Source organism: Coturnix japonica, chromosome 27 (assembly GCF_054131305.1).
Source record: "Coturnix japonica strain WE chromosome 27, WE-NBRP24, whole genome shotgun sequence".
In the NCBI taxonomy this organism is placed as follows: Eukaryota; Metazoa; Chordata; class Aves; order Galliformes; family Phasianidae; genus Coturnix; species Coturnix japonica.
In genome coordinates, this window is record NC_140689.1 from 5508462 (window position 1) to 5580550 (window position 72089).

The window sequence follows — 72089 nt, forward strand, 5'->3', positions numbered from 1 at the left end:
CAGTGAGTTCAGAGGTCACAGTGGATTGACGGTGCCTGTCTCCATTCTGACAAAGGCTGTAGTTGCAGCTGACTTCCCGAGGCTGCCATACGTGGTGGTGACGCAGCCTTGGGCTTGTGCGTTTGCATGACTCCCACCTTTCCTTTCTGTGAATTGCAGGTCAGCTGGTGCTGGAAGCGGCCGGTATCTGAGTAGGAATGAAGGTGAGTGCAGGAGCAGCTGCTGAGGGGAGGAAGGAAGTCCATGCTAATGAGCTCTGAAACATCTGCGGGTCTGGTACCAGAATAGGCATCAGTGATGCAGGGGGCTCCCCAGCAGGAAGCTGGCTGATCCAAATGCTTGCTGAGAGTTTGGAAGCCCAAACCCTTATGGTCTCTGTAAGGGTGGCTAAGAAAAAGATGTTAACCAAGATGGTGGTAAATAGTCAAAGGTTATTAGCAAAGGGAAACTCACCAATATCGATACCTTGACCAGAAAGCTGAGGCAGTCTCAACTGGGGAGCAATCTCCAAGAGATGCTGCCTCAGTGGTGGTCAGCCTTTAAATGAGGTCTCAGAGGAGGTTGAGTCGAGGTCCACCCCTTCTGGGAGCACAGCTAGATTACTCTCACCTGTGCTCCCGCAGCTGACCCAACACTTGCCTCAGCTGATTAATCAGAGGTTCAAGCTGTGATTTCCCATACAGTCTCAAAGCTGAAGGCAGCATCTCCTTGATCTGATGGTGGTGTGCCTGAGTGAGGGAGTGATCCATGCTGGATGCAGAAGAGTCATCTTAATTTCTCTGCTATTTTACTTCAGATGACACCTATTGGGTGTTGGTTTCTTAAAATTTGGATCTAGGAGGTGGCCTCTCCCTTTGCTTCTGGTGAAAGCACAGAAGTGCAGCAGGAGTAGAAGACAAAGAGGTTTTCTTCGTGACAGGAACACCAGTTATTTGATTCAAATGTGTAACTGTGATGAAGATGGTGAAGAACAGATCCGCCTCAAAGACATGCTTGATCACATAAGGAATGAGCATGTGATCCAAGACAGCCAGCGTGGCTTTAGCAGGGGAAGGCCATGCCGAACCAGTCTGGTGGCCTTCTATGATGGAGTGATGGCATTTGTGGACAAAAGGAAGGTAACAGATGTCATTGACCTGGACTTGAGCAAGATCTTTGACATGGCCCTCCACCACATCCTTATCTCTAAACTGGAGGGATGTGGATTTGACAGGTGGACCACCTGGAGGATAAGGGATTGGTTGAAAGGCCACAGACAGAGGGTGGTGATTCATGGTTCGATGTCCAGGTGGAGGCCGATAACAAGTGGTGTCATCCAAGAATCTGTCTTGGGACCAGTGCTTTTTTACATGGTTATCAGTGACACCAATGATGCAATCGCGTGCACCCTCTGCTGTTTGCTGAGTGTTATGGCTGACGCAGTGGAAGGAAGGGATGCCATTCAGAGGGAGCTCAACCGAGAGGTTGGCCTAGGTGAATCTAATGAGGTTCAACACAGCAAAGTGCAAGGACACTTCAGCCGGACAGCCCGGCTGAAGTGCCTTTATACTAATGCACGGAGCCTGAGTAACAAGCAGGAGGAACTGGAAACTGTGATGCACTCTGAAAATTATGACATTGTTGCTATCACAGAAACATGGTGGGATGACTCCCACAATTGGGATACTACCATCGATGGCTATAGGCTCTTTAGGAGAGATAGGCGAGGTAGGAAGGTTGGGGGAGTCGCCCTTTATGTCAGAGATTGGATAAACTGTGAGGAGCTCCCCATGAGAAACAGTCAAGAACAGGTTGAGAGCCTGTGGGTTAGGATTAGAGATGGGACTAATAAAGGTCAGCTGGTATTAGGGGTATACTACAGGCCACCTGATCAAGGGGAGGCTGCTGATGAGGCTTTCTTGCTCCAGATGCGTGAGGCGTCTGGCTCACAGGCTCTTGTCCTGGTGGGGGACTTCAACCATCCTGACATCTGTTGGGAAAACCACACGGCGAGCTGCAAGAGCTCCAGAAGGCTCTTGGAATCCATTGATGATAGCTTTCTGGTTCAGGTATTGGACAGACCGACCAGAGGTCTAGCGTTGCTGGACCTGCTGCTCACCAACGCTGAGGAGATCATCAAAGGCGTCAAGGTTGGAGGATGCCTGGGCTCCAGCGATCATGCCCTGGTTGAGTTTGTGATCTCAAGCGATGTGGGCCTGGCAAAGAGCAGGACCAGGATGCTGAACTTTAGAAGAGCTGACTTCAAGCTTCTCAATGGAATGCTGGCCAAGATCCCCTGGCGTGCTGCCCTCAAAGATAAGGACGTTGAGGAGAGCTGGCTGCTCTTCAAGGATGCCCTCCTGGCAGCACAAGAGGTCTCCATTCCCCTGATTAAGAAAGTGGGCAGGAGAGGTAGAAAACCGGCATGGCTCAGCAAGGACCTGCTAAGAGAACTGAGGGTGAAGAAAGGGGTGTACAAGCTCTGGAAACAAGGCTGTGTCACCCGGGAAGAATACAGGGATGCCGTCCGAACTTGCAGATGTGGGATCAGGGAAGCCAAGGCGCAGGCAGAACTGAACTTGGCGAGGGACGTGAAAAACAATAAGAAAACCTTCTACAGGTACATTGGCCAGAAGAGACAGGCCAAAATGGGCGTACCTACTCTGGTAAATTTAAAAGGAGAAATGGCTTCAACAGATGAAGAGAAAGCTGAGGTGCTGAATGAGTTCTTCACCTCGGTCTTCACTGGTGGCCAGGATTCTAGTCTTTTTCACATCCCTAAGTCTTGCACCCCCATACCTCCATGTGGGGACCAAGGAGGTAAATCCCTCCCCACTGTAAGGGTAGAGCAAGTCCGAGAGTGCCTCCTTAGACTGAATGAGTATAAGTCTATGGGGCCAGATGGCGTGCATCCCAGGGTCCTGAAGGAGCTGGCTGAGGTGGTTGCTGAGCCGCTCTCCATCATATTTGAGAAGTCGTGGCTGTCAGGTGAGGTCCCGGATGATTGGAGGAAGGGTCACGTCACTCCCATTTACAAGAAGGGGAGCAGGGAGGACCCGGGTAACTACAGGCCGGTGAGTCTCACCTCTGTGCCTGGGAAGATTATGGAACAGATCCTCCTGGACAACATGCTTGATCACATAAAAAACGAGCATGTGATCCGAGACAGCCAGCATGGCTTCACCAGGGGAAGGTCATGCTTAACTAATCCTGTGGCCTTCTATGATGGAGTGACGGCGTTGGTGGATGAAGGGAAGGCGACCGATGTCATTTACCTGGACCTGAGCAAGGCCTTTGACATGGTCCCCCATCACATCCTCATCTCCAAATTGGAGGGAGGTGGATTTGATGGGTGGACAACTAGATGGATAAGCAATTGGTTGAAAGGCCGCAGACAGAGGGTGGTGGTCAATGGCTCTATGTCCAGGTGGAGGCCGGTAACGAGCGGCGTCCCTCAAGGGTCTGTCTTGGGACCGGTGCTCTTTAACATCTTTATTAATGACATCGATGAGGGAATGGAGTGCACCCTCAGCAAGTTTGCTGATGACACCAAGCTGAGTGGTGCAGTTGATACGGTGGAGGGAACGGATGCCATTCAGAGGGACCTTGACAGGCTGGAAAGCTGGGCTCGGGTGAACCTAATGAGGTTTGACACGGCAAAGTGCAAGATTTTGCACTTGGGCCGGAAGAACCCCAGGCACCTGTACAGGCTGGGAGGAGTGGTCCTTGAGAGCAGCTTGGCAGAAAAAGACCTAGGGGTCCTGATAGATGAGAAACTTAACATGAGCCAGCAGTGCACTCTGGCAGCCCGGAAAGCAAATGGGATCCCGGACTCCATCAGGAGAGGGGTGGTCAGCAGGGATAGGGAGGTGATCGTCCCTCTCTACTCTGCTCTTGTGAGGCCCCATCTGTTGTACTGTGTCCAGGTGTGGAGCCCTCAGTACAAGAAAGACATGGAGATTTTGGAAAGGGTCCAGAGGAGGGCCACGAAGATGATCAGGGGGCTGGAGCACCTCAACTATGAGGACAGGCTGAGGGAGTTGGGTTTGTTCAGCCTAGAGAAGAGAAGGTTGCGGGGTGACCTCATTGCAGCCTTTCAGTACCTAAAGGGAACTTACTCCCCGGAGGGGAGTAAACTCTTCGAAAGGGCTGATAATAGCAGGACACGGGGAAATGGTTTTAAGTTGAAAGAGGGAAGATTTAGGTTGGATGTTAGGGGAAAGTTCTTTACTAGAAGAGTGGTTAGGTCCTGGAACAGGCTGCCCAGTGAGGTTGTGGATGCCCCGTCCTTGGAGGTGTTCAAGGCCAGGTTGGACGGGGCCCTGGGCAACCTGATCTATGGGGTCTCTATGGGGATCTATGGGGTCTCTATGGGGATCTATGGGGTCTCTATGGGGATCTATGGGGTCTCTATAGGGATCTATGGGGTCTCTATGGGGATCTGTGGGGTCTATGGGGATCTGTGGGGTCTCTATGGGGATCTATGTGGTCTATGGGGTCTCTATAGGGATCTATGGGGTCTCTATGGAGATCTATGGGGTCTTTGGGGTCTCTATGGGAATCTATGGGGTCTCTATGGAGATCTATGGGGTCTTTGGGGTCTCTATGGGGATCTATGGGGTCTATGGGGATCTATGGGGTCTCTATGGGGATCTATGGGGTGTCTATGGGGATCTATGGGGTCTATGGGGATCTATGGGGTGTCTATGGGGATCTATGGGGTGTCTATGGGGATCTATGAGGTCTCCTGGGCAACCTGATCTAGTAAATGTGTATGTTTGGTGGCCCTGCCAGGCAGGGGGTTGGAACTACATGATCCTTGAGGTCCCTTCCAACCCGGGTCATTCTGTGATTCTGTGATTCTGAACACCCACTGCTGTTACTGCTGCCACGGCTCAGCTCTACTTGTGACGTATTTATTGACCACTCAGAAGCTACGACAGCAAATCAGCAACAAGTACATTCGACTTTCCTGCCACAGGAACTGGTAAAAGGACTTCAAAAAGATGGAGAGCATTCGCTCACCGGGGTTGTACCTCTGCAGCACGCACTGAGGATGGCCAAGCTCAATAAAAGGACTCTGCATCTCATGTTTGTTTTGTTTTGTTTGTAATTGTTCATATATATATATTTATTTTAAGGTGCGTATTAAAAGTTTATATTCCGCAAACTACCTGGGTTTTTCCTTGCATCCTGTGACCACAGTGTCTGCTGATGGCACATCAGGCACTTCAAGCAGAAGTGCTTATTTCACAGTGGACTTTAGACATTTATCGTTCAACCTGGCAAGTGTGTAAAGTTGATCACGCTTCTGTCTCATTTCAGTCTCAATAGCTGAACGCTTAGCCGGACTTCAAATAAAAGCCTGTTAGAAGAGAGAGCAAACAAACTGATAATAATAGTGCTAGCAGATTCAATATACTAAATATATCTGGTGATAACTGGAAGAAGTATTTACTTTTAAATTATTTCTAATCCAAATTGCCTACGTCCCAAGCTGACCTCCCCGTCTGAATAATCCCATTATTTCAACATACCTCACATACTGGACGGTATCTTCCCTTGTTATGCAGAGTGCTGGGGTCAAGAAAGGAACCTCTGCTTAAAAATACAGCAGCAGGGAGCACGCAGCCCTTTCAACAGACAGGACCACTTTGAAGTTTAATACGGAAAATCTATTTGATATTTATTAAACTTAGTTTCTCCAGTTACAGTTTTGCATTGTACAAAGCATTTTAATGACACAGTAGTTAAAAAGATCTTTACAAATTGAAATGTGATACCCTTTTCTCCAAATATTTTAATTGCCATAAATTTGTTTAAAAATACACATTAAACGCATGTTTCAGACACTAAACTTTCTATAATCTCAATACCACAAAATACATAGAATATACTATACAGATGTGGAAAAAATCTAGTTAGTATATAATAATTTGCTCACCATTAACAGCTTTATTACGTGAAATGCACATACTGACTTAGAAATCCTAATTTGAGCCCCAAAGTACCCTTTGAAATTTCAAATGTATTGCAACAAATAAAATCACAGTTGGTGTGTTTCTTTAGGTTTTGGTTGAAGACGGACGCCTAAATATTCCCATAGAAACAAAACGTAACACATGGACTCGTCATGTACAAAGTGTGAAACAGAGACATCCCATTAGTTACTAGCAGTACCTTTCTGTATGATTCACAAGGGCTTCATTTATGAGAGACAGGTGAAAAGTTACCTTCCCTCACCCACAAACCCTCCCCCCAAAAAACCCTTCTTCATCAAATAATAATTTCAATTAAGATAAAGGATTTTTAATAAATATATAAGCACTTTATCCTCCATATACTAAATTTCTTAAAGCAATTTAAAAGGGGGACCAGATACAAATGTCAGGAACTGTGCTTGCAAAAGTCACGCCTGGTCCTTAGAGTTGAGTTTTCAGATGTGTAACATCAATGCAGCTGAAAAGAAGCGCTGCAGAAGTACTGTGCACCCAACAGCACCGATTCCCCGGGCTGCATATAAAAACCAAGTCGGGGAACACTGCATTCCAATTTGCCCATATCAGCTCCAATAGCAAACGCAGAGAGGTATGACAGGAGTAGGTACGTTTCCATTAAGTTTCCAGATGAAATTAAAACTTTTACATAAAGATGGCCTATATAAACCCTAACGCTGTAACACAGCGTTTCAAATTGTTCAGTATAGTGTATTCGATTGAAACTCAGCTGAGATCGGCAGAGAGCAAAGAACTAATGCTGTCGATAGCTGATCTAGCAACGACCAGAGCTCGTATTGAGAGAAAAATGTACTTATTACATCGCTAAGCCCTCCCTCCCTGCCTCCCCCCACCCCCAATACCGCTGCTTTCAAATGGCATCATGGCATCAGAAACCAATTCCTTGAAAAGTAATGGAGTTTGACATACATCACGATTCCCTGATTGATTGATTGCTTTTAGGTAACTTTCACACTGTGCAGATTTGCCTCCTGGAACAGCTCTGTATTTGTCTGAGTTGGCCACCAAAAGCTTTGGCTAGTCTTCACACTTCAAGATATCCAGCATTAACATACAGGTTTCCATAACACTGTTTCATTAGATGGAATAATTTAAACCCTGACCAAAATTTTTGTCAGAAATCTAGAAATTTGGAAGTTGCTTACTCCCCAATGGGTAATTCAAACTTGACTTGCTCAGGCCCTTAACATAAACGCTGCGGTGACAGTAAATATCTGTTAGGTAACTGAAATATTAAATACAGCAAAGGTAGTCTCTTTTTCCAATAGTTTCCCATTCTGGAAAACTACATCATTATCTGCCTACGGCTTTATTTTACTTGCCCCGGGCAAGCACATCATTCCCATAAAGTACTGACTCTGTATGTTGGGGCCATTCATAAATACATTTCAGGGCTTTTTTTTTTCTTCTTCTTTTCCTTTGTTATCACAGCAATCAAGCCTCAGCAATCTAAAGGAATATACATTGCACTCCTGTATAATATGCAAGATTTATCACCAGTAAGATGGTGACTCAGCACTCAATAAATAATATATCAATATAGTCAGTTGCACCATAATCTAAAAACAAGTACAACATATACTTTGGACAGACTGATTTCATATATATATACATATATATTAAAAGACACATACAATACAAATTGCATACTGCCATCAAAAGCCAAGAAGAGCCATTCACACGCTCTACTTTATGGCTAATAGTTTCAAATCAAAATAAAAGTATCGGGCTGTTTTACTCTGGTGTCCTGAAGATTTGTTTATAAGTATAAATGGTTGCACCTTACCATCTAGGAACCTGCAAGTTTCACAGCAAATCCAAATAATAGTGATATCTGAGCAAGCCTAGTCTGATTAAGCCATTTTTAAGATTCACCAACTGGGACCACGTTCGGTAAGGGAATTAAGATCTCAGTGTTGATATGTGCTTAAGATCCAATCATCTAGGGAATCATTGAGGAAGCTGGGAGTGAGGGATCCCCTCCTCAGCCACCAGCGCAGCCTGCCTTAGTGCTGACGCTGTCTGCATTTCCACTGCTGTTGTGTAGAGGTTAACAAAAGGACAGAGTTGGACTGTTAGTCTGCATCGTGGCACCGGGATGGAAGCATATTCAGTATTTGCATTTTTTTAATTGCTATGAAATCTGACAAAGTACACAACTTCTGTCTTAGAAACAATGGTAAAGCCCAAATCAGATATGCTTTTGGAAGCGTGAAATTTAAGTGTCTCTGATTGAAATAGCCACAGATGAGTAAGGCATTTTTCAAATAACAAGACCACTGTGTATCTCCCATACAGACAGAAAACCTGGGCAGCACTCCAGGGAATGTTTGCCTGTGACGGATTCTGTCAGCCATTTCAGGTCCACATTTTAACACAATGTAAGAAGTCTTTCAGTTACCCAAAGACCCATTGACCTGGGGACAAGCAAAACATTTTTGTAAGAGACAACTGCGTGTAACACCAAAAGGTATTTGTGGGACTCTAAGGAAATAAAAAGAGAAAATAAATTCCCAGAGATGAGACCATTCCTGCTTACAGTCATGGTCACGGTGCACAAAGGAGCAAGCTGGAAGCAGCCGCACCGGCCGGTGCAGCACTACACAAAAAAAAACAACTATGAATGCAACTCCTACAAAGGTATTTTTTATATAGCGTCAAAAGAGTGCTAGGCACTTTAGAGTATTAAAGGAAAAATTAGTTGACAGTGTCCTATTAACCAGGATGCAGAGTCTGAGGGTACAGAGTTTTGTCTCTAACAGCAAACACGAAAAGAATGCGATCTTGCACAGTGATTTAATAAAAAGGATGCTCCAACCAACAGACCTGATCAGTGATTCAGCTCTAACGGGAAAAGTCACAGGTCCGCTAACCAAAAACATGTTGGTTCGTATGTAGCAAAGCTCTTCTGGAAGTACAAAACACGCTGGAACACAAAGGAAGCTCTACGAATATGCAGCTACCTTTTAGTAGGTTACTCATTTCAAAACTTCTAAACTCTTAAAGCCCATAGGACATACTGCAGTACTAAGTAGCGTAGAATTCTATTCCTTCTTTCGAGGTTGCCATGATTTTGGCACTTAACCACGACGACACAAAACTTTAGTGCAATATTTTTTCCTGAACGTGCACGTTCATCTCTGGTACAGAACTAAGGGTTAAATGGGAGATAAAACAAAGCAGCATTCCACAATCGCACTCTAAAGTATTCAGAGCTTGACTCTTTAGAAGACCACTGCAATGAGAAGTCAGTTTGCATGACAGACACTGGTACTTTTGAAAAAGAAATGGAATTTTACCCAAGTACTGCAGAAGACCACTGCATACAGTACACCTGGTCCTGCTGTAAAACATCTTGTAAACAGTTCATAAAATCTTCATCTAAAAGTAAGGCATAAGGCACACCAGACATGTTAGGGGCACTAAGCAATACTGAAAGCAGTAGCATTTTAAACCTTTGACTCAGACAAGCACCTCATGTGGAAAGGTACTTTGGTTTTGAGAGCAGTCGACCGCAACTCCACAAACTGTTTCTGTTACACCAACTCGCTTCCCTCTCAAATGAATATTCTGCTCCATCAAATGCATCAAACACGAATGGGACCTTCATTAACATGGGGTAAATACAAGTTTTAAATCCATTCTGCATCAAAACGATTAGACAACTTCCCTGTAATAGCAGGTGTGCTCCCCCACCCCACAATGGCTGTTGCACTGTCATGCTGTAGTGTCCATTAACCACCAGACATTTTTTCAGGCAGAAAAAAAAATGGACCTCCGTCTCTACTTAAGATTCCTGATTTTCCAGTCAATGAGAAAGTTGCAAATGGCAGTTCTGGTAGGAATTTAACTACTGTTGGTTTTTTTTACCACAAAACTGCTGATTTTGCAAGTGTCAAAAAATGACAAACAAAATGTGTTTTAAATGAAGAGAGATTAAAAAAAAAGCACAAGATTGTCCATTTCAGAAACCTTTCCTATATGCCTTTCCTATCAGACCGAAGTTCATTCCTACACCATTACTCTGATATTACATTGAATGCAAATTGTTTCATGATTTGCTATAGTGTTAACCAATGGTTTGAAACTGCCTTGAAAGCAACCCAAGTCAGAACCAGCTAAATATTTTTCCATATAAATTTCTTTAAAATTCATTTAAATGAAGTATTTTAATACGTAGAAGAATATCTGGAATTTTTTCTATTTAGTACAAATTCTGCAATAATAAAACTCTAGCTGTCATTTATTAGTTGATCATAGGCATTAGGCATGAAAAGTATGGTGTTTCTACACGTTAGAACCTATCAATCCTAATTCCTTTTACAGGTTCTACCACCACAAGACATTACAGAGTAACAAAGCTCACAGAGTACTTAAATAAAGTGTCTATGTTTAATTTTTCCTAAGTACTTGGAAGGGTAAAATTTAGGGAAGAAACAGCTAAAAACTACCCAAAAACTGGGCTTTTCAAAATTAAAATTAAAAAAATTAAAATAAATAGGATTTAAACCGACTATTTACGTATTGTGATGGGAATTCCAATGACTGATCCATCCATGATAGAATAGCCAAGCTACACCTTTATATGTCGCAAATTTAAAAATATTTAAATAACTTAAAAAGGGAATACTGAAGGAGTTCATTAACAAGATCGTTTTGGGTTAAAACACAAAACACAAATCAAGATGGGAGACATGTGAAAGCATTCTTTGTTTTTAGTGTCAACTAAGCAATGTGTTATGGCAGTCTTCCTTATTGACATGACACAGTGTTGTGGAGATAAATCAGAGGCAGCGAGAAAAATGTGTTCAATTTTCCATTCCTTCAGTTCGAAGTATCACTTGGCATCCAGGCGCAACCAGTGTAGTCCCTGACGGGTGTAACGCACTAGGTCTGTCATGATGCTCGAGTTAAAAACCAGAGGGCCCATAGCTTTATCCAGTTCGGCAAAGAACTCTAAAACAACAGAAACACAAATTAGGCACAGTCGTTCTCATTGGCTGCCGTAAGTGAAATATTGCTCTCCCTAAAAGAACACCACCTCAGCACAAACATTGCAGATCAAGGCAAAAGAAATGAAAGACGGCTGAAGATGGCAGAAGAAAGAGAAAGAGATCCTTTCTAAGCCCATTTCTTTACTGTTTTGCAGAAGGTAAGCATAATTACACTGTGGCCTAACTGTTACAAAGCATTCTTGGCCTTCTCCCTCGAATGTGTATATTCACTCCAGGATTTCAGAAAAGGAAATGCACCAAGTTCTACTTCCTAAAGAGAAAAACTTGCAGGAAATGCAAGACTTATTTATTTATTTTAAGCATAGCTGGTAGGAAATGTTAGATCTCCAACACCACCTGACAACCAGGACAGCCAGCCCAGAGCATCGCTGTCACCAAAGGAATTACTTTCCATCTTTCTTTTACAAAGGACCCAATTATTTATCATTATGCACTGTTAACTCCAAAATTGAAAACCTGTTAGAATTTAACACAATGTATACATCTTAGGTTACAACTTGCCTTTGCCTACCCTTACCTTTCTGTTCTTTAGACAGCTGTTCAGCTTGGTCCCAAATTTCAGTGGCATAGAGGAAGTTGGATGTAACTTGGACATAGCTGGCTGCCATCTGATGGATCCTCTGGGGGATCGTCACCGAAGACCCACTCCCTGAAGGGTTGGCTGCCCCAGAGGAGTAATTTCCTGAATTCCCTGGAGACAGCTTTGGAGAGACTGGAGATGGCATACCAACAGGCTTGCTGCTTATCCAAAGGAAAACATTACATTGTAAAACACGCACACAGATATGTCAGGTGTGTCATGCAAATGTCTTCCTACAGCTCAGAACATGGGATGCTAAGGCACTTCTACTTCACACACTGAGAACTCAGGACTGGCCCTAAAACAAGTGAGCTTTTGAAAACCTCTCATGTTCCTCCAGCTCCTGTATTTTAGCCTCACAGCCAAATCAACATGCAGCATCTTTCAATCAAATCTGTTGTTTAAATAAATTGAACCTCACATAGTAATAATGAAAAAATTAAAGCAAGGCAATTATACTGCTGTTGTATTTTCAAATAACATGATGCATATCTGAAATGCCCTCCTAAAATTCTGGTTTTTGTTTTGTTTTGATAGAGTAATCTATTAAAAGTCTGTTGTCAGGTTTCAAGAACAGAAGTAAACTGCTGTACCATGGAAGAGCTTACTGTGAAAGCACTTGTAGCCATCTGGGCTACAAGTGCATCACTGCAGCACTAATAAAGCTATTGTTCTGAGAGCAAAAGCATTACATAAAACAACAAACCACTGAGACAAGTGACCTGTGTGTTAAGGACACACTGAGAAGTTTTTTGTTCATTCCTCCCAACAAGGAGTTGCCTGAGAATATCTCTGTACAGCACATTTCTCAACCTCTTATCAGAACACTTACCTGAGCAAAGGGATCAAAATCTAGACCTTAGAACAATTAGAAATTAGAACAAAAACAACAGAAGCTCAAGAAAGTAAAAGCTGCTCTTTGAGCACCTCAAACTCACAGTTTATGTGGAGAATGAGCTATAAACATAGAAATACAGGTAAACTTTCACTACCTACCTTCCCATACCAGGTGACGGTGCTTGAGAATTATTATAGGAATTCTGTTGGGAAAAAGTAAACGTATGTTTATACCTCAGCTAATTATATTTTATCTGGTTGTTTAATTGCTCATTTCTGAACATGAGTTCTCATGGCTTTTCTTTTAAGCATATAATAATATCAAAATATCCTAAATAATATCAAAGTACTTTCAAAATTGGGAAAAGCATCCATTTCACTGATGACTAAGACACAAATAAGCAAAGTTTTAACTTTGTTATATCAACAACAAAATTAAAATTCTCTTTGAAGCCAACTAAATTTACTAAAAGCTGCACCAAAATATTAATAGGAAGCTATCATTAGGACCAATGGGTTGATGACATCATAGTCATGCTGTATCCTCCCAGCTTTAAACTGCTCAGCTTGAATGTACTTTCAAGGTCCATTCCTAAATTAGGGCATACTGGAAGTTCACGTGCAGCAATCTGAATACCAGGCAGAGGAATTTTAAGTAATGTAGAGCTGCAATTTGATTCGTTTTTTAATATTTGAAGAAAATATATATCCAATTACCTTCAGATGTTCAGTCAGAGTTTTAGAATATTTCAATGCACTTTCCTTTTTCAGTTTGAAAAGCCTTAGGTATAGTAGAGATTGGCACCGAAGACTAACCAAAGACAGAACAACAAAACATTTCCAGTTAAAGTCAAGCTTATCACAACATACCAAAAGTCAAAAATGGAGTACCCATGTTTTTAAAAGCTTTTCTCTCCCAAATCTAAACAGCCAACTGTCAAACTGTAACTAGACAAAGTCCCACACCACCTTTACTTCTCAAGAAAGTAAAGAACAGTTTTGTGCCTTAAGCTGAAACTAGGTTGCAGTGACTTTACTGATACAGCCTTCACTTTTTTCTCATGTCAGGACACACTGAATCTGGTGCATGCTGCTATAGTCCCCCCTCCCTTTTCCACCTGACACAGTCAGCTTTGTTCAACTGCTTGCTGCAGCCATTTAATTAGTCCAGAAGGCAAATGACAATTCTTAACAGCCATTTCAAGTTTTGCCATATCACTGTGTGAACACATAGCAAAGACCCCAAACCCTCCTTCTGCTACTCCTCCCAAATCCAATAGATAATATCCTTTCCAAGAAAGTTTCAAAACAGAACTGGAAATTCATTCAAATGAGTAAAGCAGTGTGCTCTGATTATGTTATTTTACTAAAATTAAAGCCAAGACCAGACAACAGTTTGCTTGTTAATGTAATCTCAAAGTTTCTCGAAGCATTTAGGTCACAGCCCAACATCAGCTGACCATGCAACCAACTCAACAGTAGTCTGTTATTTTGGAACACTATAATTTACAAAGAGAGCAAATGAAGAGCTCAGTTCATCAACAGTAACTTTATCAAAACACTAAGGATAATGAAATTCACAAAGGCACCTCTATCATTTTTAGCCATATTAACAATTCCATTGCATGCGACAAGTTACCAATGACATCACGTTCTAAAATAAAAGCAGTAACTGACAGAACATTATGGAAGTCAAAGTTGAAGTCAGTCATTTTCTTAATAGCTGAAAGACTTTGCTGTTGTTAACAAGCCCTTACAGTAATCGATCTATAGCATCAATGGTACTGAACAGTCAAACAGAAAACTCCTATTTGGTTCAAAACACCTGAAAACTCAGTGTAAGACAGCATTTCACAGACTGAAATCTGTGTGTGTAATTAATCAGTGTGTAATATAAAGTTCAGGATACACGTACCAAAGCACTGCTAGCCTTTTGTCTGCAGCCGTAGCATCTGGTGCCAAGTAATTCTTCAGTTTCATAGTGTACCTATAAACAAATCACCAACAAGAAAACTATCAAGTAAATGAAACATTATACAATCATTTATCAGCCACCAAGTTCTTATGAAATTCAACTTTCAACTCCTTCACTGTTTCAGGTCTTTCCCTCAGACCCTAAACAGAACGTGGCTAGGCAATAATTGGAATAGTTCTGCTCTGCACATGTCACAAATTGTTAAGAAATCACAAACTTTGGAATAAAGGATCTCAGCCCTCAAGAACACACTTGAAGCTTCAGTAACTGGAACAAAGTGGCTAGTGATCCGTTCTTAGTGCAGAGCAAGGGACTCCAAAAGTTAGTGGCAGAACATGAGTAAAATGCAGAAGCTTTGATTTCCAGCCCTCTTCCCCAACCATCTGAGTTCTGTGTGTGCTTTACAGCGCTTACTTGATTAATTCCACAGTTTCTGAATACATAGGGAACGGGGACTTGGATTCCTGAGCATTTTTCTCCAATGCATTCCCACACTCAATGAATGACACCACTGCATCTAGGTAGTACACAGCCTTCTCAAACCTGTCAGACTGAGAAGATTGGATAAAAAAAAATAAGGAAAATATTGAGAGGAAATACCAGAAAGTTCTAGTACAGACAGGCAGCAACACAGCACAAGCAGTAAACAAACCCCAGCATAATGTGCAAATACTGGATAAACATTGTAGATTTGCTTACCAATGCATCTGCATTATGTTTTAACTTCTTTGCTTGCTGTAAATAATGATCAGCTGAGTAAGTCCTACAATAGAAGACACATTTAAGGAGTCAGACCACCTACTCTGTACTTCCTTTTATGACAAAAGTTTGTTAATGTTACAGCTTTCACTTCATCCCCCTCCAACTCAAGTTACAATAACAGGAGGTACTGCATCACAATCCCATTTGGGTTCAAAAAATGAAGGCTCCTCTTTGCTACCAAAGACAACAACTGCTCACCATGGGCAAAGCAGACTCTGTTAAAAGAGAACAGGCAGCAGTGATATCCTGAAAGTGTGTGATGGATACATCAATACTTAAAAACAGGACAACCCTGGACTGTTTAGATCTACTGTTTGGTCCATCCACGCTCTGCAGGAACACACAGGGCAGACTAGAGTTTCTCCTCAAGGAGTGCACCATCTGCCAAATATTTGGTGCACAAAGCAGGCAGAGAAGCACGTTGCTGCAGAACAGCATGCAGATCTCCAGAGCATGAACTAGTATTCAGCATCTTTTGTGAAGCAAACAGGACAACCCTTCTCCACAGAAGAGCTCACTGTGCTGCAAGATTAGCACCCCCAAAAAGGGAAAGGCACCCTCTGCTTTTCTTACCTGTCATCAAAAACAAGTTTTGCTCTTCTGGACTTTGAGCTCTCTGTAGATGGAGCAGAAACAGGAGGGCAGTTCGATGAATTGTTCAGAATCTTCTCCTGAAAGGAAAATGGTCACCGAATCATGTCAAGACTTTTTTTTATTTTTATATTCTCAAAGACAAAGAGGAATTTACTGTACACATTTTTCCCATGATTTCACACTCTGTAAGCAGTAAGTTCAGTTTAGTAGCTGCTTTAGCTGCCATTCACCATACAATAACACAGTTTCCCTGAGGCTTTCATCTCATGCTGGCACAGGGGATGACACAGAGGCTATAATTAAGCTGAGCCCTACTAAACTAGGAGATCTCCCTTATTGCTAAATCATGATTTTCCACTCTGAACAAAGAGGCTATATATACTTCTATGACTTCTCATGTCTTTCAACAATAAACTACTGAATGTCTCTGGGTAGAAAAGATTAGTATTTCAGAAACACCAACTTCAAGGAGAAATAACAGCTGTCTTCACAACACGCTGCCCTTGCTCCCCTTAATTTTACATGGCTCAATGTGACACTTCAGGCTAAAGAAGGGACATCAAAACACCTTGTGAATTCTAAGTGAATCTCTTCTCACTAGACCAACAGCATAAGGCAATTTCCCAGCTTCAGTGTGCTTTCAGTTCTTTGGAGTCATCGTGACCAAAGGCCAATTACACAGAGTATTTAATAACCTGCCTTTATCAGATCCTTGCTAATCAGAAGGATCTCAAAGTTGCGAGGCACTGCACTTGCACAGCAATGCCCTAACTACCAGTGTAACATAAAACACCACCAAAACATGCAGGGAAATGCAGCATTTCCAAAGTATGAAAAGAAAAACATCAAACAAGTTAACAGCTGGTTTAGGGACAGTTCTATGCTGACGAATAAGGAAAGGCCAGAGCAGCAGTCTCTGATGCAAATCTGCTATCTACAGGCTTCCTGTAAGTGCAGACACCGATGCACACAACCTTCCCAGGTTTCTAAAATTTCACAGTAATGGCATGTAAATTAATCCAGCAGGTCTCCCAGTTTAAATATTGCATGGACTCCACCCTAATGACTAAGCTACTTTCTGCCACTGCCGATGGCAATTTGCTGCTTCACTCCTCCCCAAATCAATTACCCTTCCTGAACACTTCAGAGCAATCAAGGAGAAATGGTACATTTGGAATCCCAAAGATAAAGGTGAAATCCCTCCAAGTTGAACATATTACACTCAAATCTGGTTATACAACAGAAATTACTCTATGAAGATACCCAGATGTGCTCACAAGTTTACTCCTGTCCAGTAATACACATTTATATACTAATGAAAAAGCACATTACATATCATGACCTTACACTATCATCATCTTATAATGTTTTTGAAACCCTTCAACTACATATGTTCTTAATCTAAGTTGCTTAAAAAACACTTTCTGCATCACCTTTTCCACAGTGTTTTCTCTACTCTAACCACAGAGAGCTCTGTACCATCCTGATCTGGAATCAGATGAACCTTTCTAGAATCCTAGGGTGAAAAATGAGAGCCACAGCTTTGTATCTCAGCACTGTGCACGGACCCAGCTCCTGTTCTCCTTACAACGAGGACAAGATCTGTACTTGCTCCAGCGACATAAGAGTAACCTCATTATTCATTCAGTGTGAGCAGATTTGTAGTGATATTTCTCATTAACAAATTAAACAGCAAATACGCAGCATCTGTCATCAAAAGATGACTAAATGCACTTTAGTAATTAACATAAATATTTGGTAGGAATAAACATTAGCATTTGACAATCTCTCCTAAGTTATTTTCCAATTTAGAGTCTAAGCACCATGGTACGAAACAAGGCAAATCTGAAACTAATTACATTTCAACAACTGCAAATTATTTAGATGACACTGCACGTCAAAATGCAAAGCCAAGAAATAAGTTCAAGGCATTCACAGAACAAGCCCTTTACCTTTGTTTCTTTAGCACTGCCAGAACCTTTTCCCTCTATCTTCCTCTGTTTAGAAGATGAGCAGCTTTTACTGCCACTGCTGCTGTCCTTACTAACATTGCTGCTGGACTTCAAGGATGATGACGGACTGGCTGTCCTCTTCCGGGACCCGTGCTCTTGTTTGGAATCCTTCTGAAGGACTGGGGCAGCAGGAGATGGCAGTAAATCCTTCTCTTTAACAGCACTTGGTTTTAAAGACCTGGACAAAATGAATACATTCAGTTTTGTTTTTTACTTTTCAAAATAGAAATAAAACAAAAATCCAGCATCACTTCTTTTTTTCTCTCCACACCCTTCCCCCATTTAAGCCTTTTCCCTCTCCCTTCCCCCCCCCCACAAAAAAAATAATAAAACAAGATTTTTAATGTTAAACATAGCAAGACAGATTCAGAGGAAGCAAATTATCACCACAGTAACTAAACGTTACGAAGCCTGATTAAACTAGTTTTCACCACTTTATCTGTTCTGACCTGAAAACGCAGAAGGCAAGTTCTAACCATAAAACCACATCCCTCAACAGTTCTTAAAAACACCCTAAACACTTGTAATGTTAGAAATGAATGCCAGCGTTAGCGCCAGTCTGTCTATTGCAGACAAGTCAGCCTAACAGCTCAGAAAAAAGATGGCCCAGATAACTGTTCTCTAGAAGCCATTGGCCTTTTGGTACAGTCTTACCTTGGCTGCTGAGGATTCCAGTTGCTAATTCTGGCATCCCTTTTCACAGAGAACAGTACACAAAATAACTATTTACATGAAGTTTTTGAAAAACCATCTTGTTGCATTTAACCAAGTGCCCTTCAGAAAATCACACCAGCAACAAAACAAAATATCAGGACTAAAGGAAAAAAAACATGACAGACGAGCATCCATTTTTTCTACATTTCTTAACAGAAACAAAGAAGGCATTTAACTCAGAAAGACTTCTAGCATCTGTAGCCAGAAGCTGCAGCTTCTCACACATCAGTAATTCAACAAATATTCGCTGTAGAGAATTTTTTTTCCATGATGTAATTATACCAGCTGTCTGTTGTTTGATCTGAAAAAGGTGAACCCTTCATAGTAGGGTTTACCTAGTCAATATTTTCAGTTATGGATATGAATTTCCACCAACAACTAATGGAAACTTCAAACTGAAGAATCAGAAACCATGAAATATTACCCACTGATTAGTAAGGAGACATTTTGTTGTGGAGGAAGGAGAAGAAGGTAAGGGAGAGATGGATACAGGCATGAGTCTTCTCCTTGATCACTCTGAGCCTTCAGTGCTGAAAAGACAGGCAAGATACTCACTCCCTACTGCTAGAAGTCTTGTGTCCTGATGGAGCTTTTTCTTCTAGTTTTGTTTTCTTGCTTTCACTGGCTCTGTTTTCATCCTCATTCTGAATACAGCAAACAAGAAACACATCCAGATAAATGTCTACATTTACAGCTTCACGAAGACAGTAATTTTTCACATTTAATGGATTTAATTCAGTGGGCGTCTTGCAGCGTACAGAATAATACCTGTACAGGCTACAGAAACATCCCCTGAAGCAACTACCTTGTATCATATATTTGAAAAGTGGCAGTCTCAAGTTGTTCATTTTATAACACGCATATCACTATGAAATAACAAAAATCTGCCAAAGGCTTTGGTATGAAATCAGATTTTATGCTGGGGAGTCAAACACAGGTGTCTTATGAATGCCAGGAACTGTAAAACCCATGGAGTCTGTAAGAGATGTCGAAGACCAGATTTTTATATAAACCTAATCCTAAAGTTGAAGAGTTTAAGAGGATACACAATCTGTGCTACCTCCAGGAATGCAAGCTACAGTGCTAACACATCTAAAGGTACAACCCTCTGCCTTTCATGAATGAAAACTCCAATATTCCCTATTACAACGGCACAGGAAGGATCAATTTATTCTACATAGAATAGGTAGGCAAAGTAATCTCCTAAATTACTGAGCCACTGCAGTGAGGTATGACATTGGTTACTGGGCCATATGCTTAACCCCTTTAGCAAGATACTAAAAGGCTAAGATAACAGGCAAGATTTTATTTACGATACTGTTACCTGTTTATGTTTCCTTTTGCCTTTTGTGGAACTCTTATCAGAAGGCTGCTTCTGAGATTCTCTTGCATGCTTCTCTGGCACATTTTTCTTTTCCACTTTGGACACATCAGCATCCTTGTAAGGCTTCCCTGGTATTCTTGATAAGAGGCTCAGGTATCCATTTTGTGAAGGTACCCACTTCACAATAAGTGGGTACCTTTCATCAGGATCGCTGAGTGGTGAAAGAAGCTCTTTCTCTTCCATAGGAGAGAGCATTCTTTGCCGAAAAAAGCTGTCATCCTCCTCCATGGAAGATTTAACAGGAGTCCTATTGCTCTTGGAGTATTTGGGTGTTTGTGATGAAGGAGGCAGGCTTTCATTTTCATCTGAATCAGAGGATGAGGTATCTGTTTCTATGAATTCCCTGGATTTCTGGGCAGATTTGCTTGAAGCCTTGTATTTCTTTTTCTCTGTTGTAGGCCGAGGAGAAGATTTGGGCTCTTTCTTTATATTAGGTTTTCTGGAACCTTTAGCGGCTGCCTTATGCCTGTTTGAAGGTATGTTTGTTGCCATGTCTACTGGGGTTTCACTTTCTATTTTAAGACCTCCTCTAGGCTCTTCAACAGATGTCTTTTCTGCTTTCTTGGGCTGCTTTTTACCCACGGTCCTCCTCTGTGTTGAGCTGTCACTCTGGGCAGGTGATTTCTGCGTGCCACGACTGCTCTCTGAGCCCTTTTGGGTGGGTTTGGAATCTCGCCCTGGTGTTGAAGAAATCGAGTCCTTGGATCCGCTTTGATCAGCGTACCCACTTCCTGTTCCCTGATCCCGTCCCTCTTTTTTGTAGCCTTGTGAGGATGGGATGTTGCTGTCCACAGAAGAAGCTGGTGACACTTTATGTGAATTAACTTTGTTCAACCAGTTATCCAGTTGCCACTTGTTTGTTGGCGGTGGCTCCGGCTAAAAACAAATTTCAATAAAGCACTGTTAGATACAGTGTTTCACGTGGCTTCCATCTTTTCTGCAGCCCTACTGTGCTGCAAGCCAAAGCAAGAGGTGCACTCGAGCATCTGAGGTCAGTAACTAATGAAAAATGCATATAACTACAGATAGCAGGTCTGCTTTTTCCTTCAATCAGAAGAACTGCAGTCCACAGGAAGCACTTGCTGCCATGGCATTCCAGACTAAAAGCTACTGGTTTTTAAGCTACTGTTCCCATGTCTTCTGCACTCCAACAGATAACTATGGTAAAAATCACCTCAAATAACAAATGTGTGCTTATAGAAAATATAGTTATCATGTCAAATTACAGGTACTTTAGCAAAAGAATATGTGGAAATATGTAGAAATAATTCTACACTTGACAAGTTTTTGTTAAAAAAAAACAAAGAGACCGAGAACATGTTCATTTTTTTCTGCTTTTAAAACTCAGGATTAATGCCTGATGACAGCCCAAATGCGTGACAAATCCTACCTCAGGGGATACACTCTGTGATGGTTCATTAGCTTCACTATCACTGGAACTGCTTTCACTTTCAGAGTCAGATCCTGAACTGCTTTCAGACCCACTGTGGCTGCTTGAGTCATCCCTTGAATTATCTGCTCCTTCACTGTTATGTTGTGAAGGTTCAGAACTACTGAAAACAAAAAGGAAGAAAAATAAACAAACATTACTCAGTGCAAAGGCATCCTGGAAGTTCTTCCATTAGGAAGAATAAAATGTAATATTTTAACTAACATTTGCTAAAGAGTTCAACTGAGCACAATTCACCTTGTTCCCCTCCCCCCTTCACAATGTTGTCAGTATAATATTTGCAGAATATGTGTTGGCCACTGATTAAACTCTAATCACCTTCTGGTCTAATCAAAGACAAACAACTAACACTGATTTTAGAAACGAGATCAAGCCAGAAGCGCTGACTGGACCAAACATCACTACCATTGGATTGCAGCATAGAAAGTAAAGGAATGCCTACCTTCCAGGTGTGCTCCTTGGAACTGTTTTATCACAGTCCTGCAATTAAGAAGAAGAGCATGAGGCTTCTAGAAGCATATGCAATTACACTGCAAAGTATTGATATCAAGTCTTAAAGATTCTAAATACTTAGCCTGAAGAGTGCTCTAATTCAGAAATACAGAGGTTTAAATTTGCCTGCCTTTGGCTTGTACAAAAGGAAAAATAAATCACAGTTCTTTTATCCAAGCTTTTACCACAAACGTGTCATCTCAGAACCCTCCATATTCTGACAGTAGTTCTGAGATTTCCTATTTTCTCCACTCCCCCATGCCATGTTTTAGAACCAGATGATACAAATTTTTACTGTGCTATTCCAGAAATGTTCCATGCCCCAGTAATTAAACAACTAAATGCACCATCTTCAAGTTTTCCATGTGAAAAAATAACAAACAGCGGAACTGAGAACAGCAAAAAAAGCAGCATGGACTTCTGCTGGGTAGCACAGACTCAAGAGGTATGTTTAATTCAGCAGGCTGAACACCATCTCTGGCTGGAGATGCACAGAGTTAATATTGCCAAGGAGCAAAAGATACGATAAAAATAAAGGAGCTGCTAGACTTATAGTTACAGAAACAACCTGGGAGTAAAAGACACACACAGCAGCTCTTATCCCGAACAGTTGCTGCATGGACATCTGTGTGCCATGCACTCTTTAGCCAGCACAGAACATGAGGGGCTCTCCCTTAGGTGGCAGCCCATTGTGTGTGTTAGGAAACTGACTCTGTTTCCATTCCACATTTAGAGAAAGCCCATTTGAAATCATCAAAGCATGAGTCCCTAGGTAAAAAAAAAAAAGTACTGTTCTCACAAAACCAGATCATTTTCCTCACATTTGCATTTTAGAGTACCTGAAGTTTGTTTGAAAACTTGCTAATTGTTTTTCGTACCTCAACTGCAAATTCTCCTTCAGCTGTTCAGTTTGCTGTTGGACTACTGAACATTGCTGATGTAACAAACCATCAATACACTTGGTTTATTCTACTGAATCTTTGGTATCTTGTGAACATACCTGCTCTCCATCGCTGTCTTCGCTACTGCTAAGTTTTAAGTCATCTTTCAACATACTAAGTAAGTAAAAGGGAGAAAGTGAGACAAGTTTTTCCATGTAATTTAATTACATTCAAAGCACTCTTCTATATTCCAACAAGTTACTGTTTATGCTACAGAGCTGGGTGTGTGGGTGAAATCCACAAGTTACCACTTAAAACATTTAATGTCTGAGAATGGCAAGTTAAGTCATTCTTTAAAGAAAACTACGGGCTGTAGTGCTTTGATTCCTCTGTTCGTTCTTTAAAGTTTAGAAAGGAATTCTGACACGTTTTACTAATGCAGGTGGAGCTAAAACATCTGCGTTCAACCTCTTACACACCACGGACAAGAATACTGTTTCCCATTGAATTAAGAAATGTGATTGCTTCATGTCTAGTGGTAAAATCCCAACTGTTCGACATCATAAATTTTCTACTATTCTTCAAAGGTATAATTGCTCCTATTTAGGGTAGTCATACATACACATACTATTTCATGACACTGAAAGTACAGGAACACAAAGAAAACATAGTGGGGTATTTGTGCTTATTTAAAAACACCTTCGTTACAAAAATAAAACGTCTTACTCTGTCTGGTTCAATTCACATCTGGAGAAAGAAGATAAGAAAGGATTAGAATACTTCCCAATTTCACAGTACAGCTGTTCTACTTATAATCTGAAAAGAAACAGCAACCTCGAGAATCTACTTAGACATCTATTTTCAGCTGCTACCCTTATCAAAAGATGCATTTATCTCACTTTTTAACGCTTTCTTAACAGAGCACAATCGCTTTATCGGAAATACTATTGACACAGCAAACATCTCCTCACCCCTCTTCCCATGCACCTCACTTTAACTAATGTGAAGTGCTAACTCCAGTTCTTGCACCTTCCTACACCCTCCCATTCTGGAACCAGCACAGCCCTTTCATAGAGGACTACACTGCTATAACAAAAGAAAAGCCAAATGATGAACTCCTACTGCTACCACTTATTGAAGTGGCTGTGTATAAACATCTGAAACCTCATGTTTTAAGGAACTGACATAGTCTATAATAAATAAATAAATGAACAAGCCACTCTTCAATTATTTCCCATTTCTTTCTCACAGGTGATTTGTTTTTTAATCTTATTAATACTAAAAATGTAAACAGAAAAACTAAACTTCATTTCGTAACTGCATCACAGCAAATACTAACTTAGAATACCTTCAGAATCTGCAGTTGCTTTCAGTAAACATTCCATCAGGTGGAATGGGCATTTTTTGTTTGGAAATTGTATTTAAACAGAATGTAATCAATTTTCAGGTATGAATAGGGCAGAAGACAGTTAGATTCTTCCTGCTGCTTTTTTATTTTTTCTTTCTGATGTCTGATTAATGAAGCATAATGTTAGGTCTGTGTACGCAACTAATAAAAATGCCTGTCAGTCACTTAAGAGAATGAGTAACTACTCGTACAAACTTAACTAGATCTCAAACTTAATTTACTGTCTCCTCTAATAACAGAACAGTTCCTCATCCTATTTGTGCAACTGCAACAAGCTGCTTCCAGCTGACAGCTTAGCAATGCACGTTTAGTAAATCCTGTCCCATCCTGCCCATTCTCACACACTGATACACTTCCAGCTCACCAGCCAATTCCTAGGGCCAAACTCCTGCTCAGTATCCTACAGCTGAGAAGAAAGCAGGGGGATGGAAGGAAGGCACAGCGCACCTGTTACACCGGTGTGCCATTATTTGCCCTACTGTTCCTGAAAATAGGTTGAAATCAACTTTTTTTTCCCTCTCCTGTCAGTTAAGTGTAAAGCATGACAAAGAGTGTGCAAGAACTGACACATTCTGGTAAAGAAACAGCTACTTCCAGAATCTTTTAAAAGTTGACTGTTACGTGAGAAATGTTTTCTCAACTGCTACTTACGATTTGGATTGATGGCCATTGGATGTTTTTGATGAAGGATTATATCGTTCTAGAAGGAAAAAGAAATAACGCTGTACTCTTTTGAACACAGACAGCAAAACAGTCACTGCAAAGTGGACAGAACTAAACAGGCTTAGCCAAACAAACTCAAGAATTTGAATGTGGCAGAGTGAACAGGAGAAAGAGGGACCAGCTGACGTCAGGTGCAGCCTCTCACACATTGACCAAGTGAGAGAGGAGCAGAGACAGACTGCCAAGAGAAGCAATGACCTTAATCAAGAAAATCTAGAAGGCTTTTTTAAATCGTTGCTGTCTAAACCAACACACACTTAATATGTTTCTGAAGGTGTGAAAAACTTCTGCTTCTATCTAGGTAGGATACAAGTGACAATCCTGAAGTAAAAGAGGATAGGTCTAGCTTAGATATTAGGAAGAAATTCTTTAGTCAGAGTGTGGGGAAGCCCTGGCACTGCTGCCAGAGAGCTGTGGGTGCTCCATCCCTGAAGCCAGGCTGGGTGGGACCTGGGCAGCTTGGTCTGGGGGGAAGCTTGGAACTGGATGGCATCTAAGGGACCTTAGAGCCCAAACCCTCCCATGAAAATTATTCTATTACCCTCTACATGCTGAGGAGATCAATTAAATCAAGTTTTTAATCTGTTACAGCATTCCTACGCAGCTTTTTAGTGAATGAAAAGTCTTTAAATCCAAAAAGCAAACTCATAAACCAAACCCTACAGTTAGAACACTGTGATATAATCTGCTTTTTGGTTTGTCTTCTTTTTCCTTCCCTGTTCTTTAGTTCTAGTAAATTACTAAACATAGCACAACAGAAACAATATCTGAGGTTGTTGGAAGTGTCACAGAAAACTGAAAATGGAGCTGAGAAATGGTTCTGTGTTTTTATCTATTTGGCCTCCCTGATGACATACCTAAAGATCAGCTGTTTCCAGAATGTAACCTATTGGCTAGCCTTATGGAATTAAGTTTTAATTTGTTTCCTTAATTCCCCACTGTATTAGGAGTTTAGATTAAGCTGCTTGTGAATACCTAAGAATAAACCATTCCGCTTTTACTATTTAATCTGTTTAATCACTTTGACAGGGACTGGTAAGACTGTTGGAAGGCAACAGCACAAATCTAATTCATTTTTGCCAGATATGTTACCTGGTTAAATGCTTCATTTCAGTAATATTCAAAATGAAGACACAGTCAAATAGGAATAAAAGGTGCATTTGTCTAGACTTTGGAAATACATTCTGGGATAATACACTCAAGAATATTAACAATTCTTGAGCAGTTCTCTTCAATTTTCATATCCATAATGCGAAAGTGGACAAGAAAAAGGAAGAAAATGCATTGTGCTTTTTCTATTAAAATATGAACTTCGTTGCTTTCCAGCATACCCAGGGGTTTTCTCTGTGGGTGTTTTCACACTCAGCTATTTTCAATCATATCAACCAAGGAAGCCTATTTTTCGAGAATTAAAAAAATAACAAAAATTTAAAGAAACAATTTTATTTTTTTCCCCTTTTCTAGAAGTTATGAGTGAGTTACACAACAGTTATTAACTTTCCAGTTCTCAGCAAGAAGCCACAAATAAAATCAAGTGTTTATTTCATAAGTCTTGAGAAAATATGGACAACTTTTACGTGCAACCCCTTCCATTACCAGCCTGGAGAGGTCTCATGATCTAATGGCCTGACTTCTTAAGGGGTACTAAGAATACTCAGTTGTAACAAAAACACTGCACATAGGAAAGGAAGTTTAATGTACTTACTCTGTTCTCCAGTGCCAAAACTGGACTGTTGAGACTCCTAAGGGAACAAAAGATCACAGGAGTTTTTTCAAAGGGAATTTTAACATCTCAAAAATCATGCCATAATCAAGCTATTGTTCTGACTTTAAAGGATGGCACATATCCTTTAAAAAACAACAACAAAACAAAACCAACACCTACTCCCAAAGAAAACCAACATGCTAAAAACAAAACCCAGTGGTAACAACCAAACAGAAACAGGGAGCCCTTTCCTGGGCCCAAGCTGCCTTCCCCAGCAGTGACAGAGCAGCGAGTACATGGGAAGAGCATCCTTAGCTCATCTGTCCCACTGACCCATCTGTCCCTGCTTGCTTGCTTGGAAGATGGGCCACGTGCAGTTGTCATACACAGTACCTGAATCTCCAGAAACTGTGCAACTTCTGCAAACCCTATCTTCCCTTTCTCACCTTCATCCAAATCCTCATGTAACTGAGCAACCTGGCTGTATAAAAGCCAACAGACAGTGATAAATACCTGCCTCGATATACAGTGGATTTGCTGTCTATGAAACTAGCCTTGAAAGACAGAGCCTCGCCAATTCTAGCGCTGGCAAGATCTCTGTATTCCTGTTCCAGAAAACCCAATTCTGCCTCCTGAAACACGGTACGTTATCAAACACTTGAAATGTTAAAAAATAAATAAATAAACAAATAATCAGAGAGTATTGTGTTACTGAAAACCTACTTCTAAGCTAGTGTGCCATTTTAAAATAGGACCTTCCTGACCTCCTTTTAAAATGAGGACAACTGCTGACCTTACGCATAAAAACAGAGAATGTTTGAGTCAATTCACCAAGCTGATAGATGTACTCTGTGACAGTGAATTGCAGGGGTTTGGGGCACAGCTGTACAGCAGTCTTCACAAACAGCCAGCTCAGTGACGTGATGCAATTTATAAATGCAGTTTCCAATTGTAACTTCATAAACACACAAAAGCTCTACATGGCAAGGCATACTTACATATATCTGACTTCCTTTAACATTTTTATTTCAAAAGTGGCAGCAGTTGAAATCATGACTTGAATGAGTATTGTCAGTGGAATGGAGAAAGAGTGCAATTTTCTCAAAAACAAAACCTCTTAGGGAACTTTAAGATGTTCCCAATGCCCTTCATCTTTACTGACTGAAAGAAGAGACATTAAAATCAACCTATGGTTAAACTGCAAAGTCAAGATCAAGTTGCAGAAGTCTTCTTACTTCAACAGAGAGCAAAAGCCGTACTCTCTTCAGAATACAAACTGATTCTTATCTTTCACACAGGTTCAATGAGTACAAGCATGATTCCTCAGTTTCCTTTTTCCTGTCAACTAAGACAAGTAGGTAAATACTTGATAAAAGTACCTGATAAAATGTAGGTAAAACCAAAAAAAAGACCCTACAGTAATCAAAATACCACATATGCAGAACGACTGCGCTGTGCTGAGCACATGATGAGTAACTGGGACTGTTCTCATCAATGTACATACCATAAATTCTACAGAAAGTGTCTGCCTCAGTGCTTACCTCAGCCAGCTTCCTATTTCTAAGGCAGTATTCCAGTTAAGGGCACTTTAACGAGGTGTTATGCTTAAATGTGCAACTTCTTCCAAATAACTCACCATCTATTTTGCCTCTGAATACACGTCTCTCAGAAACTCAAAGATTAATAAAGAAATAAACAGAAATATATATTTTTTCAAGTCCAATTTCTTGAGAAAGAAGAAATTAAGAACATTTTGAAGGATGGAAATGCTTTTCACAAAAGCACAGCAGATTGCTGAAGTTAAGTGGAAGACACTTCAACAGGTAAGAAACCATTGCTTGGACTCTGACACAAAATGGTGATTAGAATGGTAGTCAGGTACATAATTCTTACCTGTCCATTTTTGGTTTGGCTGTGGTGAATAGGATCCATTTCCATTTAATATCTGACAACCCAGGTCAGACCTCACTTTTAATTCTCAGAATAAAGTTTCTGGATCACAAGGATCACAAGGGATCGACGCAACTGACTGCTGCCTTCACAACTACTACAGCACGGGACACTGAGCAAACCCAGAGACCAGTGCACCTCTTCAGAGATGTCTGCAGGTCACCGCTCAGGTACACAGACATAACAGCTGTCAGTGACATCACACTCCCTGTTCTATGATGGAAAGATTCCATCCAATAAGAAACAGCTGCATTTCTGAATATATTTTACAAACACACCAGTCCTCCTGCTCTGCATTTTTTGACTGTGAACCCCTGGCTTTAAAGACTTACACAGGATGAAATTACAGAGCGTTAGGTGATAGGATAACATTTTTATCAAGAGTCAGGAATCTGTTTTTCACAGCACCCATAAAACTTTTTATGACCTATTTTCATGAAGTTTTATCTTCTGATTCAAAGACTTCCTGATAATTATAAGATATATTTATAGTAATGCAGACAGGCCCCAGTCAGGATTTTGGGTCCCTGCAAACACTTGCTGCACACAGGGAAAATGATCTTATGCCAGCAATCTTAGACATAAAATCCACCCATCCACCAAAACGAGCCTCATTTTCTACATGTAGGCAAAGTGTACCAGACTTCTGCACACAAGAGAAATGCTGTGAGATGCTGCAGCATATAACTTGTAAATAAATAGAAAGTTAAGGAGAATAAGATTTTCTAGAACAGTGTGGCTTGATTCAAGTAAACCAGCGCTGTGTTCAGCCTTCTGAATTCTGTTCCGGGTCTAGGTTGTACAAGCCTACGGCTCACTAACTTGCTGGAATTTGGAGAAATCCCACTGCCAAGAATGACAGAGGGGAGAAGGCAGAGGAAATTACAGACTTTGGAAACAGAGAATTTGACAAAGTTCCATGTCTAAGATGTACGCACACAAAATAAATAGGCTGGCAGAAAGTTGAAAGGCTCAGGGCAGCCATACATGGAATTTTTTCGCAAACTTTGTGAAGAAACAGAATCCAAGGTTGACAGATTCAGAAAGAAAAACACAGCCTCCCTTTTGTGTTCAGACGTCAACAAGGCTGTGCAATATTATGCAGTTCCTATCTGCAGCACAAAGGCCTTTGTATTTCTGCACACTTTCTTTCCCCCCCTGAATCAAACAGCCACTGAGAGAAGAACGTAGGCAACACAGGCTGCTGACACCAAAGCTGCCCATAGCTCTGGGCTACCCAGGCAGTGACAGTACCAGGACCATCCAACCTTCTGTCAGCCTGTGGCACTTTGGTGGATGTGCACTTACAACACACAGCCTGGAACATTTGGCCAAAAAGCAACCATGAGTTGTAGTCGGAGCCTTTTGGAAAGCTCCATTCACACACTGCTCTGAATTCTTAAATGTTGAAAAGCTGGATAACTTAAAAAGTAGTCTGTCTGTGTGCTTCAAACAAAGAAGTAACTAACAACTCTATTAAAATCTTTGATCAAATTTAAATGCAACTTTGCCCAGTTATCATTTTCTCATTTTATTTCATATGGCCAACAAAGTATCTGTGAAGAAGATTTATCCTTCAGCCTGGGAAGACACAAAAACACCCAGGACACAGAACTCTAAGAAAAGCATTATTTAAAGCATTGCTTTTTAGGGAGGCAGGTGAAAGGAAGCAAACTAAAATGTCAGCCATATCTATTTATCAAAGACTACCAAGGGCTGAATGAAAGAACTGCCATTAGCAAATAAAAAACCACTTCTATGTGTTCTTCTGCATACAGGCCCCTTTAAAACTGCCCTCTTGATTGCACGTCAAATAGGATTTCCTATACAGAGGAGATTACCACTGTCTTAGCAGAGGCTGAGAAGACACCTGTTCATAGAAAATAATGACTAAATCCCTACAGGCAGAGAAGAGAAGGAAAAAGACCAAAATACTTTGCAATACTTCATACTTATTTTGACAGTTTACACTTATTTTGATAGAAAGAAAGCCAAATGAAAAGTGTCTATTGATGCCCAATCCATGCTTATTCTCTAAAAAATGAAGCCGTTGTTAAAATCTACACAGTCAATAGAGTTTTTAGTCCCATGCATTAGAAGGTGAAGGAAACAGGCAAGCAGCCACACAAGTGAAAAATACTAATTAAATGGCCTGAAGATCCCGGTATCTTAAACCCCTACAAAGAGTCACAGTGACCCAATTCTCCCCAACCAACCACAGTAATGCAGTTCTTTCCCTCCCTCTGCTCATCTTTTTCTCCCTCAAATTTCCTCTTTCCCCTGAGAGGCAGATGAATTACAGCTGACTTCAAATAAATGGATCAATCACTTCACAAACTCAGTTCTGTTATTTTCTTATATTCCAATTCTCATTCTGGGCAAAGAAAGTGGATTTATTTAATCTGCAGCCAAATTCTAGGCCTTCAGCCAAGTTTCAACAGGGATTTTAAGTAGTACTTCTGTACAGCACCACTTAAATTGACCAAGAATAGTTGAAACACTAACCAGTGCTTCAAAGAATGTATAGGTGAGCTGCATGGAAGACTTTAAGAACTGTAGACATTGTCACCTTAAAGTCTATAATGTATTGGTCAGACAACGCTTTACTTAGCAGTAAAATAACATCAGCTCAACCTCACCACTCAGTTATGTAATTTTTAATTGGTATTTATACTGGAATAACTTGTTGCCAACACAGTTATAGGGGTTCTTTCCTGAAAAACCAGTTGGGGTTTTTTCTGTTGTTTCTTTTTTGCCCTTCAAATCAGTTTTACTGTATCCCAACCAGCTTTAGTTAGCTTCATACTTGTAGGTTTTAGTTATCAGGCACAGCAAACAGAAGGGAAGACAGGAATCAAAAAACTCACAACTTCCCTCCTGAGGGAGAAAAGTCTTCAGCTGCAATGTTTGACCTCCCGCAAACAAAACAGAGATAAGGGAATGGCTTTGTTTTCAAAGTGAGTTTTGAACTGTATAATGAAAACCTTCAATGGTACCACTTAATGACCACTGCAGCAGAAGCAGAAAAAAGGTTTTTTCAAAAAATAAATTATCTTGTCTCATTATCCCTTTCCTCCCTTGAAAACAGTCCCTGCTTCATAAGTATTAGCATAAATCTGCCTATGGAGATGATTAGTAACTAACTGTCCATCCTTAGTTTCAATACTTGCTTAAATGCTGGTTAAGGTGACAACTGGGACCTGAAAAGATTTCAGATATAAACAGATTTGTAGCACATATTTCCCTACAATTTCCACTACAAAATAAAAAAACACATTTGTACAAATGGCAGAAACTCACAACTTTGTACGGTTCAGCAAAGAGAGGAGAGTTGGGTGGAAAGGCTTCTTCACCCTGCTGGATTTCTTGATTTCGCCTTTCCCTTTCTTTCATACGCAGCACATTTCGGTCTTCACGGTTCATGTTGCTGCAAAAAACAACCAACAATTCCCTGGTCACAGAAGGAAAGAGGAGGATGGAAGCACACCCTGTTCTGCAAGAGATCCCAGGCAAGAACCCCCCGTTGACTGCAGCTCCTCAAAACTGAAAAGAAGTTTGTCCAGCTTAAAACATTTCACATTTAGAGCAGCTATAACCTACAATCTGTTCCTGACAGGGACAGTTTATGCACTTAAATAAATAAATCACAGAGTCCTCAGGCAAACAACTGGAAGTTGGAGCCTTCAGCTCTGTTGGCACTGCGATGCAGCAGTCAGGAGTTGTCCAGGCTCCAGGAAATCCAGAAGGATCGGCCCCTCTGGTAGCCCAACAGACAGCACACATTACAGTGCTCTACTGCAAAAATGTAGATCAAAAACATAGAAATCTCACATATTACAAATCTTCCTTGGAAGCCTGGCCTTGCTGCTTGCATTAACAGCAACGTGTCAAATTGCAGAAATGCAAAATCCACAAACAAGTCAGCAATGATTTCCTTTGAGGTTCATAAAGCACCAGGACTTACAGGAGTAAACAAAATAAGGTATAAATAAGGTCTCTAACTCTTTTTTGTACGTGTCATGCTGTACTTTGCATTAAGAGATTTATAAAAGTGGCTTCTTGATCTACAAAATGATGGTAGGTGCATCCAGAACATAAATACTATTCCAATTTAAGTGTAAAATGAAAAAGGTGTCTGCTCAGAAAGTCATTATTTCATATTTTCAGACAGCTGCCTGATTATTAGAAATACAGCATCATAATCCTGCCACAGAGCTCATCTGAAAGCTCTATGAAACCAGCTGTTCCATTCTGGGCACAACTTCCACCTACCACTCAGCTTTTAAAAAAAACATTATTTGTGCTTTTCACCTTAAAATCATTTGAGCCTTTCACTGCAGTTTCTTACTCACTTGGCTTCATTTTTTCCTACTGCTCTGCCCACAGGCACATCAAAACCAGAAGAAATCCCCGGTGTAAGTTTAAATGTGTGATGCTTTAGGGTGTGAGCTTGTTGCATTTCCCTGAGATACCTGCACTGTAAGCAAGCTAAAAGCATCAGCATCATCCAACGTGACGCTGACATCGAGCCTAGGAATGTGCTAACTTTTAACATACATATGAAAATCACTTCTTCTCTAATTGTGCTAAAATCAGTTGAACTCATGCAACTGCAAGTGAATGCAAGTCTGCCAGCTGAGGGAGGGCCCTGCACGCTGCAATGCAGCCAAGCTACAAACTACAACCAATGTTCACAGTGATGGCAGAACGTAAACCTGCCTTGAAAGTTGGAGGTATAAACAGCTTTTTCTTTTTTCCTCCTTCAGATTTCTTGCATATCCAAGACTTAAACAGCAACAAATGTCAGACTTAATCACAGATAGTGACCTGTTAAAGCCAACCATTAGGATCTATGCCATTTTACTATCAAAGGCAAAATGTTTGGCAGGGAACAGAGTATCTACACCTACCTGTGGGTAGTTCATTCAATAAAAAGCACTAAGATAATGAATCATATGCAGCTATCCCTTTAGAAGATAATTACACTTTACAAGTAGAGAGTTACACTTTAACACGAGGATCTTCACTGAGCATCACCTTTCAAAACTGTATCAACATCTGTTGAAAAAAACAAGTGTACTATACAAAGATATAAAAACAAATATAAAGGGAGTTACAGTACTATTTGAGTAAAAGAGTAAAAAGGTCAAAAGAGTCAAAACAGTTTAAATCTGCTCTCCACTAAATATCCCAAGACAGACGGAAAATTTGATTTAATATGCTGTTACCCTTTTTTTCCTCGCAGTACATTTCACTTGGGTCTCTCAATATGCATTATGCTACATTTATATTCCTAGTTAAAGAGTCATAACTTCTTCAGAGCGAAGAAGCAGCAAATGCCTGCCATGAATCTGTGCAATGAAGTGCTCCTTAAAAAATCAAAAATGCATGAAATGATCCAGAGCTGAAAGCTGAAAATCATCCATGCCAACCTTCAAAATTACCATTGTGTTTACAAATGTCATAGGAGAATATGATTTTAGTTCCCAGGATTTCCTGTCTTCACAATGAGAAAAATATCTGATATTTAGCCAAGACTTTGTCTTGAGGCTTGTATACAGAGTCATGTCCACAGCATGTGAACATTTGGGTGAACACTTCCAAGGCACAGCACGCATGCCAGTGCAGCTAAGTGCTTCTACCTTGACCTGGCCTCTGTTATCCTGATGAATTTTCATTCAGTGAAATGAAGTAGGATTCTTGGGGTGGGACATCGCAACTGCTTAACTGCACACAAAAACACTCTGTAACAGCATAAAGGAACATGAAGCTGTACTTAACCTTTTTAAGTGGGCTTTTCCTGCAGCCATATTTCTCATAAAGTACAAAGAGGAGAGTAAGCCATACCCTTTATCCTTTTCTGCATGTACAGCACCACACCACCCAAAGCAAAACACTGCTAAATACGTATTAATTCACATGGTAATATAGAGTGAATAAGATGGAAGTACAAAGATAGTAGGACTCTTCTGTTACCTACAGCACTCTGCTAGCTGAGTGTTTTCCTGGGAAACAACCAACTGAATACCTGTAGAAAATTATATTCTGAATCTTTCCTTTTGTGGACCCTCCTTAAATGAATGGAATTTCAGACTTAAACCCTATAAAACTGCAGAATTAAAATTGAAAAACTAGGACCTTAACATTTCTGTGCAAATCAAGATGAATCTGAACATTTGTAAAACATGACCATCTTGGGAAATGAGAAATGTCTTTGGATATTTATTAAGCCACAATTTAAAAACATTCTGAAATCTCAGTAGCTTGGGCCTGAGTTAGCTCCCAGTCAGATGGAAAGATTTTGTTTAAAGCTGTAAATCCTTCTAATGGTATTTAACTGTTTGAGTCATTGGAGAATTTCCTGTCGGAGTGACAAAGTGCGTAAATAAAAACTAAAGCATCTGAAATATCAAAGAGATCACAGACACCTTTGGCTTCAGTCTATAGGAAAAAGCTCAATTGCCTCATCTCAGTGCAGCGCCCAGCACACAACATCAGGGCAGAACACCAGACAGAGAAAGCTTTTTTGTGTGTGTTTACACAAACAAACCCAGTAGGGAGTGTAACTGACTAGGATAGTTTTCAAGATCCCTTTACAAAAGTGATCCCAGAAATGCCAAAAAGTGTAGCACATATTTAGTCTGAGACTGAATTGAGGAAAAAGCAATCACTTCTTTCAGGTGAACACTCCAAAGCTAATGGGAATGCCTTTTTATAAACGCCAAGGCAACTTTTAAAGATTGAAAATTAGAACTAGAAGTTATTTTTGCTGTTGTAGGTGTCACGGAGTTCTCTCTAGAGATCACTCCGGGACAGTGGGCACAAACCCGGGGCAGCAGGAACAAAAGCCCCCCCCCCTTTTCTCTAGCGGCAATGCGGCATGGCCCGGCGCGGCCCGGCCATGTGCGTTTAGGGAGACGGGGAAGGGAAGGGAGATTGCGATTAGGTCTAACAAAAAATGAGGGAGAAAAAAAGGTGATCTGAGAACGAATGGCAGTTTAATAACCTAATAATGCTAAACAAACAACAAGAGAGTATCAACAAAGAGAATACCAAGTCCCCAATCTCACCGGTGGAGCTGTGGAAGGCAGGAAGCTCTGACCACGTTGTCTCCTCGCAGGGAGCCGGCCAGTAACCCCGTCCCCTTCCTCACTTCCCTTCCGGTGCCCCACCCCACATGCTCATTAAGGCAGTTCACAGAAAAAAAAACTTGTCCCCTTTACTCCCATTATGAGGCATGGTGTTCTGATGTGGAATACCAACACCAACCAAATTACAAAACAATAACATTCCACCCCTTATTACACATCATCACATCATGCCTAACTTTTATCAACATATAAACAGAACAGTAGTTAACATGCATTACATATGTACATACAGATATATATATATATATATATACACACACATGGAATCACAGGCTGCACTCCCCCAGCATCAAATTTCCCTGTGGCACACACTGAACATCCCCATCCTTCTGCATCACCCACCAGGTGCACCCAGGTCCCTGTGCAAAGACAGTTCCACGGAGGGGCCTCCCCTTTCCAGAGGCTGGAAGGACCCAAACCGCTTTTCCCAGCATATTCTTTACATGCACCACAGGAACCTTGTCTCCCTCCACGGTATGCAGGGAGTTGGACTGTGTAGGGCCATCTCGGTTGGCTGATCCTCGGGTGTTTACCAGCCAGGTGGCTTCTGCTAGATGTTTCTCCCAGTTCTTAAATGTTCCACCACCCATCGCTTTCAGCGTGGTTTTCAGCAAACCATTGTGGCGCTCGATCTTACCAGCGGCTGGTGCGTGATAGGGGATGTGATAGATCCACTCGATGCCATGTTCTTTGGCCCAAGTGCTCACCAGTGAATTTTTGAAATGAGTCCCATTGTCTGATTCAATCCTCTCTGGGGTGCCATGTCGCCACAAGATTTGTGTCTCTAGGCCTAATATGGTGTTTCTGGCAGTGGCATGGGGTACCGCATATGTCTCAAGCCACCTGGTGGTTACCTCCACCATGGTGAGTACATAATGCTTACCATTACGAGTCTTTGGCAGGGTGATATAATCAATCTGCCATGCCTCCCCATATTTATACTTTTCCCATCGCCCTTCCCCCCAGAGAGGTCTCATCCTCTTGGCCTTTTTTAATCATGGCACAGGTGTCACAATCATGGATGATCTGCGCAATAGCATCCATAGTTATGTCCACCCCTCGGTCTCTAGCCCACTTATGTGTTCCATCTCTGCCAGTCTCTACCAGTGAGGCTTATCTCGGCCTCCAACACAGACAGTTCCTGCGAACCCCCAGTCACCCCATGTATATGTAACTGTTCTGTCCCTTCGAAACCTGAGGGTATCAGAGTGCACTGTGCACTGGTATCCACCAGTGCTTTATATTTTTGTGGTTCTGATGTGCCAGGCCACCGAAACCACACAGTCCAATACACTCTATTATCCCTCTCCCCCCCCTGGCTGAGGGCAGGGCCCCTCTATTGGTTGTCTGAAGCGGTAGAGGCAACCTCAGTAGTGGCTGACCTCTTTTGTAATTTTCTTACCCGTGCTCGCAGTACAAAATTGGGTTCGTCATGCCACTTCTTCATATCCTCTCCATGGTCACGCAGGTAGTTCCACATGGCACCACGTGACATAGGCTCACTGCGGTCCTTCACTCGGACAGGTGTGCGTTTGCGTCTGACGGCTGAGACTGCCACAGGTTCACTGTGGTTCCTTGCCGCAGACCAGCTCTTCTGCATGTTGTCCTGTCTTCTCTCCATTTGGTCCATTCTATCCACCATTTTACAGATGGCTGCGATGGTGGTATGGTGTGGCAGTAGTGAGTATTCGATATTTTGCAGTGAAAGGATGAGCTCAAAAATTTCAGGTCTCCTATCCAGCTCATCATACCTGTTAGAGTTCGTTAATAGTACACTGGAATACTTCCCTGGTGCTGACCGTATGAGTTTCTTGCATATTTCCGGAGTACCGCTCACCTTTTCTGGGTCATGGTAATCCTCTGGGTCCCCAGGGACAAACGTGGGATCGAACAGCATTTCTGCCACAGCCATTTCTCTCAGGTACTGGATACCTTCCTCAGCTGTACTCCATTTTTCCAGTACAGGCTCCAAATCACTTTTGAGAAGACAGGTTGCCTTTACAGCTGATAGAATCCTCTCCCAGAGATTGGCGACTCCATCGAGACATCTGCTGATCCCTCTATCAATAGATGAGTCTCGAGCAATGTTTCCTAATTGACGAGCCTCATTGCAGCTTAGGGACATGCAGGCGGCCCCATTGTCCCAACACCGGAGCAGCCAAGTGACAAGGCGTTCACCTGGGAGTCGGGCAAACTCCTTTCTCGCACTTTGGATTTCAGTAATTTTCAGAGGTTTACGAGTAGAGGAAGCAGTGACTTTTCCCTCATCATCACTATCTTCTCCGCGTCTGTTAGTCTTCTGGGTTGCCTTTCTCAGTGGTTTTGGGGAGGGTCCCTCACCAGGATCTTCCTCTACTTCCTCCATCCGTTCCAGACGTGAGGGCACAGGCTCCCATCTCTGGCCTTCATCGTCACTATCTTCTCCATGTCTGTTAGTCTTCTGAGTTGCCTTCCTTGGTGGTTTTGGGGAGGGTCCCTCGCCCGGATCTTCCTCTACTTCCTCCATCCGTTCCAGACGTGAGGACACACGTTCCCATCTCTGGCCTTCCACTGGGGCGACTGACACTGATGCTGGTGCTTCCTGTGGTCGGCTGGGATTAACTTGTTGCCTTCCCCTTAGGATTTGGATCTCATTCTCGAGACTCTCTATCTTTTTCATAAGCCATTCGTTCTGAGATCCCCCTGATCTCCCACACTCACTCAGGGGTTCTATTAATTTCCCAAGGTCCCTCTGGTGTTCAGGGGTGAGATTACCTGATACTGGGGGTCCTGATGCTTCTGGCCCTTTTCCTGAGTCTCTCTGCACTATTCTTTGCAAGTCTCTCTGCAATTTATAGTAAACTACTACAATTAGAGAGACTAACAACACAGTATTCCAATTGACACCCCAGTCATACTTAAGGAATTCAGAGCATTCGTGAGCCAGTTCAAGCACGGTGCCTGTGATGTTCGTTAGTCTGGAAGGGAGCCAGGCAGATATCTCTATCCCTGCCAGCCATCGGCTTAATAAATCTACCCCTACCCCCAACATCAGGAAGTCCTTAAGCCAGGACCACAGGAACCTAGGGACTATCAGTCCTACATACAGGGCTGCTGAAAAAAACTACCTAATTACTGCCCAAAACATTGCCCTGAGCTCTGCCTGCATCCTCCACCAAAAATGTCACAGAGTTCTCTCTAGAGCTCACTCCGGGACAGTGGGCACAAACCCGGGGCAGCAGGAACAAAAGCCCCCCCCTTTTCTCTAGCGGCAGTGCGGCGTGGCCCAGCCCGGCCCGGCCAGGTGCGCTTAGGGAGACGGGGAAGGGAAGGGAGATTACGATTAGGTCTAACAAAAAATGAGGGAGAAAAAAAGGTGATCTGAGAACGAATGGCAGTTTAATAACCTAATAATGCTAAACAAACAACAAGAGAGTATCAACAAAGAGAATACCAAGTCCCCAATCTCACCGGTGGAGCTGTGGAAGGCAGGAAGCTCTGACCACGTTGTCTCCTCGCAGGGAGCCGGCCAGCAACCCCATCCCCTTCCTCACTTCCCTTCTGGTGCCCCACCCCACATGCCCATTAAGGCAGCCCACAGAAAAAAAAACTTGTCCCCTTTACTCCCATTATTAGCATGGTGTTCTGATGTGGAATACCAACACCAACCAAATTGCAAAACCATAACATGAGGAAACAAACATTTGGGGAATGGCAGAATGGGGTAAAATTTACCGTCACGTCAAGAAAGTTGAAATTTCACTCTCATGTTCTTGGTGTGGTGTTTCTGCTATAATTATTTGGACTAATTAAGCTTTTCCCTGACGAAAGCCTAGAAGTATATCACAAGAAGGACCAACTTACCCATGACCTTTTATTTGTTTTACTCAAGCATCTCCTCCTGACCAAAACTGACAATAAAATATTCAGCCAGACTACAGGTTTGAGCAGCTGGGTTGTTTCTAGGATCTCCTGCAATCATAAGCTTGTAACACACACTTGTCTTTTGACTAAGTGTCTTTTACAGTGCAGTAAAACAACAGGTTTTCACATGGCTATTCCTCATTTACCTTGCTCTGAACTCATTCACAAACCATGCGGGATCAGTCCAGGGAGAAGGGAAAGGGGAAGTCCACAGTCCTCTAAAATCAGGCTTCTTAGCCTAAAGCTCAACAGCAAATAGCAGTCCACTTCCCCACATTGCTAGACTCCGAGCATTTAAAGAACATCAGCTGACCTCATTATGAGCTCTAACATAGCCAAAGGAATTCACATATTCAAATATTCTCTTGAGTGATGAGAAATATGGAGCATAACTTCAGACTTCTGCTGTTAAACTCTCATTTCTATCATCAACCAGGGTAACAGTTCAATGCTGTTTTAGATGGAAGACTCATACTTTAAATAACTCAGCTCATTAAGGCTTGGATTCCCTACTACAATTAGCTAAATTCCAGTTTGGATCATGCTTCACCTTGGATCACTTAGGGATTCAGCCACTTAATGGTACTAACTCAGTTTGTCTACAGAGAAGCTGTTTTCTATAGCAACAATAAGCTGGGATTGCAACTGGATGTCGGGAAAGCACAAATCCTGCAGTTATCCTGCACCAACATCCTCTCCTTCCATCAGAACAGCAAGTTTTTAAACCAGACTCATGCAAGCTTGCATGACACACCTTGTGCAAAACTGTTGGCAGCCATCAGGACAGCCAGTTGCTTCCTGTATAGACACTGTTCCATCAGTTTGGGTTTTTTGCCTCGCTAGAACAACATCCAGTGGTGAAAACTCACACAGCTGAAGCAACCACGCTGATATACCGCAGTCACTGGAGGTGCTCAAGAGCCACGGGTATGTGGCACTGGGGACGTGGTTAGTAAGTACAGTGAGGGTGGGCTGGGTTGGGCTCAGCTATCTCAGTGGTCTTTTCCAGCCTTGGGTGCAACTTGTAAGAGGGAATGAAGCAGCAAACTGCCCAGCACTGAGCTGCATTCTTCCGACATGTGGTATCAATGAACTGCTGTATTTCCCTATCTTCTCTGGAACTATTATTCATCTAAACTAACTGAAACAGTAAGCCTGAACCTAGATATAAATCAGGATCATAGTCACCCGTGGTTCCTTATATATTCAGAAATACACTCTAGAGGGTAATTCAGTGCATCTAGAAATTAAAGTAGTCTCTGAAGGTCTTTGTATTTTCCAATGTCTGTTGGCCGCAGAAGTATGTGAAGTGATGGACATGGCCCAACGATCAGCACTGACAATCAGCTGCAAGTTAATATCTGCGGGTTGTTTGGTTTGTTTGCTTGTCTGTTTTATTTCCTACAACCATTCAGTTTGGAGAAAAGATGAGCAACTGCCAATAGAAGTGATAAGTGCACATTTTGGGACACAGAAGCAGAATTTTGTGACAACAGTCAGCCCGGAATATGTTGATGATGAAGTTGTCCTAACAGTGCATGCCAGTGATTTGACAAACCCTGCTCGGTATGACACAGTTTGTCTTCAATTTTTGGTATCTTTGATTACCAGTTGGCTCTTAGGCAAAAAAAAAAAAAGCCACCCAAACAACCTAGTCCTCATCTCATCCTTCCCATCCAGCTGCTGCCTCACAGAAGGGGTAAAATAAAAACTCTCTTGGACTAGCAGAGAGATTTACAATGGAGTAACTTAAGTAAGGATGGGAGACTGAAGGTGTTGGGGAAGACATCCAGGCTTTAGCTACAGGGCATGCATGCAGAATCACAAAACAAAGGCCAGTCAGAGAAATCAGAGCTTCGTCAGAATTAATGGGGTTGTTTCTACATGCCCACACTATCTGCCAGTGTAAAACCTTCCAGTGAAAAAAAAGAAAGCTACAGATGGGTGGGGAGAATTGTTGGTGAAATTATTTGTGATATTTTTTGCTAATAATATGCTTAAAATCCTGGAGCAAGACTTAAAGTTAAGCAACTCACTCTATGTAAGTAGACTTACAGAAGGGAACCATAAAGCTTATGGAAGGGAACTGTCAAGCTAATCCACAGCTAAAACAGAGTAGAGACGAATTGCAGGAGCTTGTTTACTTTGCAGAAGTGTGAGCTTTAACCACTGCTGAGCTCCTAGTACAAAAGTCTGAACCAATGCAACAAACCAACCCGTCCATGTTGTACAAAAGAATGTACTGACACCACCACAATACAAAATTCAATGGCTAAAAATACCAGCAAAAATCATCCAGCCCTTCTCCATTGCTCCAGGACATGCTCAGCTCTTTGTGACACAGATATTTCACTAACCTTTTCTGAATCCCACAGTGAAGGCTTCAAAGCCCCTCCAAATGACATATCCAGTCATCCAACCATTAAAAGGCTTTTCTGTTGTAGAACTTGCATCTTTGTCATTGCAATTGAAGTCCCTTATTTCTGCACAGAGAACAGATTGTTTGCTTCCACTTTCTAAAAGCCTTTTATATACTCAAAGCCTGCTATCATATTATATATGAGCACCTTCAAAGAGCCAACAGAGTCAATGATTTCATTGGAAGCATCAGATTTTATGACTCGCAGTAAGTGATCACCATAACTCACACTCACATCTCCTGCGTGTAGAGGAGATCCTCCTTGCATCTACAAAGATGCAAGAAGAAAAGAGGCAAAGAAGGGGTAAAATAAATCCCATCTTACATTTGGGATGCTTAATTCCAGCCTTGAAGGCTGATTTGCCCACTTAACAGCTGTGCTCTTCAGAAGCAGTTGTTCCACAGCTATTTAGAGAGAAAGACAGGTTTTGTACTTGGTTGTTAACACAAAGAACAGCATAAACACACAAATGAACTCAGCTTTGCAGTGTTGTAATGGCTGATGAGGGAAGCCAAGGATCCTTCCACACTGTCAGCCTTCATTTCCAGAGACATACCTTTGGGGGTGATGGTAATGCTGCTCTTGTCATCTCTGGACTCACACAAGTACTCTCCCTCATCCTCAGCCCGGATCCCTGTTATTGTCAGGGTTCTTCTGACCCCTTCCTCATCAATCTGGAAACGTTTGCTGGGTTTGATCTCAACTGCATTCCTGCGCCACACCACCTTCCCTTTGGCATGGCTCACTTCACAGCTTAAAGTGACACTGCCTCCAATCTCAGCATTAACAGCTTCGAGCTTCTTGGTGAACTTCACTGGGATTTCTAAGATGCAGAGGAAAGAAAAGAACTATGAGAATGCACAAGTTAACAAACGTGTTCTACAAAACCAAATGAAAAACCCCATGAACAGACACACTCGGGGATCATGGCAGGCTGAAAGAAATCCAAAAGATAGAAATCTGGAGATATTATCAGCATGGAATTATATTATCATTCTATTTCTGCAATGTAAGAACAGCGCCTTAAAGAGACTTAAAGACTACCTTCCAGTGTCTCTAATCTTCTACCTAATGAGATGTGTGGTGGTTTTTTGCTGCTATTGTCGGTTGGTTGGGATTGTCTCTTATTGCTGGTTTTATTGTTCTGTTTTTTAGCATCAGAGTCTAATTTGCCTGACTACCATTAAAAATCTGTACAGATGGAAGAACCCCAGCAGCCACAGTTGTATTTCATGTCACTGGAGACACAGCCAATGGAATCAGAGATCTGGGAATGTGACACATTCAACCTGTTGACATGACCTGCTAGCAACCACTCCCATGCAGTAACAGCCAAAGGGAGCTGGTGGGGTGCATGCCAGCTGCAGATTTCTCCAGTGTGGGTGTCTGAAGGGACACAAACCCCATTCTACATCCTCCTCATCAGCTCTGACATGCTTAGCAGAGTCAGGAAGAGCTGATGCTCTGAACACAACCTACCAGCTGCTTTAGGAAGAGATAGAAACTGGGTGATGACAGTGAAAAGCAAACACCAGAAAAGAACCCATCATAGTCCCTGAGCTCTCAAGTGGCCAGCAGAGGACAAACTTGGATCTCTGGAGGCAAGAAGGTCTTTTCTGGTCTATGCTGGGGATGCTACAGCAGCTGCAACAGCAATTCAAGCGTAAAGGTTGGAACAGCTTGTAGAATAGACCAATCTTCTTCACTTCATCCTCCCATAAGAAAAGAGCAGCTGTAAAAAAGGACACAACTTGCAGGCCTCTACCTCCTTACCTTTCACTTCTAGAATTCTAAAACTAACTGAGAAGTATTAATACGCTGAGTATGGCCTAAGTAAGGCATATTTTCTATTCATTCTACTCCCAATCTCTTGGCCTCTTCATCTTGTACAACACTTTGCCACAGAACTGGGCAGTTCTGGGACACACAGCAGCAGAGAGGATTGTCTTAATCACCTTCCTCCTTATCTCTTTCTCTGCTCTTCAGAACATCCCATGCCTGCTTTCAGCTTCTGCTCACTGACACAGATCAGGTGATGAGGCATGCAAAGATGAACAAAATCTATATAGAAGTTCCTTAGTCAAAAATATTCCACAGCCACATTTTCACCTTGCTACCACTACATTAAAAAGGAGAATCCAATTAGTGGTGTGGGTCATTGATGTTGTTCCAGGGGGAATTGTGGCTGTTCCATGCCCACAGTGTAGAAGACAGTCAGTCTTCCTCTAAGCCACATAAACAGCTGCTTAGTGTTCCCAAAGCGAATATCAGCTCTTCTGTTGAAACAAAGTGTCAAATCTAGGCAAGAAAGAACCTAGGATCTGAAGGAACCAAGAGGGTCCTTGCAACCATGGGACTGGTGTTCAAGTCACTATGCAAACATATTGAACCCAAAAGAACATCTGTCCTGCAGGCAACCAAAACCTGAGTTCCTTTTACTTAAGACCCACTGTGAAACATCCAAACACATAAACATGTGATAGTCAAACCACTGGCTGCCTTTTCATGACCCAGAACAGTACTCCTGGCTTCCTGATGGAAGGTTGGGAACATGCAGCCAAAGGGACAGGATCAAAGGCCTCCCTGAAATCTAGAAAGATTACATCCTTTTCCTTCATACACTGAGTCGGTGGCCTTATCATAGAACAAGATTTGATGACCAAGACTGGTTGCACACATGCTCCCTCACCGATGTTTAGGCCACCAGACTGTTTACCCGGGCAGAGCTTCAGCACACAGAGGCATTTTGACCAGAACCTTGTGCTGAACTCTAAAACTTACCCCCAGGCTTCCTGACTGTGTGGTACTGGCACGTCCTGTTTGGGATGGAATTCTCAAGGGAATGTGCTTGCCACGAGCCTTCTTAGACTGAAGCAAGAGATAGGTTGCCACAACTGGTCGTAATTCTGCTAGAAAACAAGAGGATGTAGATCTCTTCAGAAACATTGTCAGTACAAAGACAATTTCTGCATGTCTGCCATATTTTCCCCTTGATGTGCAACCTTCACGTCTGATCACATTAGGGTAGTTTCAGGCCTCAGCTGATTCACACAATATGTAAGAGATAAAGAAGCAGACTATTCTCGTTTTTGCTTGAAAGTTAGTGTATTGTACAATTGCTGGAAGTGAAATCTAAAGCTGGTGCCAGAATCTCTCTACTGAAGTGAATGGCAAAGCTCCTACTAATTCAGTTTGTACAGCATTTCAGCTGGACTCCCATTTCTGGGGCCAAGTTTCAGCCCAGCTCCAAGGAGCATCGACATTCAGCTGGATTTTCAGCAGCTTTTTGACTACTATGAGAACCGTGGGTACAATGCTTGAGAGACTCAGTGTAGTATAATAAGCTTGAATTACTTATCAGGCATTAGAAGTCCTTTGAATTAAGACTGTGATAATATCACAGACTTGAACTGAAGAACTTTTTCCCCTTGTAGGTCGATCGTTCTCTTTATTCCCTGTACCTAAAAAAGAAGTAACAGTGACTCCACAATTGATCTTGCCTAGATAAAACTTACATTTTACATCTAGTCTTACTAAGGTTATATGGAAATCTTAACAATCCTTCAAATTCTACCACTTTCTATTTAACAGAAAGACAACTCAATTTCAAGAGACAACTTTCAGATTCAGGTTAAAGCCAGAGTACCCATCATGTTTTAAATCTCTTCTACAGCTTGGAATGTCATTATTGACATTTATACAGCATCTCTAGAAGCACTCAGTTCAGCTTTTCTCATTTCTTTTCTAAAGTTACCGGAATTAATTTATTTCCTGAAGTATTTGTGAACTGTAATTCCCCAAATTTGCTTGGTTGTCCTACCTGACGTGTTGATATTTTCCACCTATCAGTGAATCATATCAAAGCAGGGAGTTAAGCCAGCATGTGACATCTGCTGTTCATCCATCAGTTTCTGTTTTGAGTCTGCCTGGACTTCCAGAGATTCAAAAGGATTTCAGCATGGTAAAAAAATAACAAAAAGGCTGAGAAAACACAATTAAAGGAGAAAAAAGGAATAAATGTGAACTTCAGAAATGCAGTTATTAGGTAGACTATGAAGTTCTGCAGTGGTAACTTACCTCTGAAAGGTGTGAAATATTTCATGTTTGAGAATAAGTGAGTGTTAGAGTCTGTTAATACAGTAAGGTTATTTACTGTAGGAGTGGGCTTAAATACAGAGAATTACTGACATACGTTTATTACCTCTGACGTTAATGCTGATCTACTCTCTCTTCTCTTGTTGTGAAACACAGAAAGCTGTTACACAGTCTTCATCAAGGTGTCCCAGCTGCAAGAATAAGACCTATACTGAGGAAACAGCTTTCAAGTCATCTCACAGCCCAATCTCACCGTGGTAGTGTTCTGCTGTGCAGCAGTCAATAATTAGCCATGATTTCAGATTCTTTTTTAAATAGTGTTATGGCTACATATTACAAGGAGTAAACAGAAAGAGTCGTCCAACTTCAGCAACTAGTCCCTCTGTGGCAACAGGTCCTGAGTTCTGAATTCAAGTACAAAAGCCTGTCAGCAGATGAGACCTTTTACTAGAGCAGAAGTGACGCTTCTATCTCTTCTTGATTCCTAGTTCCATGGCGTGCACAGCATGCTGTGCTGCATGCACAGCACAGCTGTTCTTCAGAGCAACAGTGGTACCCAGTGACCAACAGCAGTGTCTGCAAATACACAGCAACTTCCCAGGATCTGCAGCAACAATCTCCCCACACACTCCACTGCACACAGACACTATGACCCTGATTAGACTCAAGCAGCAGACTTAAAACAAGTCAGAGTTTTAGATTCCAGGATATTTCAGGACCTATCACGTGTGAAATTCAGTTACACAACAGTGCTGAGGTGCCTGCGTTTCAAGCAACTTTCAGATCACGGCCATGTAAAATAAAAACAAATTCAGTGCAGAAATAGCAAGCTTGTACCTTAATACCTACAGGATTATCCATGTTATAGTGCATTCTGATTGAGTTCTAAAACTTTCTCATCCTAGATCACTTCAACAAGTTCCAGCAATACAGTTCTGAGATCCTGTGTATGTCAGGCAGATAGAATTGAACAGTGCAGGAATAATCTCTGACAGCTTTAAGAGCTCCATTCTGCTTACAAACTCTCAGTCCAAAACTATTCTCAGTTTTAAGGAAATGAACACCTGAAGCAGTTGGATCATCTGCCATTTGCCGCATTCTGCTTCTTGGCATCATGATTAGCACAAAGGGTTTTCTGCTGTCCTGCAGAGATGGACAAAGTCCTGCTTACAAATGGACCAAGTTTCAGTGTACAGCAGAGTTTGTACCAGACTAAAAAGCCACGTCATTCAATTCATGTGCTCAGGTTGTTATGCACTCCGAAAGGAAACAGAACTAACTGTTGGATTCTGAAGGCAATCTGTGGGGTCCTATATTACCTCCTGATTCTGGAAGAGGAAATTCTAATAGCAAATGCAGAACTTTGATCTTTGTAGACATGAGAAGAGCTGGCATTTAGGAACATTCATTTCTGGGAAATCAAATGATGTGTCTCTATTTTTACTACAGATAGTATAGGGAGCAGCCAGTTGAAGAACCAGATACAAAAAATCCAGCCCATTGGCAAGAAAATACTTCTCCTTAAATTCTGTATGCTATCATGGTACAGAATTAGGCTACAGTGCCACATAGGCCAACCAAGCGTAGAACCAAATCCACAAAATACTGGTAGACAAAGCAGCAAAAACAGGGACAATATTCAGCAGACAGGCCTTTCTACCCACAGCTCAGCATGTTCTGCCATCCGAAAAGCAAGGCCTCTTGTCAAGCTCTGCTATTTCCCTTCTCAGTGTATTCTAGCACAACTGATACCCACTGGTATCCTCCTGTAGAGTGCCATCATATTGTCATCATCCAAAGGAAAAACCCACACAGCAGAGCATACAGCAGTACACCCATGCTCCAAATATCCGCCTGAAAAACAAAAAGACAAGCTTACAAACCTGAAGCACCTCAAATGGCTTCCTGACAGACTGGATTGTCTGCCCTTGCCAAAGCCCACATATAGCCCATGAAAAGCTGGCTCTTTCCCTCAGGAAATAAAGCCTTATTGTCCCAGAGAAAGCATATAACCCTCATTCAATTGCCCTTCCACTCAGCTTAGAGCACTACTAAAACCAGCATCTTCACCTTAGCTCATCACACTGCTGCAGTTCCTTTTACAAGGATTTCACTGCAAAAATGAAATCAAAGCCGTCACAAGGGATTTAGCACAGTTACGTGTTACTGGCTACGAGAGCTGTCAGCACAGTCACCTGTCAGGCTTTGCTGCTGTTCTATTTATGTATAGGCACAACAAGGTTCAGACACCTCACAGTGCAATTCTCACTTGGACTGTAAAGAAAAAGGAGGCTTGAAAAGCAGTGTGTGGAAAACAAAGAAACAAGAATTAGAACAACAGTGGGGCCATGGCACTTGTAGGAATTGCTCCGCCTTTAACAGCGATTCAAGAAGGATGAGGGCATTCCAAACCAGACCAGTTTGGACAGATTAACAACTGCAAGTAGTGGGTTCCAAAATTCCAGACATGAAATCAAAGCTGGAAAAACTCTTTGCATTTACATCTCTCAATTTTTAGTACATTGTGCATTACAGTGCAAACAAGTCTTCACATACAACTTGGAAGCTAAAGACAAGTCTGACAAAACAGACTGCACAGAAATGATGGATAATGAACAGAGCAAATTGCTCTTTCAAAAACTTAGTAATAGAAAGAGATCTCTGAAGCTGCTGTTCTGTAGAGCCCCAAAGCAGTCGCTTGAGGCAGTTCAGGATTAGCCTGAGACAAACCAGCCAGCTGTGTGAGCTGAGACCAATTGCACTTTTCTAGTCTGTGGCCACTGACAGCTTCTGAGAGCTACCAAGCAATGCAACCTAGCAGAATTCAGAAGGGAAACCAAGAGAGCCTACCTGAGCTCCACTGCCTTTAAATGCTCTGTGGAGAGGGAAGGGAAAGAGGGGAAAACAAACACCGCTCTACATCCCTTTGAGCCAATATACGCTTTGCCCTGGATTAGCTCTGGTCCTGCATAAGCTGGGCTTCCACAGCATGTGTTCAGGCGGTAATCAAGGCCTGCCTGGAATAACACAAAAAATAGAGAGAAATGTTTGCTTTAACAGAGTTTATGTCTTCTGATCATAACACTTCAGAAGCCTCAGAGGCTTCTTCTCCTGTGTATATTTTCATTCATCTTATATTTTGCTTTCATTCAATGTGACCTCTCTAGGCAAATATTGTCTAACACCATGAGTATCACATAAATGTGCAGATCTCAAGCTGCTCACTTATCTAGTACCCTTGGCATGATGCTTTATTTTCCTCAGCTGATCATCTAGATTGTGCCTGTTCATTGTGCAACAACAGCCTGTTGGTCTCGATTACCTGTGAGAGGCTCTAAATTTGGCCAGGAAAAATCATTTAAGGATAAGTAATTATCTGGGACTCAGTAAGGCAGTCTTCCCATGCTTTCATAACAGCAGAGATACACACACAAACTCGTGGAACCCCACTGCTTTGCACAATCCTGTGCACACTCACGTGTGTCATGCACTGATTTCCCAGCCAGTCCTCGTAGGGTCTCTTACTTAGGACAGGAGTGCAGGGGAGCAGCCAGAAGCTGTTTGCATTCCCTGCTGTCTGCTGGGCAGCTTTGCTGGAGATGCTTGGGTTACTTTGTTTTTCCTTGGGAGGTGGGAAGGAGCTTTGGGTTGGAGGCACATCCCGTGCCAGAGCATCCCAATGGCACGTGTGGGGCACTGATCTGCAGCAGATGAAGGGGAGGAGGTCCCAGCACAGCTCTGCACCATGCTCTGCCACACTGGGCAGCTTGTTCCTGGCTCAGCAGTGCCATCAGACAAGAAGCAGGGAAGGAAATCAAGGATGGGGGGTACCATCAAACGCAGTTAGTGCATGCCTGTGCAAGACAAACAGACCCAGAGCTTGCGGGTTGTTCCTGCTTTTGTAGCATTTGTGTGCTGTAGCTGAGCAAAAGGTTCTGCTGCTTGAATCTTCTTCTGCAAGAGCCGCCTACCGGTAAATGTCTGCGGGGATGTACTCGGTGTGCACGTCTGAAGCCATTTGAGAACCTAGTCGTTCTTGCTGCAGGACCCCTGTCTTCTGTTAAAAGCTGAACGGTCCCCAGAGCACCTGTTTCCATCAGCTACCACCATCCAAAGCAGCCAGCCTTCTTACAGTCACCTGGCCCAAACATCCCTTTTGCTCTACACTTGATTCCTGCAAGAGATGGGAGCTCGGCACGCACACCATCCTTCCAACACCCCATCCCAGCAGCAAGGGATCACAGCGCTGGCACAGCTGAAACAAAAAGGGTGTGCGAGTTTCCTGTTAGCACTCAGTGTGAACAAATCTACCACTGAGCAACACCGTGAGTCCCCACTCACCTCAGCACAGGTCAACCTGTAACCCCAGCCTTCCCCTATCCATGTACACACGCACACCCATGTGTCACCCTGCCTGCTTTGCACACCCCCATGCACGCACTGCATCGTGTGCCCTCCTTTGCATTCACAGACGTGTGCCAACCACCCCTGGGAACACGTACGTGCCTACACCTTCCACAAACACCCCTTTGTGTGCACCTGTGTGCAACCCAACTCCTCAGCACACGCACACGTTTGTGCCACCCTGTCCACGCACTCACCACGTGCCCTCCAGCACCCAAGGATTGCAGAGATGCTCCAGACTGTGCCAGAGATGAAATATCACAGTGCTGGGACATTATTGATCACTAAGGAAAACACTTGGAAGCATATTCAATCTGCAGAAGCTGTAATTACTGGGCACAGTTAGCTTTCCTATGGCTCAGCTGGAGGAGGCGGGTGCTCTCAGACATCTGAGACACTTGCACAATGCTGGGATCATTCTGACGGAAACTATGTCTTCAGATATCATGGTTAAAACCATCCAAGATGATCATGCAGAGCCTTAGCTCTGGAGAAGCACTTCCTCCCCACCCTTCACTACTCCAAGCAGCTCCAACAAACTTCTCAGATGAAATCCAGGCCAGCACAGACCTGGCAGACCAGAACCAAGTGCAGCTTGTGGGACGGCAGTGCCCACTCCTTGCTTCCACCCTGCTCCAGCAGGTTAAGGAGTCTGAGCCTCACTGGCCTTTGACAACTCAAGACTTTCATCATCTCATGACAACATTTCTCACTAAGATACACCTCAGGCATTGAATTCTCTTCTCACTACCTCCTCCCAGTCCTTCCCTAGGAACAGAAACCATTCAGATTCTACAGCAAACTACAGCATCTGCACTGCAAGAGCACACTGAACCACCTGCAACAATGAAACGTGGTTTTGGAGAGTGGGTTTGAAAACACACCTTTAGACAGCTGTCTCCCTGTAGCCAAAAGGAAACCAAGCAGCAAAAGAAAAGTCCAGCCTGAAACATGCCCATGCTACTAGCCCAGGTTTTTCACAGTCAATGCAGAATCCATCCTGCTCTTGAGCTAACAAATGACCAGTGGGTCTCCTTTGCTCCACTCCTTCTCCTTCAAAGCCAGAAAAAGAAAGAATAAACAAGCAGAAGAAACCCAGACGTACCTTTCCACACACAGAGCAGAAAGTGGAACAGCAGTTGTCTCCTTCCTGAGACATGGTGGGGAGCATCCCAGAGGAAGCCCAAGTTCTTTGCTTCTCTCCACAGGGACTTCAAGCACTCTTGGCAAGAGCTGCTTTGGTTCTTTCTTCAACTGCTTCCATCACCAGAATCTCCTTTGGAAAAGGAACCCGAAAGAAAGAATCAGCAAATGAAAAAGAATGAGGAATAACCACTTTCCCAGTTTTCTTCTGACATGCAATTTAGACTCTCAACTCTGGCAAGGTCTTAAAATCAGCTAGTTACAAGAACTGTCCCACAATATATCCAGCTTCTGTACAGCTGCCGTTATTTCTGACAGCGAGTGTAATCACAGAATCATAGAATGGCCCGGGTTGGAAGGGACCTCAAGGATCATGAAGATCAATCACCTCCCTGTCCCTGCTGGCCATCCCCTCTTCTGATGGAGCCCAGGGGACCATTTGCTCTCTGAGCTGCAAGAGCACGCTGATGGCTCACGTTCTGTTTTTCATCCACCAGGACCCCCAGGTCCTTCTCTGCGGGGCTTCTCTTAAGGACTGCTCCTCCCAGTCTGTAGAAATGCCTGGGATTCCTCCAGCCCAAGTGCAAAACCTTGCACTTTGCTGTGTTGAACCTCATTAGATTCACCTAGGCCAACCTCTCGGTTGAGCTCCCTCTGAATGGCATCCCTTCCTTCCACTGCGTCAGCCGCACCACTCAGCAAACAGCAGAAGGTGCACTCCATTGCATCATTGGTGTCTCTGATAACCATGTAAAAAAGCACTGGTCCCAAGACAGACTCCTGGATGACACCACTTGTTATCGGCCTCCACCTGGACATAGAACCATGAATCACCACCCTCTGTCTGTGGCCTTTCAACCAATCCCTTATCCACCAGGTGGTCCACCTGTCAAATCCACATCCCTCCAGTTTAGAGATAAGGATGTGGTGGAGGGCAATGTCAAAGATCTTGCTCAAGTCCAGGTCAATGACATCTGTTACCTTCCTTTTGTCCACAAATGCCGTCACTCCATCATAGAAGGCCACCAGACTGGTTAGGCATGGCCTTCCCCTGCTAAAGCCACGCTGCCTGTCTTGGATCACATGCTCATTTCTTATGTGATCAAGCATGTCTTTGAGGCAGATCTGTTCTTCACCATCTACATCAGTTACAAATTTGAATCAAATAATTGGTGTTCCTGTCACCAAGAAAACCTCTTTGTCTTCTACTCCTGCTGCACTTCTGTGCTTTCACCAGAAGCAAAGGAAGAGACCACCTCCTAGATCCAAATTTTAAGAAACCAACACCCAATAGGTGTCATCTGAAGTAAAATAGCAGAGAAATTAAGATGACTCTTCTGCATCCAGTTTGGATCACTCCCTCACTCAGGCACACCACCATCAGATCAAGGAGATGCTGCCTTCAGCTTAGAGACTGTATGGGAAATCACAGCTTGAACCTCTGATTAATCAGCTGAGGCAAGTATTGGGTCAGCTGCAGGAGCACAGGTGAGAGTAATCTAGCTGTGCTCCCAGAAGGGGTGGACCTCGACTCAACCTCCTCTGAGACCTCATTTAAAGGCTGACCACCACTGAGACAGCATGTCTTAGAGATTGCTCCCTAGTTGAGGCTGCCTCAGCTTTCTAGTCAAGGTATCGATATTGGTGAGTTTCCCTTTGCTAATAACCTTAGGCTATTTACCACCATCTTGGTTAATATCTTTTTATTAGCCACCCTTACAGAGACCATAAGGGTTTGGGCTTCCAAACTCTCAGCAAGCATTTGGATCAGCCAGCTTCCTGCCGAGGAGCCCCCTGCATCACTGCTGCCTATTCTGGTACCGGACCCGCAGATGCTTCAGAGCTCATTAGCATGGACTTCCTTCCTCCCCTCAGCAGCTGCTCCTGCACTCACCTTCATTCCTACTCAGATACTGGCCGCTTCCAGCACCAGCTGACCTGCAAGACACAGAAAGGAAAGGTGGGAGTCATGCAAACGCACAAGCCCAAGGCTGTGTCACCACCACATATGGCAGCCTCGGGAAGTCAGCTGAAACTACAGCCTTTGTCAGAATGGAAACAGGCACCGTCAATTAAGTGTGACCTCTGAACTCATTGCCACCATCAGAAATAGGCACTGAAATCGCTCACTTCACTGCAGCTGGTTAACTCCAAATTCTTTTGCTTTTGGGTAAATGCGGACACGGAATTGAAGGACACCAGAAAAACGACATCTACTTCATTGTAGGTGGTTAAGCTTGGAAGCAGGACTTGAGCAAGAAATGCTTCTCAGCTCCTTGAAAGGCACTAATCCGGACCTCTGCCACAGGTGGCTGAGTGACACAAAAGTTGAGCTGCCCATTCAGAAGCACGTGGAGCAGGCCATGGAGCGGTTACATACCAACACATGAACAGGCACTTTCCCATTGGAAGGGAAATCCCTTCTCCCTGCCATGCCATGCCCACACCGCTCCTCAGGGCTGCACTGACAGCACAGACAGAATTGAAACATCTTTTGTCATCATTGTGGTTTTTCACAGACCCAGACAATGAGATACTGGGTTGCTGTGTGGGTTCCCAGGCGGCACTGCCATTTCCAAGCCATTGCTTCCTAGGGGCACAGAAAGGAAAACGCCTGAACAAAATTTCACCCAGAGATTGCTATTTTACCATTCTTCCATGCAAAACAGGAGGACAATACAGCGGATTTGTGCAGCTGCATCAACACCCTGGGTGCTAAAGGAATGCAAAGACAGAAATATCAAACCTACAAGGAGGGAAGCTATGTTTAGTAATATCTTTTCTCATTTACAACAGGCAGTTGGCACTACTAAAGGAAAATCCCAGGCCTCAGGTTCTGACAGTGCGACAATCTGGCACGGACTCAGATGTGAGTGATCCAAATGGTTTATTCCAGGTTCTAATACCACTTCTGTGAATTCACACGTTTTCTCTCTTAACTTTCCCACAGCCTTCACATGTCCACAGAACATCCCACAAACTCTCCTTTACGGTGCACGTAGGCACTCATCCCACCAGAGCCATCAGTCATTCCTAGCCATGTGCTTCTCCTCCAGTCACGGACAGTATCACACGGCCATCATGCATCTTAAATGACTTAGTTTTTCTGTTCTTTCTGGAGGTGTCCTTGGTTCCTAGCCTTACCTTCTCATGCCGTTCATCTTCCTCTGCAGCTCCTGCTCTGAAGAGTCTTCTTATGTTCCCACATGACAGGAAGAAAATGAAGACACAACCCCTGCCACCAAGGTCAGCTCTGCAGCACACGTTACCTGAGGAGCACTTGGCTACTCATGCAAACTGCACAGTGCCAGGAAGATTGTTACATGTTGCACTTCTTCTTCTCCTGGCTCAGAAATTAAATTTTCTACCTAGAAAATGGAAAACAAACAAACAAGCAAACAAAAAACAACAACAACAAAAAACACCTCACCTGACATAAAGGAGACATGATTGTTACTATGGAATTCCGGAGGGCAAGGTATTTGCCCTCTCTATGAAGAAGCTGACTGCAAAGGACTAAGAACAGCCACGATCACGTTGAGAACTTGCGGGTAAAATTCGGGACTGAACCAATAATGGGCTTCTGGAGGTGAGGGTCTGCTCCAGGCCGCCTGGTCAAGGGAGCCTGTTGATGGGCCCTGCTTACTGCAGCTACCAGAAGCACTGCGCTCACTGACTCTCAACTTGCTGGGGGATTCCAGTCAGGCTGGGAAATCAGCATGGCTGGCTGCAAGCTGTCTGAGAGACTGCTGGAGTGCACTGGGAATAACTTTGTGGGCCAAGCATTAAGCACACCAAGCAGAAGGGAAGCATTACTGGACATGCTGCACAGCAGGGGTTAAGACTGGAGGTGGTCAGGGCTGTAGTGACCATGCCCTCCTAGAGTTCCTCATCTCAAGGAATGCGGGCCTGGCAAAAAGCAAAGTCAGGACCCTGAGCTTCAGGAGAGTCAGCTGCAGGCTGTTCAAAGAATTCTTGGACGAGGGACACTGGAAAACTGTTCTTAGGGGCAAAGGGTTCAAACATCCCTTTGTGTGCACCTGTGTGCAGCCCAACTCCTCAGCACAGCCCTGTGCAAGCACACATTTGTGCCACCGCATCCACGCACTATCTATGTGCTCACACACACTCACACAACCACATCCCTTAGTGCAGCCCTGTGCGCACACACACTCACACATGTGTAACCCCTTCCTTTCACTCCCAAAGTGCACGCACACACCGGTACCACAATGTCCTTGTGCAGCTCCAACACTCTGCACACCCCTGTGCACGTACATATATGTGCATGCTCGTCCTTGCACACATACCCACAGACCTACACACACCTGAGCAACACCACTGGTTTGTACACTCATGGACACAAATGTGTGTACAACACCATCCATGCACAAATACACACACACACACACACGGATCCCCACTGCTTTGCACACTGCTGTGCACACTCACGTGTGTCATGCACTGATTTCCCATCCAGTCCTTGAGGGGTCACTTACTTAGGACAGGAGTGCAGGGGAGCAGCCAGAAGCTGTTTGCATTCCCTGCTGTCTGCTGGGCAGCTTTGCTGGAGATGCTTGAGTTGCTTTGCTTTTCCTTGGGAGGTGGGAAGGAGCTTTGAATTTGAGGCACATCCCGTGCCAGAGCATCCCGATGGCACAAGGGGGATCAGGGCCCCTCTATTGGTTACCTCGGTGGCTTGCAGCAACTGGAACTTTTTGCCTATTGAGAAAGCTAAAAAGTGTGAGTTCCTCCTGACCCATATCAACAAAAATCTCAACCATAAAAAAGAGACGTCTTCGTATTCAAGCAAATGACAACAGTAAGACCATGCATGTTGTTTTGTTGTATTTCCTCTGTAATCATGGGGAGGATATGAAGAAGTGGTATAATTCATCCACTTCTGCACTTCAGGCACAAGTTCCTTAGAATTGGAAGAGACCCTTAAAGGCCATCTAGCCCAGCTCCCCTGCAATAAAAAGGGACATTCACAGCTAGATCAGGTTGCTCACAGCCTGGTCATTAGTCATCCCAGAGGCAAAACACACACTGAATGATCTCTCCTTCAGTCATAAATCCTTGGAGACAACAGCATTGACACTGCATGTTACTGAAGCAGTAAAAGAAATTGCTCCTGTAACTCTCCTTGTGTTAAGTAAAATGATGATAAAAAGCAATGGAATGCTTTGACAGGACACCAAAACCATCCTCCTTCCTTGATATCTGCTGCAATGGAACCTTCCACTGGAAGAAAGCCTCTGATGACTTGTCACCCCAGAGAGGTCAGCTTTAGAAGCAGGACTGCTGCACAATAGAATGAACTGGGGCTCCTTAGCATCTCTTACATCCAGGAGGGGTGTGATCAGACCCACCTATCACCTTCAGGTGCGCTTTCTGACACCTTGTCTGACTTCACTGTCACTGTGCCAGCATCCTCAGGCTTAACCTGCTTCATTGTCAGTGTGCAGCAATTGCCAACGTTCTTGATGTCATTGTAATTGTTGGTGTAAAGGAGGTTGCCATTCAGGAACCATTCCATGTCCACGTCATCATGGGACAGCTCGCAGGAGAAGACAGCAGAGCTCTCTTCTTCAATTTCTACATCCTGCAGGTGCTTCGTTACTTCTACATTGCGGGCTGTGAGGAAACAAGGTGAACTGTTACCACTGTTACTATAAATCATACTGGGATGTGGTAGAATGGTTGGACTAGATGATCTTTGTGTAATCTTCTCAGTGAAGATTATACATTTATAAAGTTAGCAGGAGAGAACAGCACAAATCAACCCCAAGGAGAGAAATCTGAGGTGAAATAGGACATGGAAGAGGCCACCCTCCCTGCTCATACCTTCAGCTGTCAGCGTGGCCTCAGTCTCTGCAATTCCTGCCTTGCACTTGTACACACCAGCATCATCGGGCTTCAGCTTCAGAATTCTGAGCTCTACTGAATGCTTATCCCTCTTGATCTTGTACTTCTCAGAGGGCTCGATGGGTGTGCGGCCCTTGAACCATTTCACAACCTTTGGAGAAGGCCTGAAGTCACAGGACAGGATGACAGAATGACGTTCCAAAGCTGTCTTGTCCTCCAACTTCCTGGTGATTTCTATATGGTAATCTGCAAAGCAGGGGTGGAAGAGAAGAAAGGATGAGGACAATTAGAAGAAGAGGAAAGTCTCTTGCGTGTATTCCATTCCAATTAATGTCAAGTTCACAATGGTTCTTTGAACGACTCTAAAGATAAAACAAACAATTGTCTATAGGGAATGCCATTGACTACATTTCTATAAAGTAATACTGTATATTATCTACCAAATGCAAGGTCCAGCTCTTGTTCTGTGCTTATTAAATTGCTCCCAATTGTTGAGGCTTTTATTCAAATAAGAGTGAGTTGAAAATATAACAAGTACTTTAGGATGTGAATGGATAATCTTACGCTGGGGACAACAGCAGATAAAAAGCCTGCAAGTTTCTTTCAGATGAAATCAATGACAAACCGCACCAAATTTAGGTGCTACCAAACTTAAACTTGTCTAGTTCAGAAATACAATTAATTTCACCTGATTTGACTTCTTTGCTATAGCCAAGGACAAAACCTCAGCTCTGTAAATCTGAATAGTAAGCACATCACAGCTATTCAAACACATCTTTTACTGAGATGCAGCTGTCTCATTTAGTGTCCAACGACTTTGAACTGGAAATGGAGCAGACCAAAGCAGAATCTAAACATGGCTTCTACAAGGACTGATCAAATGCGGCCACCGTCAAATTCAAAGTATCTGATACAGAAGGATCACACTCACTGTCAGACAAAACCTCTTTGGAGAGGTGAACTGACTGCCCTGTTCACCCCCACTTTGGAAATAACTGCACTCATTTCCTACCTGCTCCCAGCAGTGTGGGATGGTGGGATAGCATCACACTTCCCACACTAAGCATCCCACCATGTCACTTGTTCCACCTAAACCTCAGTCCCAAAACAAAAGGGGAACTCGCTTCTGAACCCTCTTCACTTCATTTCAGATGTCTTATATGCTTGATCTCCAACCCACCCCCCACTCAGGAGAAAGACCCCCCGCTTACACCCTACCATCTTGTTGCATTCTGATGTTGTCATCAGCCTTCAGCTTGTTGTCCTCTTTGTACCACTGGGTCTGAACCTCATCGTGTGAAATCTCACAGACAAAAGATGCACTCCCATATTCATTAACTTCCACATCTTCCAGTGCTTTAACAATCTTGATATCTCCAGCTGTGAAACAGTAGAGACATATTTGTCAGGGTATTTCCAGAACTGAGTGCAGCATCTTTTCCTTACACATATTTGCATACAAAATAAGTAGGATTATGTTTTATTCTAAACCATCATCCATTCCTGAGTCATTTCTCTCTTCAACACAGTCAATGCATTATTGCCCTTGAACTTAAAGACAGACCTACTAGCTACAATGGAGCTCCCTGCAAACAGTTTTCATGGAAACCAGAATCTCATTTATTCTAAAACCTTTCAAGCAAAATTAAGGGTAGAAAAACAATAGAACTGACTGAATCTTTAAGGTCATTTAGTTCCAGTCCCCCTGCTATAGGCAGGGACACCTCCCTCCACACCAACTCTTCTCCTCAGGGTCAAGGCTTCTCTCAAATCATTCTCCTCTAAGCCTGTGCCTGTGCTTGGGATTGCCCTGACCCAGGTGCAGGGCCTTGTACTTGGCCACACTCAAGTTCATGAGGCTGCCAAGGGCCCACCTCTCCAGCCTGTCCAGGTCCCTCTGGGTAGCATCCCTTCCCTCTAGCACATCAACAGCACCGCTCAGCTTGGGGTCATCTGCAAACTTGCTGAGGCTACATTTGATTCCACTCTCCATGTTGCCTACAAAAATGTTAAATAACACTGGTCCCAACACCACCCTCCACCTGGACACTGAGCTATTGACTGCAGCTCTCTGAGTGTGACCATCCAGACAGTTCCCTATCCTGCAACTGGTCCATCCATCAAAACCATTTTTCTCCAGTTTGGTGACCAGGATGTCATGCAGGACGGGATCAAATGCTCTGCACAAGTCCATGTAGATGATGTCAGTTGCTCTCCCATTATCCACTGATGCTGTTACTCCATCATGAAAGGCCACCAAGTTTGTCAGACATGGCTTGACCTTGATGAAGCCATATTGGTTACCACCAATTACCTCATCTTTATTTTCCAAACTATGCCAAGGAGAACTAGACAGAACTCTACAGTGTTGTGTCACTACAAACCTGTCTGAACCATGACCAGAGAAGCATGGCTTCTCTGCATGCTCATCACTAGTCTCTCCTTAGCTTGTGTGCCTACAAACAATGTATGGGGAATGTCAGCCACAAATCTTACCTAGGGGACATCTTTGCTTCAAAATCCTTTGAACATCACACAATCCCTTTTAACTCTCCAGGTCTGCATTTAGTTATGTCAGAATCAGGCCATATTTCTGTGCTGCTATATCCCTTTCCTTCTGAAGGGCCTGGATACAACTTGGATTAACCTCAGGAGAAGAGTTCCTGCATAGAATCATAGATTTACCCAGGTTGGAAAAGACATTGAAGATCATCAAGTCCAACCGCAGCCTAACCAGTACCCTAACTCTAAAAACCCTACACTAAATCATATCCCTGAGTACCACATCCAAAAGGCTCTTAAACACAACCAGGGATGGTGATTCAACCACCTTTCTGGGGAGCCTATTCCAGTACCTAAAATCTCTAGTATCTAAATCTCTCTAAAAGAGCACAGGTATTAATCTGACCAGAAAGGTTACTGTTTGTTCATAAAATGAGCCTTTTCCGCTCCATCTTGCATAGGCCACTGGGCACAGGGTAGCTGGGAGACCACAGAAAAAGTGGTTCTGTGAGCAATAGGGAAACTACTGCCTAATCCAACTCCTCCAATCTCTGCGCTCTGCCAGCATGTCTAAATAGTGTGGCAGATACACACAGGAGATAAATATTTCCACTTCCCTCAGCCAACACTGCTCTGAATTTCTATGGGACACACAGTTGGATGAAAAGGCATTTGACAAAGAAGGAAATGAAAGAGTTTAATCTGCTGTGTCATTCTCTCGGTAGCCAGAATAACTAACCCTCGCCAGTGTTAGTTCAAAGAATAGGCAGATTTTATCTCCTGACATGAGCAGTAATTCAAAGAAGCTGGTATATGATCCAGTATCCTGCATATTCACTGCAGGCAGGCAAAGACATTATGAGATAAGGGAGATCTACACATCACTTGTTATGAACACCTCATAAAGATAAAACCACACACAAGAGGAGAGTTTATGAAGAGGACTACTCTTGGACTACTTTCCAAGAGGCATCAATTAGTAACTCTCTTCGCTCATTTTTCACACTACTCTACAGTGTCCTCCTGAGCCCCCTTACTCCTGTTGCCAACTGCTGATGCAGGGAATCCTGAGGAACCAAGGATTCATAGTTGTTCCATCAGTAGTCCTTGGTCAGCTCTCCCTCCCTGCCCCTTCTGTTTTGATCCCACTAACCAAATTTTAGTTAGTCTGAAAAGAGGATGGAAACCTCCGCAGCAATTAGTTTCTAAATATCTTGCAATGGGCAGCTTGTAGGAGCCCCATCTCAATGCCCACAGCACAGGAGGCAGGACTGCTTAGCCCATGCACTAGTGCATTTACCAGCACAGATGTAAGCCCAGATCTATGCACACCAAATACAGGCTCTCAGTTTGCACAAGGAGGCATCCATGGAGCTGAAGTATTAGACAGATATTGTGGTGGGGCAGCAGTTATTGAGACACCAGACAGAAAGGACACAGATAACGTGGCAACTCAGCTTTACCATTATGACTGATGATCGAACATCTAATTTCACTGCTCAAAAGAGAACTTACATATAACTGGAAAGAATGAAATTCACAGGGGAAACCACACACAGACACACACAAAAGCAATACAAAGGAGATGAAGGATGGTTTACATACTAGTGATTCACTCTGAGACGCAAGGAAATGAAAGAGTATCCCCAACCATTTGCCTCCTGAAATGCTAAGTATATAAACTCATTGCTGTGATAACTATGCCAGACGTGAGTCATACACTGTAAAACCTTATGGGGTCAATCAGTTTAACTTCATAAATTCATTACACCAACAAAAACAGACCATCGTGTCCAGGCAGGTTCATTTCAGCTCTTCAAAGCTGTTGGTAAAACTGCCTGAGAGCTGAAATGCTTACCAGCAAAAGCTAAAACCTGTAAATCAAATGTAATAGGCTGGCTTTGTCTACTGTATAGAAATGATGTCTGAAAAAAAGAAAAGGAAAAAAAAAAAAAAAAGAACCTAAACCAGAACAAATGGAATGGCTGCATAAAACAGCCAGTACTGAAACAGCAACCCAACCTGGTTGCAGAATGAGAGAGAAAATGAGAGATCACCAAAGTCATGGGACAGGACAGATGTTCATGTTCATGCTAACACTGAACCCAAGTGGCCACATGAGGACAGCATCTAGTAGGAAATCAGAAAAAAGCATCCTTTCATACGTCCCTTGGGAAGGTGGCATCTACCAGGGCACAGCAGACCCGTGTGTTCAGTAACAAGTCTGATGCTTCAGAGCCTGGTGATGAGCTACAAACTGGGGTTTAACCAATGCAACACATGGAGGGAAAATCTGTCTTGAGCATAAAGAAGAAAGAGAAAGGTATCCAAAAGGACTAACCAAGAAATGCCCAAACTGCCCATGAAGCATTTCTTCCCGTGGTGCAAAATACCACAATAGGATTTATTTGTACTTTCAGTTAAACATAAAATGAACCTTTAGGGTAGCTGATGTCTTGTCTTAGGCTGCTCAGCATGTGGATGTTCCCTGATCTTCATATTCACACTTGTGAATAATGAGACTTCTCTTATTTCCCTGGGAAGTAATGCCCACTTTTTTACTTTGACAGAGCTCCTTCCCATCCTAGAAGGGAAAATATCAAGTCAGATCTCCATGAGTCCTTCCATCTCTGCACTGAGCAAAGGGAGCCTTCAGATCTATGCTTAATTCACCCACTCCCCTAGAATTAATGGAACTGTGCTTACTGGAACATATGCTGAAGCTTAAGCACAGTGCAGTGTTTTCAACATGTAGGAATGGCTATAGAACATGCATAAATTCTGGCTGACCTATGACAGCTTAAAGCACTGCGGAGGACTGTTAACAAGCCTGTTTGGACATCACCTTGAATAAATGATGTTATCCCCAAGTAAGGGAAGGAACAGCTGAGCACCGGGGAGTTACACAAAGTGCCAGAGCAAATTCTCACACTGTCAGGTGCAAAGAAAACTCAGATTTCACCCTAAAACCCAGTTCACAACAAGGCTACAAAATCCTGGCTGAGAATTTCTGTGTTAGACTTGAAGCTCAAGACTGTACTCCAACCAACAATATTTTGTGCAGCAAGACCTCAGGAGTTCACAAGAAACCCAAAACAAACTTCCATTTCTACTTGATAAATGAACTCAGGACATAATAACAAAGAGTGCTGATCTGGGCAAGTAAAAGAGCACTAAGAAAAGAGAGCAATGCAAAAGCTATCAAGCAAAAGCTCAGACTCGCATCCCTTGGAAGTGAAATTAAAGGCTCTCATTCACTTCCAGAGAAGTCAGAAAGGAAAATACCATTACATGCCATACCTTGAACCACTTGACGTCCACCATGGGCCTGGACAGCTCACACTCAAATGTGACCTTGTCCTTCTGAGTGACGCTAATGTCTGCCAATGGTTTGCTGATTTTCACAGGCAATTCTGAGAAGGAGAAAGAAGGATGCGGATTTAGTTGGGAATGAGGTCTCTAGGAGCATCTGGCGTAAGGAATAATGAAAGGCAGTGCCTACTCTCCATGCTTACTAGAACTTGTAATTAACATTAAAAAAACCTATTGTTTTGAGCACATTATCATTACTTGTGCTAGGGACAATAACGTTCCAAAAATCCTCTTGATATTTGAGGGATACTCTGGTGGTAATGGCCCAGTCCAAAACATTCTTTGCAGCTGGAAGGGAAGCTGGTTCTGCTGTTAAAGTAATCTGGGACAGGAGCAGATAATGACACCTTGCACCAACCAATACCTGTCACAGTGAGCCTCCCCGATGAATGATTTGGACTAATTAAGCTTTTCCCTGATGAAAGCCTAGAAGTATATCACAAGAAGGACCAAGTTACCCATGACCTTTTATTTGTCTTACTCAAGCATCTCCTCCTGACCATAACTGACAATAAAATATTCAGCCAGACTACAGGTTTGAGCAGCTGAGTTGTTTCTAGGATCTCCTGTAATCTTAAGCTAGGAACACAGACTTGTCTTTTGACTAAGTGTCTTTTATAGTGCACTAAAACAACAGGTTTTCACATGGCTATTCCTCATTTACCTTGCTCTGAACTCATTCTCAAACCATGCGGGATCAGTCCAGGGAGAAGGGGAGGAGAAGGGAAGGGAAAGGGGAAGTCTATGGTCCTCTAAAATCAGGCTTCTCAGCCTAAAACTCAACAGCAAATAGCAGTCCACTTCCCCACATTGCTAGACTCCAAGCATTTAAAGAACATCAGCTGACCACATTATGAGCTCTAACATAGCCAAAGGAATTCATATATTCAAATATTCTCTTCAGTGATGAGAAATATGGAGCATAACTTCAGACTTCTGCTGTTAAACTCTCACTTCTATCATAAACCAGGGTAAGAGTTCAATGCTGTTTTAGATGGAGGACTCATATTTTAAATAACTCATCTCATTAAGGCTTGGATTCCCTACTACAATTAGTTAAATTCCAGTTTGGATCATGCTTCACCTTGGATCACTTAGGGCTTCAGCCACTTATTGGAACTAACTCAATTTGTCTACAGAGAAGCTGTTTTCTATAGCAACAATAAGCTGTGATTGCAACTGGATGTCGGGAGAGCACAAATCCCGCAGTTATCCTGTACCAACATCCTCTCCTTCCATCAGAACAGCAAGTTTTTAAACCAGACTCATGCAAGCTTGCATGACACACCTTGTGTAAAACTGTTGGCAGCCATCAGGACAGCCAGTTGCTTCCTGTATAGACACTGTTCCATCAGTTTGGGTTTTTTGTCTCGCTAGAACAACAGCCAGTGTCTGAAAACTCCCACAACTGAAGCAACCACACTGATATACCGCAGTCACTGGAGGTGCTCAAGAGCCACGGGTATGTGGCACTGGGGACGTGGTTAGTAAGTCCAGTGAGGGTGGGCTGCGTTGGACTCAGCTATCTCAGTGGTCTTTTCCAGCCTTGGGTGCAACTTGTAAGAGGGAATGAAGCAGCAAACTGCCCAGCACTGAGCTGCATTCTTCTGACACATGGTATCAGTGAACTGCTGTATTTCCCTATCTTCTCTGGAGCTATTGATCTAACCTAACTGAAAAAGTAAGCCTGAACCTAGATATAAATCAGGATCATAGTCACCCATGGTTGCTTATATATTCAGAAAGACACTCTAGAGGGTAATTCAGCGCATCTAGAAATTAAAGTAGAAGTTCCTTAGTCAAAAATATTCCACAGCCAGATATTCACCTCGCTACCACTACATTAAAAAGGAGAATCCAACTTGTGGTGTGGGTCATTGATGTTGTTCCGGGGGGAACTGTGGCTGTTCCATGCCCACAGGGTAGAAGACAGCCAGTCTTCCTCTAAGCCACATAAAAAGCTGCTTAGTGCTCCCAAAGCGAATGCTCACCAGTTGTTTCCAAATTGAAGGTCATCTTCTGGCCAGCAGCCTCGCAGATGTATTCTCCAGCATCTTTCTTCTCCAGCTGCTCCACAAACAGACGCCGTGTTTTGCCCACAGATTCCATTCTGAACTTTCTGGAGGAGGCAAGCAGTCTTCCATCCTTGTACCATTTTACTTCGCTTGGATCCTGTGCTACTTCACAGCTGAGGGAGGCACTTGCTGCCAGGGCAGCACTCACCTCTTTCTGCACCTGCTCCTGGTTTATAAACACAGGTTTTGGCTCTGAGGGAAGAAAAGAAAAAGTATTGACTGAGGGACTGAAATGAGACCAACTTGCAGGTTTGTATGTACAGGCTGGAACAGGTTTAGGTTACCACTTGTGCCCAAACTAATAGCCTTCACTAGAGAATATCATCTGTTGAAACAAAGTGTCAAATCTAGGCAAGAAAGATCCTAGGAACTGAAGGAACCAAGAGGGTCCTTGAACACCAGTCCCATGGTTGCAAGTCACTATGCAAACATATTGAACCCAAAAGAACATCTGTCCTGCAGGCAACCAAAACCTGAGTTCCTTTTACTTAAGACCCACTGTGAAACATCAAAACACATAAACATGTGATAGTCAAACCACTGGCTGCCTTTTCATGACCCAGAACAGTACTCCTGGCTTCCTGAACAGACTCCTCATGGCCTCTACCATTGCCACAACTGTGACTGTCAAAGGCACAAAGGAAATATGCTCACCAACGCAGTCCTTTGTTCTTTGTGTGTGATTTGCTGATATCTATCTTACTTTGAGCTCTGGCAATAGTCAGCTCTACCAGGTCTCTTACTGTGAGTAGCAGACTCACCTATCCAGATGCAGCCTCCAACATAAAGGCATAGTAAAAAGGCAGTGTACTACTAGGAGAAGTTCCTGCTTCTCCTGCCATGAAAGGCTGCACGTAGAACATGCACTCCAGCCTCACTGCACATACTTATCTTAGTCAAATGTTTAGGTGAACAAGAATTACAGTTTGGGATCTCAGGCACAGGAGAGATTTGAATAATATCTTGAATATTGCTTCCACTGTACATATATTACTAATTATTGCTCTACAGACAGACTGAAACAGGTCTTTGTGTCATACTGAAACCAAATACTTTCTACAAACCCAGGCAATCAAGTCTAAGGAAAAAACCTCAGCACAGACTACTGCACCTGGATCACTGTATAATAGAAACTAGATTTTACTTTACTGTTCTCTGCTGTATTTCATACAACACCTGTCTTACCTGTGACATGAATCTTGAAGGTGAGTTTCTGGCCAGCAGCCTCGCAGCTGTACTCCCCTGCATCTTTCTTCTCTACCTGGATCACCACCAGCCGACACTGTTTGCCCTCTGACTCCACCTTGAACTTCTTGCTCGAGGTGATCAGTTTCCCCTTCTTGTACCACTTCACCTCCATCTTCTCCTGGGCCACCTCGCAGCTCAGCGTGGCATTTTGAGTCAGTGCAGCCTTCACCTCCTTTTGTACCTTGTCCTTGTTTGTAAACACGTCTTCTTTCTCTGCAGGGACATCACAACAGTCACACCATTTTGCTGTAGTCTGCTGCAGAGCTTACTCCAGTTCCCCATTTTCATTATACTTGCCCTTCACAGGGACCATCATGATGCCTCATTAAGACAGGAAAATACTTTCCCCTCTATTTTGCCTTGGGAAATGAATAGGCATATCATTTCATATCATATCATAAATCTAAACATTTCGCAGTCTGATAGCAGATTTGGACATGAGATTTAGAACACCTGCATGCACTGCTGAACCTCCTCCCTTCTCTTTGTTTCTTCTGATGTCTCTCTACATTTCCAGTAAATCAGAAGGGAATGGCCCTCTAGAACAGGTTGCCCAAGGAGACTGTGGATGCTCCATCCCTGCAGGCATTCAAGGCCAGGCTGGATGTGGTTCTGGGCAGCCTGGGCTGCTGGTTGGCAACCCTGCACATAGGAAGAAGGGGGTTGGAACTGGATGAGCACTGTGGGCCTTTGCAACCCAGGCCATTTATGAGTCTGATTAGTGGCATTTTCCACCTCATTGTGTCATTCAAATTTTGTAACCAGATCTCATCAAACACCTCCCCTTTTCTCACTCCTTGCATGCCTGGTGTGCTCTTGCACTGTAACCCTGCAGACACCAGCTGACTACAAGAGCTGCACAAGTTACCCTCCTTGCCTATTGTTTGTTGCAGTAATTCATTCCTGGATGGAAAAGCACATGTAGAAAAGTGTTGCTATGACACTAGATGACAAAGAAAGTCCTATAGCCAAAATGTTTTGCACCAGAGAGGCTGTCAGTTGATCCTCCAAATGCAAGACACACAAAATGAAGTGTTCCTTTATCTCTGGGATTCCAAGCATTTTCTCACCTCTGACTTTCACTTGGAACGTTGCTTTGTCATCTTTTGTTTCACAGCTGTAGCTCCCTTGGTCTTTCAGGGTCACATTTTTGACCATGAGCTTACGGTGCGTCCCCTGGGAGATGATGGTTGTCCTCTGGTCCTGCTTCACCTCTATTTGATCTTTCTTCCATACGACAGCTCCGCTTGCAGCTGACACCTCACACACCAGCTCCAGGTCTTCAGAAGGACTGACTGATATTTCTGGAGTCGTTTTGGACTTGCTGACAAAATTAATGGCTTCATCTGAAGAAAAAAAGAGAAAGTGGTTTACATCCTGACTCAGGCTTATTCAGCACAGCATGAAGATACAGTTAGAACTGATTGTAATGTCTCTGCTCATTACATCTGGGGGATCAAGTTTCACCTCTGGAGGTACTCACATACAAACGTGTGCTTGATTCTCCTGTGTAAGGAAAGAGTAAGTTCTATGCAGACAGTTCTTTTTTAATCAATTCTGTATTCTGCACATGTTCTTCTGAAGCTAAAATGAAGGCAGCTAAGTAACCTGTTTGCAATACATGAACAAACCAATTCAACACCTTGTCTCTAAGCTAACAAGCAGCGTTTGATGAGCACATCAGTATTTCATGCCCTTCATTCCATCCAGACTGTATTGGCAATAACTATGCTGGTATTAACAAGGATAGCAATTACAAGCAAAATGGTAGAAATACAGAAGATATAAGGAAAAGGGAACTCACCAGAGCTGAGGCGATCCTCCCTGGTGAGCGATCTCCAAGAGATGCTGCCTCAGTGAGGGTCAGCCCTTAAATGAGGTCTCAGAGGAGGTGGAGTCGAACTCCACCCCTCCAGGGAGCACAGCTACATAACTTTCACCTGTGCTCCCACAGCTGACCCCACACTTGCCTCAGCTGATCAATCAGTGGTTCACATTGTGATCTCCCATACACTCCACCCCTTCACAACGTGAACCAATGATTAGGTGAGTTCCCCTTATTACAGAGACCCAATCACGATGCTGATACAATCTCCCGTCGCATTAGATGTTGATATTATTCAAATGATGATGATTGGATGGGTGTTTATGATCTTCATTGGGCCAGTGCTTGATAGATGTTACCGGAGACAAATCATCTTGAAGTGCAGGTCCGTCTGCGTTTCATCAGTCCAGAGTAATGGTCCTAGAGGCTTAGAATCAATCTTAAGGGGAGTAATATAGATGTTTCAAGGGTACTAGGAGGGGAAGATCCGCCCTCCAGGGCAAGATACAGGCCGTATTCTTACCTTGGGTCAATACTTCTGCTTGTACTGGATTATGTCCCGGCCTCCGATACCATACCCTCTGGCCAGATATCTGTGGCTGTATCACTATATCTGGCACCAGAGGAGGAGTCTTGATCTGCCACAGGGACATAATAGGTGTTCCTTTAGCAATAAAGGCCGGAGTATTGACCACGATGTCAGTAGGCCATGTACCTATCACCGAGGGGGTGACTGAACCTCCCACCTCCAATAATCTCCCCAAGGTGCAAGTAGGCCACACCATTTGGGTCCTACCTGCACCTTCCAAGGCCAATTTATCTTATGGATTCCCGGTTCTAAATTCTCAGGGGCAGGGAGCAGAAGATTATTTTCAGTACCAACCTGCGGTTTTACCTTATTATCGGTGCCTGTAATTTGGATCCTAAGAGGGGAGGCCCGTATAGTTTGTAACATTTTCAGGGCACTGGGTCTGCCATCCCGAGGTCTTTCATTCAGGTCCCGCACGGTTTCATATAATCTTTTTGTCCACCCCTGCAGGGACTGAGAGTCTGTTTTCAGGGCAGCCTTAAGGATACCATTATAACGTTCAATAAGGCCTGCCCCTGTTGGGTTATATGGCAGGTGGAATCGCCATTCAATGTTGTTTTCTTCTGCCCAGCGCTGTATCATCGCTCCAGTGAAGTGAGTCCCTTGGTCACTCTCGATAACTTGAGGTGTCCCGTATGCAGACATCAGTTTAGTAAGTGCCTTAATTGTGTATGCTTGATTTGCCTTTGGTACAGGATAGGCTTGCAGCAGTCCACTTACAGTGTCAACGCAGGTCAGGGCATATCTCGCCCCCTCAGACCGAGGGAGGGGCCCAATGTAGTCGACCTGCCATCTCTGAAGAGGACTATATCCTCTAGCAATGTGGGATGTTGTTTCAGGCAACAGTCTCGGTCTCATCTTCGAGCAAGCATCGCAATCCTGACATGCTTGAACGATATCAGATAGTTGTACAGGCAGCCCCCATGCTTTAGCAGCTGCCCACATTATCTTCTGTCCAGCATGCCGTAGCTTCTGATGTAACCAACGGGCAATATTTTCAGATTGTGAATTCTCAATCCATCGGATTCGGGCCAGTGTGTCAGCTTCATCATTTCCTGGTGACTGCAAGGGTTGATGACCAGAGACATGGTAGACACATACTGTCCTGTGTTTGACCGTATTCCAAATGTCTACCCACATGTCTTTACCCCAAATCGGTCGGGCGTGGATAGTCCATTCCTGGGTAGCCCATTGCGTAATCCACAGAGTGAGCCCCCGGTACACAGCCCAACTATCTGTACAGATGTTCAAGACGCCGTCACCAGGTTCTTTAGTTATAACCATCCACACGGCTCGCAATTCTGCCCATTGGCTGCTTTGACCATCCCCCTCATCAAACCAGATGGTCTCAGTAGAGGGATGGTATGCTATTGCTCGCCACTTGCTCGGGTTGCCTCTGCTGGACCCATCCGTATACCAGGCATCTTCAGGAATAGGATATCTTCCTTCCTGAACGGGACTCTTCTCTGGTGGAGCAACCATCGGTTCTTTTGATGTATCACTGTGATACGTCACTGGGCCTAGGATCTTCTGTAGTTCTTCTTTAAGTGGAGATGAAGACAGACTGCTTCTCTGGCTTAGATAGGCGACCCATCGTGCCACCGTTTGTGCTTGGGCCACCCCCGTCTTAGGAAGGTGAGTCAAATCTCTCACCCACCCCTGGATTGGTAATGAAGTCTTAACTATGACCTCTGCTGTTTGCGTTATCGGCTCTACTGCTTGTAATGCCGAATAGGCAGCCAATAACTGTTTCTCAATCATGCTATATCGTTCTTCTGCTCCGTGCCAAACCTGAGACCAGAATCCAATGGGGGTTCGAACAGAACTCTGGCGTTGCCACAGGCCCCAGCCAAAACCATCTTGAGTAACATGAACATCTAGTTCAGCTGGGAGGGTCGGATCAAATATACCCAACGCCTGAGCTTGTTTAACTGCCAGTTTTGCCTGTTGGAAAGCATCCTGTTCTATCTTTCCCCAATTCCGTGATTGACCCTTCTTTGTAAGCTTGTATAATGGCCTTAATAGCTGAGCTAAATGAGGTATAAAGGAGCGCCAATACCCCAATATACCCAAACATTCTTGCAATTGTTTTGATGTTGTAGGGACTGGAAACGCTTGGACTTTATCTACTACCGCACTGGGTAGTACTTTGGTTTTCCCGGACCAAATTACTCCCAGGAATTTTACAGATAGCCCCGAACCTTGCACCTTCTGTGGGTTTATAGCCCACCCTCTTTTTTGCAGGTAAGCTATCAACAAATCTGCTGCTTGTCTCACCGCCTCTAACGAATCGGATGTTAACAGGAGGTCATCAATATAATGATATAAATTGACATTATTTGGCTTTTCCCACTTAGCCAGATCACGTGCCACTAAATTATGACAAAAAGTGGGCAAATGTACGTACCCTTGGGGTAGGACCTGGAAAGTCCATTGCCTCCCTTCCCATGTAAATGCAAACTGATCTTGCGATTCTTCACTGATTGGAATACTGAAGAATGCATTCGCCAAATCCAAGACACAGTTATATGTTTTGATTTCCCTGCTTAGTATGTCCATTAGGGAGGCAATATTGGGTACAGCCGCATGAACAGGTGGCGTGACCTTATTTAATTCCCTATAGTCTACTGTCATCCTCCATGTTCCATCCGGTTTTCGCACTGGCCATATTGGGGAGTTATATGGGCTATGTGCAGGCCTTATAATACCCACTCTTTCTAATTCCTGCACCGTCTTTGTTATTTCATCCTGCCCACCCGGGAGTCTGTACTGTTTCACATTAGTAATCCGGCGTGGCTTCGGCAAACAAATAGGCTCATGTTTTGCATGGCCTCTCAATATTGTCTGGATTGCCCGGATACTAATGCATCTCTGCCGCAATCGGAACTCTCCCACTGTTGTATGGAGAGCCAGACCCCACAGGATATCAATTCCTAATATATACTCTGGAATTGGGGCAATGGATACCTTGTACTCCCGTGGTGGAAGACGCCCGACCCCCAGTTTTACCCAGGTT

The 72089-nt window shown here is 43.2% G+C and overlaps 2 protein-coding genes across 2 annotated transcripts; both read right to left on the minus strand.

The window, feature by feature from the left end:
- Nucleotides 1-10687: 10687 nt before the first annotated feature.
- LOC146756395 (AF4/FMR2 family member 4-like) lies at nt 10688-44884 on the minus strand. Its single transcript, XM_085524756.1, has 20 exons — nt 44734-44884; nt 42509-42775; nt 31779-31905; nt 26529-26565; nt 24752-24800; nt 23419-23439; nt 22812-22866; nt 21762-21799; nt 21260-21422; nt 19810-20745; nt 19041-19129; nt 17712-17949; nt 15739-15836; nt 15103-15166; nt 14818-14954; nt 14344-14415; nt 13146-13239; nt 12588-12631; nt 11529-11749; nt 10688-10952 (listed from the first exon to the last, which is right to left on the minus strand). Exons 3-20 carry the CDS (start codon nt 31899-31901, stop codon nt 10834-10836), a joined length of 2598 nt encoding a protein of 865 aa, XP_085380882.1. The 5' UTR covers nt 31902-31905; nt 42509-42775; nt 44734-44884; the 3' UTR covers nt 10688-10833.
- Nucleotides 44885-56916: 12032 nt separating this feature from the next.
- On the minus strand, nt 56917-59892 carry LOC146756396 (obscurin-like). Its single transcript, XM_085524381.1, has 3 exons — nt 59847-59892; nt 57442-57708; nt 56917-57231 (listed from the first exon to the last, which is right to left on the minus strand). The coding sequence occupies exons 1-3, from the start codon at nt 59890-59892 to the stop codon at nt 56957-56959; spliced, it is 588 nt and encodes a 195-aa protein (XP_085380507.1). The 3' UTR covers nt 56917-56956.
- Nucleotides 59893-72089: the final 12197 nt, after the last annotated feature.

Excerpts from the sequence above, each read along its gene's own strand:
- LOC146756396 (XM_085524381.1), bottom strand. The coding sequence starts at position 59,892 with ATGAGCATGCAGAGAAGCCATGCTTCTCTGGTCATGGTTCAGACAG. Across the intron at positions 57,709-59,846 it reads TCTGGTCATGGTTCAGACAG|ATTACCATATAGAAATCACC; the intron begins GTTTGTAGTGAC and ends CCTGCTTTGCAG. Across the intron at positions 57,232-57,441 it reads GGCCACGCTGACAGCTGAAG|CCCGCAATGTAGAAGTAACG; the intron begins GTATGAGCAGGG and ends GTTTCCTCACAG.
- LOC146756395 (XM_085524756.1), bottom strand. The coding sequence starts at position 31,901 with ATGAACCGTGAAGACCGAAATGTGCTGCGTATGAAAGAAAGGGAAAGG. Across the intron at positions 15,167-15,738 it reads AAACTTGTTTTTGATGACAG|GACTTACTCAGCTGATCATT; the intron begins GTAAGAAAAGCA and ends CTTCTATTGTAG. Across the intron at positions 10,953-11,528 it reads GCTGTCTAAAGAACAGAAAG|AGTTCTTTGCCGAACTGGAT; the intron begins GTAAGGGTAGGC and ends CTGTTGTTTTAG.